Genomic DNA, 72,089 nt, shown 5'->3' with positions numbered 1-72,089 from the left:
TTACATTCCCGCCAGCAGTGTACGAGGGTTCACATTCTCGCCAGCATTTGTTGTTTGTAGGCATTTTCATGATAGCCGTTCTGACCGCTGTGAGACGGTATCTTACTGTGGTTTTTGTGTGCATTTCCATGATGTTTACTGGTGCTGAGTATCTTCTCTTGTGATTGTGGGTCATCTGCCTTTCAGCTTTGGAAAATATCTATGCAGCTCCACTGCCTATTTTTTAATTGGGTTTTTGTTTGATGTTGGGTTGTATGAGGTGTTTATATCATTGGACATTAATCCCTTATCAGTCATATCATTTGCAAACATTTTCTCCCATTCAGTAGGTTGTTATTTTGCTGCACAACATTTATAAGTTGAATTTGGTCCCATTTGTTGATTTTTGCTTTTATTTCCTTTACTTTAGCAGATGGAATCAAGGCTTCCCAGGTGGTGCTAGTGGTAAAGAAACCACCTGCCAATGCAGGAGACATAAGAGACATGGGTTCCATCCCTGGGTCGGGAAGATCCTCTGGAGGAGGAAATGCAACCCACTCCAGTATTCTTGTCTGGAGAATCCCAGGGACAGGGGAGCCTGGTGGGCTACAAAGTCCATGCGGTTGCAAAGAGTCAGACAGGACTGAGAAGCTAACACTCTCATTTTGACTGTGGTTTTACTCACTGGAGATACTTAGCGTAGCCAACACCATAGAGACAAATGTCGAATGGAGATTGTCAGGTGCTGGGGTAACAGGAAATGGAGAATTTCTGTTTAATGTGGGCAGAGCTTGTTTTTCAAGATGAAAAGAGTTATGGAGATGAATGATGGTGGTTTCACTACATTATGAATGCATTTAATATCCTGGACTATATAGTTAACACATTTAGAATGGTACATTTCATGCATTTTTCTACATTAAAAAAGATGAGAAAAAAAGGTATGCATATATCTCACAGGGGCAAGAAAAGAATTTACATTATAAATTTTCTAAAGAAAGTGATCTAATAAAGGTTTGGTCAAGGACAAAGAGTCAGGAAGAAACTGGGGACAATGATATCCTCTTGGTTACAGAATATCATTCCCTTGAAACACGTATTATAAATATTTTCCCCAGGTCTGCTGTTTACATCTTAGTTGCATTTATGTGATTTTCCTATAGAAGAATTTTACTTTAATTTTGGAATGATTAAAGGTTTTTGATTTGTGTTGTTTTAAGAGGCCCTTGTTACTTTTAAATTAAAATTTGTTTCCAATGCTTTTCTTTTTGCTACATTGGCTTTAATTCATCTGAACTTATTTTTATAAGCTAATGTTTTTCTCCAAATTTTTTATCTGTTTAATTACCCTAGTACTCTTCAGCTAACAGTGGTATTGGTGCCAACTTTATTTTGTACCATGCCGTGTTATATACCCATGGCCCTATTATTGATGTCACCCTAATCCCCCAGCCTGCATGTAACTCATGGGTGAGACGCCAATCATTGGAAGAACAGACAGGAGAGTGTTCTTGGTTAAGGAAGCAGAAAATGCAGCAGTCCCAAGACAGAAGGGTCTCCTTTTTTAAGAAAGAATAATAGACTGGGATGTCTAGAGTGTCCTAAGTCAAGGTTCACGATGAAATGTAAAAGATTCACGGGGCAAGACCACGCAGGATGCTGTGGTTGCTGCCTCTGGGTGGGGCCTCAGCCTGGTGAGACTCGCAAGGTGCATGGGAGAACACACTTTTGGTCACTGCTCCTTCAGAGCAGATTGGAGGTAAGGTCTGTCTTTCTCTACACCGTCCTGGCCCTCTCTCGTCTCATTCCAAGCAGTTGGGTTGAGATGGGGAGTGGGAGAACCCACAGCTGGATTGAGTAGATGGCAGAAAAGCACAGTGTGGAGACAGGAGGGTGGGAGTTCTATCCAAATAACTTGGTTGCTTAGATAATGCAGTCTCTTCCAGACTCGGCTGATGAAGATGTCCTTGTAAACAGCTCCCTTGCTCCACTTCTGTTTGTTATCCCAATTTTCTTCAGATCTAAATCATAAGGATGAGATCACTAGGCAACATTTAACCCAGTTCCTCATTTTTGCTTTAATGAATGTACTCAATGCCTTCCCAAACCTACTAATTTATTTCCTGGAGTAGAGTGAGAATGAGAATGAAGAATGAAGTCGTGGAAGAATGACTGACTCTCACCCACTTAGTAAATTTGCTGGTGGACCACGTGGGCAAGATGGCATCCAAAGGAAGATGAGGAGAAGCCAGCAGGTCTGCATGACACAGAAAAATGAAGAATCTGACCTCCTGCCCTAGTGATTCACTGAGCTTGTTTCTACTTTTTCTCTTTAAAAATTGTCTTGCTGAGCAGATCATTTGAGTTGATGTCTGAACACAAGCCCACCTTCTCCCCAGATTGCCAGCTTTTCTGAGTAAAGCATCTTTCATTTCTGCATCTGTTAAGTTATTGGCTTTTGTAACTTCTTTATCTGCTCCCTGTAGCCCTTTCTTTTGAATTCCTCAGTCCCTCCTATTTAGCTGCTCCCTAACGAAGCACACACCTTTTCCTTAGAGGATTGTGTCTTTGGATTCTCCAGGTGTCAGATGATCACACAAGGGTGCTTGAGAAGGAGGCAGAATTCACAGGACCCATCCCAGAACCACCTGTGATTTCCCAGAGCTTCCATACCCAACAGCAGTAAATAGTTTCATGTGATATTTCCCTTCTTTCAAATGGCTTTCAATATTGACATACCCTGTGATTATTGAAAGATTTACACTTGTATCATGAGTGCATGTAAGTATTTAGAGAACTTTTGGTGCACTCGGTGGGGTAGGAACTGGGCACATATACTCACAGGAAAGTGCTTAAAAGTTGAAGAAGATAATGGTAATAATACCTTACATTTTAAAATGAATGCATGCATGATGACATATATTTTCACATTTGAATCTTACAACATCCTTTTAGGAGAGGTTCAATTGTTAGTAACAGCTTACGGCTAAGAAACAAGTTGAAAAAGAAGAAATCACTTTCTTAAAACACATACAAACACAGTTTTCCTAATTTTGTGATTGTAGTTCTTTTTAGTATACTATTTTGTCCTCCTTCTATTTAATTAGACAAGGGGTAATATTGTCTTCATATTATTTACATTTTCTTAAGGGCTAACACTAGGAAAATGAACAATTAACTCACTATTACAGAACCGAAATGCGTTATTACTTCTTAGTTGTGAAGGCAGAAAGATTGTGCTAATAGAACCTCAAACTAATGAATAACCTTTTATCATGAATTATAATGTAACACCTGTAACATTTAGCTATAACAATATTTTAATTTAGTGAAGCTTTCTATGGTAATGTTAGCACAATTACGTGAAAATCAAGCAGAAAGAAAGATTGGAAGAATCTTAATGGAAACCATTAAACAGATGACCTACACTCTCAGAATATTTATAAGTAAGAGAAAAAAAAATCTATTTTCCACTTTAAGAAATGAACTAAAGGAAGATAATTTTGGCCCGAGGTAAAGCTGAGAAAGCACAGATGATGACATTGGACATATTTTTGGAATCTCTGTGTTCATTCTTCTTTTTCTTTTTCTTATGATTCCTTTGGCCCATTTCTCCTACTTCAGCTAGGGTATTTCCACCCAGACACATGCACATTCTCTGACAATATGAATTTTTCAGTGGTCTTTTTAGTGTATTTTGAAGATGATATTAGACCTTTGGGGGAAAAACATACAAGCAAAGCAGGAAACTCTTTAACCATAAACTGTATTTCCAGACAGTAAGTGCCACCTCTGTTGTGCCATTCAACCATAGACATTCTGTTGTCAGCATTGCTTAGTATGTGTAGGAGAGCAATAATTCACTAAAGTGTTGCAATTATGAGAACTGCTCATCCTCTGTTACAGTAGAAGAGTGGACCTGATGCTCATAATTCATGGTTGCTTTCTTATATCCACAACTTTTCAGAAACATGGGCCACTTGCTTTTCCTGTAGCAATTTAGGGAGAATAACACTTGACAAAGAGTTAATAATGCATACACATACCAAATATGCATTTGTGAAAGAAAATACTTTTTCTGAGTTGAATAGATAAGGCAATTTTCATCATGCAAAAACCACTCTGATAAAGTGAGCCGGGCAAACTGGCCATTTCAGGCCAGCTGGGCTGCCCTTGATGTTGTATGCAAGACAGAACAATGTTATAACACTGCGTGGTGTTATTTTTATAATCCACTTGCACTCTAAAGGAAGCCTCCCAGGTGCTATACAAGATTAACAGCAGTGAAAAAGTCTGTGTACAGTAAACTCACCAATAGTTTAGCCATTCCAAGTAGATTCATAATATACCCTTTAGTATGGAAATGGGCTTCCCTGGTGGCTCAGAGGTTAACAAAACGAATCTCAAATACCCCTCCCCCCAACCCCCACACATACACAGATCTTAAAAAATAAGAAAAGCAAATTGACTGGAATAGTAATTTGTCGCCTCACAGCCCAGAGGATCCATTTCTCTTCAGCAAAGGGAGAGATAGATTCCCCTTGATTCTTTACTTTTTTCTGATTTGAGTTGTAGTTCTGAGGCTCTTTGTTGAGAATTCAAAGGATTCCAGACAAGCTATGGTCCTTGTTTTAATTAAGACCAAGAGATAACCACAGGAGTTCTTTAGCAATAAATTAAAGGTCATTTCTACTTGAAAAGAATCAGGAAGCTAGGGACAATGAGAAAGAAAATGGAAAAGTGAAGGAAACGGGAAAATGCATTGGGTGGTGCTATTGATTGCTACCAAATATTAATTTGTTCTTTGTTGTGAACCTTTTCATCAAGAGAATCTCCATCAAGTACAACATGATGTTTCCAATGAATGTCCTTAAGGCAACAAGAGGAGAAATTCATTCTGCGCCTCAGCAAACTCTGAAACCGAGCAGGGGAGATCAACGCAAGTCCAACAATACCATTTAAACACATAATAAGAAAAGCTTCAGACCAAAGAATGATATAATTAGAAGACAGTCTTCTTGAAACCTGAGAAGGTTTGGGGTTAAAAAAAAATCAAGTTTCAATAAAAGGAAACCTCTTGAGAATGTAACCATAGTTGAAAACACTCCACTTTTAAGAGAAAAATGCTGGTCTTTTTTATGTTTTGCTTTACACTTGCCATTCAGAATGGAATGTGGAGCCTGAATATACAGAGAAAAGCAAGAGCTGCTTCAAGGAGGATTACCGTTTCAATTGTGTTGATTGCCTTTGTCACAATTACTTGCAAGATCTCAAGGTCTGGATGATTGCTGTCTCCATTTTTGTTTTTCTGAGAAGGAAATGAACATAGAAACCTCCAGTGATATGTGCCCAAGTGATGACGATGAAGAGGAATATTGTTTTTGTGTCCTTGTGTAGTGTAAGACTTGACAGTTGGGTTTTCTATTTTCTGTAATGCAAGTGCCTGACTCACGGTTTGATTGCTGAGGCATCTGCTTTCAAAGAGGGGTCCACTTGAAGACAGCTGTTTGAATCGGAACACTGCCAGCCACAGGGCTACACAAAGGGCCAGGTCATCTGTCCCCAGAGAGTCACCTTTGTCTTAGAGATGCTGCATGTTTTTGACACCTGACAACTTGGGCTGGGGCCACGTCTTCTTTTCTTTTCCACACTTTAAATCTCCACCATATTTTGGACTCACAAATAAAGAGTGAGCCCACAAAATCCAAGGTCCCCAGTAAAAGCAAAACTGTGGCCCATGTGCCTTCTTTCAGTTCAGTTCAGCTCAGTTGCTCAGTCGTGTCCAACTCTTTGCGACCCCATGAATCTCAGCATGCCAGGCCTCCCTGTCCATCACCATCTCCTGGAGTACACCCAAACTCATGTCCATCAAGTCGGTGATGCCATCCAGCCATCTCATCCTCTGTCGTCCCCTTCTCCTCCTGCCCCCAATCCCTACCAGCATCAGAGTCTTTTCCAGTGAGTCAACTCTTCACATGAGGTGGCCAAACTACTGGAGTTTCAGCTTTAACATCAGTCCTTCCAAAGAAATCCCAGGGCTGATCTCCTTCAGAATGGACTGGTTGGATCTCCTTGCAGTCCAAGGGACTCTCAAGAGTCTTCTCCAACACCACAGTTCAAAAGCAGCAATTCTTCGGTGCTCAGCTTTCCTCACAGTCCAACTCTCACATCCATACATGACCACAGGAAAAACCATAGCCTTGACTAGATGGACCTTTGTTGGCAAAGTAATGTCTCTGCTTTTGAATATGCTATCTAGGTTGGTCATAACTTTCCTTCCAAGGAGTAAGCATCTTTTAATTTCATGGCTGCAGTCACCATCTGCAGTGATTTTGGAGCCCAAAAAGATAAAGTCTGACACTGTTTCCACTGTTTCCCCATCTATTTCCCATAAGTGATGGGACCAGATGCCATGATCTTCGTTTTCTGAATGTTGAGCTTTAAGCCAACTTTTTCACTCTCCTCTTTCACTTTCATCCAGAGGCTTTTTAGTTCCTCTTCACTTTCTGCCATAAGGGTGGTGTCATCTGCATCTGAGGTTATTGATATTTCTCCTGGCAATCTTGATTCCAGCTTCTGCTTCTTCCAGTCCAGCATCTCTCATGATGTACTCTGCGTATAAGTTAAAGAAGCAGGGTGACAATATAGAGCCTTGACGTATGTCTTTTCCTGTTTGGAACCAGTCTATTGTTCTATGTTCAGTTCTAACTGTTGCTTCCTGACCTGCATATAGGTTTCTCAAGAGGCAGGTCAGGTGGTCTGGTATTCCCATCTCTTGAAGAATGTTCCATAGTTTATTGTGATCCACATAGTCAAGGGCTTTGGCATAGTCAATAAAGCAGAAATAGATGTTTTTCTGGAACTCTCTTGCTTTTTCCATGATCCAGCAGATGTTGGCAATTTGATCTCTGATTCCTCTGCCTTTTCTAAAACCAGCTTGAACATCTGGAAGTTCATGGTTTACGTATTGCTGAAGCCTGGCTTGGAGAATTTTGAGCATTACTTTGCTAGTATGTGAGATGAGTGCAATTGTGTGGTAGTTTGAACATTCTTTGGCATTGCCTTTCTTTGGGATTGGAATGAAAACTGACCTTTTCCAGTCCTGTGGCCACTGCTGAGTTTTCCAAATTTGCTGGCATATTGAGTGCAGCACTTTCACAGCATCATCTTTCAGGATTTGAAATAGCTCCACTGGAATTCCATCACCTCCACTAGCTTTGTTCATAGTGATGCTTTCGAAGGCCCACTTGACTTCACATTCCAGGATGTCTGGCTCTAGGTGAGTGATCACACCATCGTGATTATCTGGGTCATAAAGATCTTTTTTGTACAGTTCTGTGTATTCTTGACACCTCTTCTTAATATCTTCTGCTTCTGTTAGGTCCATAACATTTCTGTCCTTTATCGAGCCCATCTTTGCATGAAATGTTCCCTTGGTATCTCTCATTTTCTTGAAGAGATCTCTAGTCTTTCCCATTCTGTTGTTTTCCTCTATTTCTTTGCATTGATCGCTGAAGAAGGCTTTCTTATCTCTTGCTATTCTTTGGAACTCTGCATTCAGATGCTTGTATCTTTCCTTTTCTCCTTTGCTTTTTGCTTCTCTTGTTTTCACAGCTATTTGTAAGGCCTCCCCAGACAGCCATTTTGCTTTTTTACATTTCTTTTCCATGGCGATGGTCTTGATCCCTGTCTCCTGTACAATGTCACGAACCTCAGTCCATAGTTCATCAGGCACTCTATCTATCAGATCTAGTCCCTTAAAACCATTTCTCACTTCCACTGTATAATCAGAAGGAATCTGATTTAGGCCATACCTGAATGGTCTGGTGGTTTTCTTCAATTTAAGTCTGAATTTGGCAATAAGGCGTTCTGAGCCACAGAACTCATCTGAGTTCTCAACTGATCTGAGCCACAGTCAGCTCCTGGTGCCTTCTTTATCTACCTGCAAACTGCCTGTCTGGCTCCAGGTGGGCCTTGCAATCTCCGCATCTTGCAAGTGATAAACGACTTTTCTTTTATAGGTTTCCAGATTGTTATTGCTGAAGGGCATCTTGCAATCATAAGACCCACAAGGGCTGGTCCAACCATGAGATGGGTTACTGACAGACTGAGACCTGCACAGAGTGTACACGAATCCTGGCAAACATGAGTTTTGTCACTCATGTGTGGCATCTAATTTTAAAAATGATACAAATGAATTTATTTACAAAACAGAACCAGACTTCACTATCAAAAACAAATGTATGGTTACCCACAAGGAAATGTAGAGAGGAGGCACAAGTTAGGAGTTTGGGGTGAACCCACACACATTACTGTATAAAAGACACATAACCAACAAGGACCTACTGTGTAGCACAAGGAACTCTTCCCCATGTTCCGTGATACTTGCATCCTTTTGAACCATGTTTTTCTCAAGATGTCTGTAATATCCTAAAACTTTTTTAGTTGCAATTTTTTTCTCTTTCTTTTTTATTTTTTAAATTATTAAAATCTGATAACACATTTACAGGAGATTTGGAAAATACAGAACAAAGTTACATATAGTTCCACTATATATTGCAATTATATTTAAGTAGATAAATTAAGATTTTTAGTTGGAGTTTCAATGTCAAACTCTCAAAATTAATAGAATGAATATACAGAAAAGCACTATGAGCCAATTCAACATAATTAAGATTTGCACAATTTTCACACAACAGTAGGGTACAAATTCTGTTCAAGTTCCCATAGGCTATAAGCTAGGAGATGCTGGAACACATCCAGAGACATAAAACAAGGTGCAAAAATGTCATGGTCTAAAGGTATTGAAATCAAACAGAGTCTGTTCTCTTATCACTGTGGAATTATGTTAGAAATCAATATCAAAAGAGATTTGAAAATAAGCTATATATTTTCAAGTGCAATGTGACACTTACCAAGACCTTTGACTTAGCCATTGAAAGCCTTAATATAGTTAGAAGACTGAAAAAACACAGAGAGTGATTGCAGAGTAAAAAGCATTTAAATGAGACGTTAATATAAAAATTAAAATTAATATCAAATATACTATAGTTAAGTCGCTTGTTCAGTTGTGTTCGACTCTTTACAACCCCGTGGACTGTAGCCCACCAGGCTCCTCCTTCCACGGGATTCTCCAGGCAAGAATACTGAAGTGGGTTGCCATTTCCTTCTCCAGGGGATCTTCCCAACCCAGGGATTGAACCCAGGTCTCCCGCATTGCAGGCAGACGCTTTAACCTCTGAGCCACCAGAGAAGCGTAAAAGATACTATAAAACCCTATGTATTTGGAAAGCAAATGTCCACTTTTATATGATGGGTGGATCTAAGAGGCCATAACAAGGAAAATTAGAAAATATTTGTAACATAATAAAAATGGAAAGAGAATTTATCAGAATTTGCTGCATGCAGCTGAAGATGCTTAATGCAACTAAATACAAAGGGGAATCTTGAATAAGGTATGAGAACAAATAATGGACATGAGCATAAAATTTTGTGAAACTTGAAAAAAATATGTAGTTTAGTTAATACTACTGTTAATAATACTGTATCACATGTTGATTTCCTTTTCTTTCTTTCTTTTTTTAACAGCATAGTATTTCTTTACTAGCATTTTATTCATACTAAGTCAAACAAGTGAAATCAAAATGTTATAAAATTTTTAGTTAGGCAAAAATTCTTAAGTTTTATAAAATACACACATATATATGTTATACATACTTCTATATATGTATGTTTCTCTTTACATATATACAAAAGCTTTCCTACTATACTTAATAAAGGCTTAAAAAAGAAAAATGTTTAGTTGCAACTTTTGAAATAATTTTAGATTTTAAAAGAATTATAAAGTTAGTACAAAGAATTTCTAATACCCTTTACCCAAATTCTTTAAAAGTTAACATCTCACATAAGTACAGTCCAATGATCAAAATCAGAAAATTAATCTTGACACAATGTAATACTTAAATCTACAGACCGATTTCTCGAACTGACCCACAAGTGTTCTTAAATGACCCAGGATCCAACATAAGATGAGGGCGGAGTTTGTGGCCATGGCTTGGAAATTTTCTTTCCTTGACCTTTGTCTTTCATATCACTGATACTGTTCAAGTGTACTGTAGTGTTCACTTACAGACTTTTTCTCAATTTAACTTACTCTAATATTTTCTCATGATTATGCATTTTTGGTAAGAATACCCCAGAGGAGATGCTGCGTCTTTGCAGCCTGGCATAGTTATCCCAGTCTCAAGAAGCCCATATGTCTAATTGCTGATGAAGTTTTATGCTATCTACCAGATTTCTCCACAGTAAAGCTGCCATTTTTCTCTTTTTAATTAGTATCATATGGAGAGATACTTTGAAACTCTGTGAATATCTTTTTCTTCATCATACTTTAGTCTAGCATCCATAGATGATTCCTGACTGAAATGATGATTATATTTCTGTATTTCCTTATAAATTTCTTACTTGGAATTCTGCCTTAAGGAAGATCAACCCTTGCCTACTATGTAATCTTTTTTTTTTCTACTTGTATGAACTCATGCCTTATCCTTTTATTCTATGAGTAATAATCCAGTATTAACATCATTGATTTTTTTTCCGGGTTAGTTTTGATAATCAGTCTGTTAGAAGTAGCAGAAAAATAGTCTATGAAAGTAAATGGATGTGAGCTAGACAGCCCCCCTTTTAGGGTAAAGCTCGATGTCATGGATGTTCCCACATGTTGGAATATATTTGAGGTGCGATTTGTTACCACTTCTCTCTGTCTGAGATTGTCACGAATGCAGAGGGTTTGAAAAGTCATTTTTTCCCCCCTGAGCTGAAGTGTGATGATCTGCCCTTAGGCCAGGCCCTTGGGCTCAATGAGATACTTATTTTGGTCTACTTCTAACCCAGCTTCAGGCCATCACCCAGATCCATTCACAAATCCTTTCCTTCTGTGCCCTGAAAAATCCCAAATGTAAAAGAGTTATTTAACTTTGGGTTTATAATTTATCAAAATATTAACATCCTCCCCCACTCAGGTGGCCCTTCACAACATATAGGTTATTATCTGGGTTCTCCTTGGTGATGATCTTGAGACCTGGATCCATTTGTAAGTGGTGTATTTGGGAAGTTTGGATAATAGAAGAAGAGACATGGTAAAAGGAATGGAAAGTAACCAATCAGTTCAGTCTCTCAGTCGTGTCCGACTCTTTGTGACCCCATGGACTGCAGCACGCCAGACCTAACTGTCCATCACCAACTCCTGGAGTTTACTCAAACCCATGTCCATCGATTCAGTGATGCCATCCAACCATCTCATCCTCTGTCATCCCCTTCTACTCCTGCCTTCAATATTTCCCAGCATCAGGGTCTTTTCAAATGAGTCAGTTCTTTGTATCAGGTAGCCAAAATCATTGGAGTTTCAGCTTCAGCATCACTCCTTCCAATGAACACTCTGGACTGATTTCCTTTAGGATGGACTGGGTGGATCTCCTTGCAGTCCAAGGGACTCTCAATAGTCTTCTCCAACAGCACAGTTCAAAAGCATCAATTCTATGGTGCTCAGCTTTCTTTGTAGTCCAACTTTCACATCTTTACATGACTACTGGAAAAACCATAACTTTGACTGTATGGACATTTGTCGGTAAAGTAATGTCTTTGCTTTTTAATATGCTGTCTAGGTTTGTCATAGCTTTTCTTCCAAGGAGCAAGCACCTTTTAATTTCATGGCTGCAGTCACCATCTGCAGTGATTTTGGAGTCCAAGAAAATAAAGTCTGCCACTGTTTCCATTTTTCCCCATCTATTTGCCATGAAGCAGGCAATGGAAGTTGTGAATTAAGCAAGCTGACATGGTAAAATTTGAGCTAAAGTCTGCATGGACTCTGGAGATTGATAGAAAAAAAGTCATCATTGTAACTGGGATATTTATATATTAATTCTGAAGAACCGATGGTGTTGAGAGTTGCCTGTGAGGTGCTAATTCCTCAGCATCCTACCTGTTTCATGGATGCACAGACTCATGTGCTCACAGGTACTAAAGTTTGCCTGGTTCCAGGAAAAAAAAAAAAGTCAGTCGTCACTGAAAGGGAGCTGTCTATTGCTGTGAACATGTGCAATGGCCTGCCTCTGGAGCCCAGCTCCCTCGTCTGAATGTTAAACTGAAGTGCCTTTGTTCAGCTCATGGGGGATGTTCAGATGCTGCCCACCTCTAAATGGCTGCAGAAAAAGAAAAAATAACATATCCCCTCCCCAGTGCTGGCCAAGCCAGGAGATGTTTTGTAAGATTTATGGCCTTTTAACTTAACCTCCACACCTACTTCCTCTCTCTGTTCCATAAAAGAAGCTGGTGACCAGACTCCAACAAGCCGGCACTCTAGGACTCCAGTCCATCTTCCTCCTGAACATCCAGCTTTCCAATTAAAGTCGCTATTCTCTGCCTCAAAACCCAACATCCCTATTTATTGGCTTGCCATGCGGCAAGCAGACTGAGCTTGGAGTTGGTCACATATGTACGTGAAACATGGGGCTGGACATTTGCAAAGCACAGAGAAAGCACAACGGTTCACTTCCCTTCTCTGACACTTAGAGCTGCTCGGGTTACAGGTCAACCCTCACGGGGAAAGATTTTTTCCTCAGCTTTCTAAAGTGGGCCCCGGGACCTGTCCGACACAGGAAGTCCTCCGATTTACTTCAAAGTGCAAAATGGCACAAACCATCCCTGTTTCTCAGTGATTTACATTGTGCTGCTCTGCTCAATTGATACCACCGAGTAATGACCTATATTTCATTTCTTGCTGACTTTACCTGCACATTAGGAAGTTTCTATTAAAATCCTAATGTACCAAAGCAAAGATAAATGGACGATCAGGAGATGGTTACTGACAGCCCTAAGTTTCCTTAGAGTCATCCACCGTGAGACATAGTCAAGCCAATGCTGTGAGTCTCTCAAATGGGAGAAGCCTGGGCTAATTCAACACTGAAAAGGAAGGAAGTGCTCCAGATTTTCAGTAAAGAAAAATGCAATTACAGATCTAAGAAACATGAACAAAATTATTGAGCAGCCAAAATTTTCCTGATAAGAACATGCATTCATTCACTCATTCGCTTAGATTGTCAGTCATAGTTCGTCCATTGAATCCCAATTATGTGCCTGACTCTGTGCTACAAAAATCAACGTCATTGCCATTCTTTTTATGGAACTCACACTCTTATGGAAAGTGTGGAAGGCAAGAAATTTCTTTGGAAGATGGAAAAACCTATATGAGGCAAGAAGATGTCATCTATAACAGTACCCAGAGTGGAAGCAACTGAAGCTGGTTGGGTCCAGATTATGAAGGGTCTTGAATGTGATGACAGGGATTCAAAATTATTCTAAGTAATAGGATATTACTTTAAAACAGCGGGATGACTTAAGTAGCAATATTACTAAGTGAAGAAAATCATCCCCCCACAAACAGTTAATAAAGAAGTGGAATATTTCCTGCCAATCAGTAAACAAGGATGTCGCGGTCATCAGTGTTTGCAGCCGCTATGAGTGATGAGCCAATGAGCCCTGAGGAAACTCAGGGAGGAGAGGATGCCTGCCACCTAGCAGCCATCGGGCTGCAGCCCCTGCCCACGCTGAGTCCTCAGGAAAGTCAGGATGTGGTGACAACATGGGACACTAGCTCGGGGGAGCTGAGGTGCAAACCAAAGGAATGATTTCAGTGAGCTCCAGCTCCTGCATCTTTGCATACACAGAAAAGCACTGAGTTCCTTAACTTGAGATATCTGGTTTTCTTTAATTAACAATCATCTTTTGATGCTTAGACCGCCTGCCCTTTGTTGCAAAACGTTTCTATGACTACCTTTCCCCCTCACCGCCTTGAAGCCATTCTCTCAGGGCTACTCGAGATGCTGTCTCCAGGGCCTGAAGTCCTTAAAAATTCCCACTGGATCAAACACAACTATCAACTTGTAGGTTGCGAATGATTTTTAAGTCCATGTAACCAATCTGATTCTTGAGTGCTAGTCTACTTCAGAGAAATCCTGTTATTGAAAATGACCTGTCGTTATTATATGGCCTATTTGGTCCCAATTTTTAAGTTATTTATCTTGTTTGGTTTTTTAGGGGGCATATCCTTTGCCTGCTAATATTTCATCCATGATTCCAACCCACCTGCAGAAACCATTCAAAAAAATCAAGACTATTTTTATGGGTTTGTCTCTTACAGATATTTTTTTAAAGGAAACTTATGAATACATACCATCCGTGGTGGCTCAGACCAGTACCTGGTGCCTACAATGAAAGAGACCCAGGTTCAATCCCTGGGTTGGGAAGATCCCCTGGAGAAGGAAATGGTAACCCACTCCAGTATTTTTGCCTGGAGAATCCCAGGGACAGAGGAGCCTGGTGAGCTACAGTCCATGGGGTCACAAAGAGTTGGACACAACTGAACGACTTCACTTTCACTTTTCACTTATGAATACATATCTGAAAAATAATCATACTATTCTCCTGACTCAGTGCAGCAATGACTAATAGGACGTGAGAATGGTATAGAAAAGAAAGCAATGTCAACAATGTATTACTAGTGAGATTTTGTTATTTTCAGGCAGAATGCAAGGCACAGGGGATACAATAGTGAGTAATGTAGTTATATTCATTCCCATTTTAACTGGAAAAATAGGTAGATGGTAAAGTTGAACTGTATCATGGGAATAGTGTGAGATCTGGAGAGAAAAATGGATATCAGATTATGAAAAGGAAGGGCCTAACCCTTCCTGGGCTTAATTCCTCATTTATAAAATGAAGATATGATAGTCAACAGTCAATGTTTTGTAATTTGCAATCCCATCAATCTCTTTCCACTAAACTGCTCTATTCAAATATTTCTCTATTCTTGAAAATGTATGACACATTTCTATGTTTGTTGACCTTCTCTCTCCCCCTGTTTCTCCCAGGACAGCGATATTGTCAGTGTTGGATCTGTGATAGGCAGCATAGTGGCCCTCCAAAGATGTCCATGCCGCAGTCCCTAGAAATCAGATATATCATATTACATGGGGAGTGGGGGAAGTAAGGTAGCAGACTGAATTAAGTTTGCTTATCAGTTGACATAAAGATAGGGACATTGTTCAAATTGTCTGGGTCCTTAAATGAAAGACAAGAGCAATTGCAGTGTGAAGACTCAGCCCCGCATCACCAGCTTTGAAGATCAAAGAATGAGTTGATAAATCCAAGAAATGGAGATGACTTAGAAGCTGGGAATGCCAAAAGAACAGGATACTCAAGGCAAGAACACTGGAATGGGTTGCCATGACCTCCTCCAGGGGAACTTCCCAACTCAGGGATCGAACCCAAGTCTCTTGTGTCTCCTGCACTGGCAGGTGGATTCTTTACTAGCCCCACCTGGGAGGCCCTTTAAGCCATGGTTTATGACAATTCATTACAGCAGCAAACTAACAGTGTTACTCAGGACACATGTGTCTCTGGCAAAAGAATATGCCTGCCACACAGGAGACGGGGTCGGAATGATCCCTGGAGGCGGACATGACAACCCACTCCAGTATTCTTGCCTGGAAAGTCCCATGGACGGAGGAGCCTGGTGGACTACAGTTCATAGGACTGCACAGAGTCAGTTACGACTTAGTGACTAAACAACAACAGCTCTGTTGCTAGAACCTAAAGCAGTGAGTATACCATAGAAACAACCATATGTGTGTGTGCGCGCGCTATAAAGTCATAAAGAAATGCACTATCAACTAAAATAATGAAGCCACAATTTAAGAGGGCACAGAAAGCTACAGGGAAGTGCACAGTGCATGCACATAAGGTTAAATGCGTATCAGACAGATTTAATGTAACATTATGTGATTAAAACTACATCTGATATTTTACATACTACATATGTTGCTCTACAGAAAACATCTTAGTGTTTGGTTTAGAAACACAAAACTTTATGGAACCTGTTTTTCTTAGAAATAGTGTTCAAAACTACTATCATTTGTTTTTATCCATTACCTCTTTGCTAGACTCTTCTGAATTTTATCCACAGCATTACCTGAGAGCGGAGGCAGCAGCACTGAGGAAAGAAGCGCAAGTGCAGTGCTTCTCAAGAAATGCAGCTGTGCAGACGCGGCACAGTGCTATCTCGACACTGGGGTCCTCTCTCACCATCACGCCTTTCTTCTCTCTCTTTATCTTAACCTCCTTACATCCTCATTTTTCAGTCTTACAGTCCTTTTCTCTAGACCATCTAGCAAAACACTCAATCTTTTATTGCTGTGATTGAAAGTTAAAGATTGCAAGACTAGGTGAGCAGAAAAAAAAAAAAAGCCATAGGCATAAAATGAGCCTGAAACATCTGTTTATGTCATACAATAAGAGATTACTCAATGAATGATGGGAAAGTGTTAAAAATTCACTTAACAAGCCAGCTTGATGGGTCTCCAAGTGGCCAAATCTTGGACAATTGGAAAATAAAAAATGATATGAATGGATTATAATCCATTGAATAAAATAAAAACATATAAGTTCAAAGAGATGAAAGAAAGGAAGGAAGGAAGAAAAAGAGAAACAGGAAGAGAAAAAGAAAGAAGAGCTCTTTTAAGAAACAAAACATCAACTAACATATATGGGATGGTTGATGGAATTAGAATCACCCATGGATGCTCAAATTAATGACAGATTGATGAGGAACAAAATATGTAGAGTCTCAAAGTATCTCCCTGTAGATTACTATTAACTACAAAGGTAAACATAATATCACAGTGGAGAAGTCTGGCAGGAACCATTCAAACCAATAGCCAAAAACATCATTACTAGCTTTGGGATACATTACCTCCTAATATGAGGCACTGAGAAGACAGCATCATTTCTGGGGTATTCCTGCCAAAATGTGTATAACCTGAATAAAATAGTGAAGAAACACTAAAGAAATCTTGATTGAAGGGCATTCTATACAATAACTTTATATTCTACTTCAAAATAACAGAAATAGAAAAATTTCCATTGATTCATGCGATGTTAAATGAATTTAATACATGATTTAATACATGATTCTGAATTGGCTCACAGACTAAGGGAAAATAGTTATAAAGGATATTATTGGAGCAATTGACAGAATTTATACAGTGACAGGGAATTTGTATGAGAACAATGAATAAATGCTAAATTTCCTGACTCACATGATTGTATTTTGACTAAATAATAGACTATCCTTGTTCCTCAGAAATGTGTGCTTAAATGTTTAGAAATAAAGAGATACATATTTCCAACTTACTCTCAAACAGGGCAAAAATATATAGAATTAGACAATGCAGGTAAGTTACATTTAAGAGTTCATTTTACTATTTTTGCAAGTTTCGTGTATGATAGAAATTATATTACAAAATTTGAAGCTATAAACAATAGTAATCAATTTAAATTTTATACTTTCCAGAGAGGCTGACCATGCCAGGTGTTGCTGGAAACACGGAGGTGGTGTTTAAACTCTATAACTGCATCAGAGAAGAACCTGATAGCATCTAACAGTTGGGATAGTGTTTATACTTGAGTTAGGCTGGACGTCCCCACAACGATGTCCACAGCCTAACCTCTGCAATGTGTGACTTTACATGCTAAAAGGGACATTGCAATGTGATTAAGCTGAAGATCTTGAGATGAAAAGGTAATCCTGGATTATTTAGGTGGGGGCTCAGTGTAATTTCCCTGGTGGCTCAGATGATAAAGAATCTGCCTGCAATGTTAGAGACTCAGGTTTGATCCTTGAGTTGGGAGGATCCCCTGGAGAAGGGAATGGCAACCCACTCCAGTATTCTTGCCCGGAGAATTCCATGGACAAAGAAGCCTGGTGGGCTACAGTCCCTGGCTATAGTCCTTGAATGACTAACACACAAAACATACACACACACACACACACACACACAGTGTAATTTCAAGTGTCTTTTGAAGAGAGACACAGGAGGGTCACAGTCAGAGAGGGATGTGAAGATGCTACCCTTTTTGCTCTGAGGATCCAGGAAAGGACCATGAGCCAAGGGATGTGGGAAACCTCCAGAAATTGGAGAGACAAGCAGATGGGTCCTCTCCTGGAGCTTCTGGAGGAAGTATGGCCCCGCTGACACCTTGAGCATGGTCAAGGGAAACCCATTTCAGACTCTGACATCCAGAAGTCTATGATGAATCTGTGTTGTTTCCACTCCCTAAAGTTTATGGTAATTTGTTATGACAGCAGGAGAACTAATATAATACTCGATCACCAGTATTTCTATTTTCAATTTCTAGGCTTTAAAGACACTCTCATTCATGTGGCCAAGATATTCAGGTGCTATTTGTATTAGGAATACTGGGAACAATCAGATGCCCATCAATTGCCAAAACAGATAGGCTAGTCGTCTGACACACCATCAAGTGAATGAATCAGAAAGTATGTCAGCATGGATACACCACTAAAGTAGAATGTTGAGTGAAAAGGAAAAAAAAATGTTTTTTCTCTGTGAAATTTAGGTACAATATGATACTACATAGGAAAACTTAAAATATTCCAAATGGTACTCTGTATTAAGAATATGTGTATATGCAAAAATGCATGTTTATAACATGAGATTATGTATGGGAAGGGTAGATATTCAGTTAAGTGTTATGTCTGGAGGAAAGTGGGGGACTCAGTTGAGGGGGAGTAACCCAGGAAATTCAGTGGAATAAATGCAAAAACTGACATATTTATAGATATGAAGTGTGAGGAAAGAGCAGTCAGTAGACTGATATTTTAAAACTCAAACATATGAGTATTTGTTGACAACTGTAAGGAAGAGTTATAATAAGGAAGAAGACTGTATTTTTTGGGGGGGGTGTATATTAATAACTCCTGATTTCGATCTTCCAGAGTTTGTATACTTTCCTAGGGGTGTGCACAGGAGGTGATTTAAACACATCTAAGGTATTACCATTGTCCTCAAGGTGATTATATTTTAGACCAGAAGTAGGCAAAATTATTCTGCAAACAGTCAAATAATAAATACTTTAGTCTCTGCGGGCCATATGGTCTGTGTTGCAACCACTCAGTTCTGATGTAATCACATGAAAGCAACCATAAACAATACATGAATGAATAGGTGAGGCTGTGTTTTAATAAGATTTTATTTACGAATCGAGGCAGCAGGCTGGATTTGGCCCAAAAAGTGTCATTTTATGTCTCCTATTAGATTAAACATTTTACATTTCTTCCACAATAATGACTATATTTTTACTACCCTACTGATTGAAAAAATACACTTGCATATACAAATGTATAGGCCCCCTTCAATCATTCCATTTATCCTCAGGGGATGGATTTAGGTTTGGGGGACCACTGCTCTGGTGGAAGTAAGCAGTGTTCAAATAGTTAAAACAAAATTGAACATTGAGGATAAGGGATTGGAACAAAGGTCTCTAAGAGTTTACCCAGAGGAGAACTCAGTAGGGTGTTTGAGGATACTTGGGGTGTGAGCAGGGGTGTGGCGGATGTGTAGAAGTAGACTAGAATTTACACAAGCAAGACACGGAATTCAGAGAGCATGTGGTATATTAGCTAAAAAGAAGAGAATTGGGGGTTTTGTTGTGGTGACTGTTTGGAGACAGCATAAGCTACATGAAAAGATGGGGGTTAAAATGCTCTCAGAATGTGACTTGAATATTAGGTCCTTAAGGGCCTGGAGCTCTACTTTTAAGACCTATGGTTCTGGAGCCAGGAATTTCTTGCTATAAGTCTTTACATACTCTATTAATTTACACCCTAAAACATTTTTAAATGTTCAACTTGTTGAGAAAATGGTTGAAATTGCTTTCATGGTGCAGTTTTTTTTTTTATTTTTTTATTTTTTTTTAGAATCTTCACTCATCTCACCCACTAGTAAAGTAATGCTCAAAATTCTTTAAGCCAGGCTTCAGCAATATGTGAACCATGAACTTCCTGATGTTCAAGCTGGTTTTAGAAAAGGCAGAGGAACCAGAGATCAAATTGCCAACATCCACTGGATCATGGAAAAAGCAAGAGAGTTCCAGAAAAACATCTATTTCTGCTTTATTGACTATGCCAAAGTCTTTGACTGTGTGGATCACAATAAACTGTGGAAAATTCTGAAAGAGATGGGAATACCAGACAACCTGATCTGCCTCTTGAGAAACCTATATGCAGGTCAGGAAGCAACAGTTAGAACTGGACATGGAACAACAGACTGATTCCAAATAGGAAAAGGAGTTCGTCAAGGCTGTATATTGTCACCCTGCTAATTTTAGTCTATGCAGAGTACATCATGAGAAATGCTGGACTGGAAGAAACACAAGTTGGAATAAAGATTGCCAGGAGAAATATCAATAACCTCAGATATGCAGATGACACCACCCTTATGGCAGAAAGTGAAGAGGAACTCAAAAGCCTCTTGATGAAAGTGAAAGTGGAGAGTGAAAAAGTTGGCTTAAAGCTCAACATTCAGAAAACGAAGATCATGGCACCCGGTCCCATCACTTCATGGGAAATAGATGGGGAAACAGTGGAAACAGTGTCAGATTTTATTTTTTGGGGCTCCAAAATCACTGCAGATGGTGACTGCAGCCATGCAATTAAAAGACACTTACTCCTTGGAAGGAAAGTTATGACCAACCTAGATAGCATATTCAAAAGCAGAGACATTACTTGGCCAACAAAGTCCGTCTAGTCAAGGCTATGGTTTTTCCTGTGGTCATGTATGGATGTGAGAGTTGGACTGTGAAGAAGGCTGAGCGCCAAAGAATTGATGCTTTTGAACTGTGGTGTTGGAGAAGACTCTTGAGAGTCCCTTGGACTGCAAGGAGATCCAACCAATCCATTCTGAAGGAGATTAGTCCTGGGATTTCTTTGGAAGGAATGATGCTAAAGCTGAAACTCCAGTACTTTGGCCACCTCATGCGAAGAGTTGACTCACTGGAAAAGACTCTGATGCTGGGAAGGATTGGGGGCAAGAGGAGAAGGGGACGCCAGAGGATGAGATGGCTGGATGGCATCACAGACTCAATGGACATGAGTCTCAAACTCCAGGAGTTGATGATGGACAGGGAGGCCTGGCGTGCTTCGATTCATGGGGTCACAAAGAGTCGGACACGACTAAGCAACTGATCTGATCTGATCTGATATTTGTGTGGCGCTGGAACAGCGAGTGACTGTGAGGAGATACCCCCTCATTCAAGGTCAGGTGTGGCGGCTGCACTTCGCTGGACTGGCTGTGAGGAGATACCCCATGTCCAAGATCAGAGAAACCCCAGTAAGACAGTAGGTGCTGGAGCGGCTGTGAGGAGACACCGCATGTCCAAGGGCAAAGGAGAAGCCCCAGCAAGATGGTGGGAGGGGTGAGTTAGCGTTTAGAATCAAACCCCATTCCTGCCAGAGATGCTCAGAGGGCTCAAACAAACCTTCTGCACACCAGGACACAGACACTCCCACAGACTGAGACAGAACTGTGTTTGAGCATCTCCTGTGGAGGTATGGGTCAGCAGTGGTCTGTCGCAGAGACAGGGGCTCTGGGTGAGGGTAGGCCTAAGTCGTCTTGGAGGGGGTTGCCATTAACCTCACCACAGAGCTGCCAGAACTTACACAGGAGGAGAAATACTCATGGCAGGCACAAACAGAACCTTGTGCCCTAGGATACAGGAGAAAGGAGCAGTGACCCCACAGGAGACTGACCCAGACTTGCCTGGAGGTGTCTGGGAGTCTCCAGTGAAGGTGTGGGTTGGTGGTGGCCTGCTGCAGGGTTGGGGTCACCGAGTGTAGCAGTACCTGCATGGGATCTTTTGAGGGAGGTCACCGTTATCTTCATTATTTCCACCATAATTTAAGTAAGTAAGTGTAAGTGTTAGTCACTCAGTACTGCCTGACTCTTTGCGACCCCATGGACTGCAGCCCACCAGGCTCCTCTGTCCATGAGATTTTCCAGGAAAGGATACTGGAGTGGGTTGCCATTTCCTTCTCCAGGGGATCTTCCCAACCCAGGGATTGATTCCTGGTCTCCTGCACTGCAGGCAGATTCTTTACCCACTGAGCTACAAGGTAAGCCATCATAGTTTGGTCCCAGGTAAATAGCAGGGAGGGAACACAGCCCTGCCCATCAGAACAAGACCCAGTTTCCCCCTCAGTCAGTCTCTTCCATCAGGAAGCTTCCATAAGCCTCTAACCCTTCTCCATCACAGGGCAGACAGACCAAAAACCACAATCACAGAAAATTAACCAATATAATCACATGTACCACAGCCTTGTCTAACTCAATGAAACTATGAACCATGCCATGTAGGGCCATCCAAGACAGACAGGTCATGGTGGAGAGTTCTGACAAAATGTGGTCCACTGGAGAAGGGAATGGCAAACCACTTCAGTATTCTAGCCTTGAGAACCCGTTGAATTGTATGAAAAGGCAAAAAGATAGGACACTGAGAGATGATCTCTCCAGGTCAGTAGGTGCCCAATATACTACTGGAGATGAGTGGAGAAATAACTCCAGAAAGAATGAAGAGATGGAGCCAAAGCAAAAACAACACCTAGTTGTGGATGTGACTGGTGATGGAAACAACGTCTGATGCTGTAAAGAGCAATATTGCATAGGAATCTGGAATGTTAGGTCCATGAATCAAGGCAAATTGGAAGTGGTCAAACAGGAGATGGCAAGAGTGAATGCCAACATTTCAGGAATCAACAAACTAAAATGGATTGGAATGAGTGAATTTAACTCAGATGACCATTATATCTACCACTGTGGGCAAGAATACCTTAGAAGAAATGGAGTAGCCATTATAGTCAACAAGAGTCTGAAATGCAGTACTTGGACGCAATCTCAAAAATGACAGAATGATCTGTCTGTTTCCAAGGAAACCATTCAATATCATGGTAATACAAGTCTATGCTCCAACCTGTAATGCTGAAGAACCTGAAGTTAAACAGTTCTATGAAGACCTTCAAGACCATTTAGAACTAACACCCAAAAAAGATGTCCTTTTCATTATAGGGGACTGGAATGCAAAAGTAGGAAGTCAAGAAACACCTGGAGTAACAGGCAAATTTGGCTTTGCAGTATAGAATGAAGCAGGGTGAAAATTAACAAGAGTTTTGCCAAGAGAATGCACTGGTCATAGCAAGCTCCCTCTTCCAAAAACACAAGAGAAGACTCCACACATAGACATCACCAGATGGTCAATACTGAAATAAGATTGATTATATTCTTTTCAGTCAAAGATGGAGAAGCTCCATACATCAGCAAAAACAAGACCAGTGGCTGACTGTGGCTCAGACCATGAACTCCTTATTGCCAAATAAAGACTTAAATTGAGGAAAGTAGGGAAAACCACTAGACCATTCAGGTATGACCTAAATCAAATCCTTTATGATTATACAGTGGAAGTGAAAAATAGATTTAAGTGACTAGATCTGAGAGACAGAGTGCCTGATGAACTATGGACAGTGCTTTATGATATTATACAGGAGACAGGGATCAAGACCATCCCCAAGAAAAAGAAATGCAAAAAGGCAAAATGGCTGTCTGAGGTGGCCTTAAAAATAGCTGTGAAAGAAGAGATGTGAAAAGCAAGGGAGAAAAGGAAAAATATACCCATTTGAATGCAGAGTTCCAAAGAATAGCAAGGAGAAATAAGAAAGCCTTCCCCAGTGATCAGTGCAAACAAGAGAAAAACAATGGAATGGGAAAGACTAGAGACCTCTTCAAGAAAATTAGAGATACCAAGGGAACATTTCATGCAAAGATGGGCACAATAAAGGACAGAAATGGTATGGACCTAACAGAAGCAGGACATATTAAGAAGGGGTGGCAGGAACACACAGAAGAACTATACAGAAAAGATCTTCATGACCCAGATAATCATGGTGGTGTGCTCACTCACTGAGAGCTGGACCCGCCTAAAGCTGACTTCCTGGAATGTGAAGTCAAGTGGGCCTTAGGAATCATCACTACCAACAAAGCTAGTGAAGGTGATGGAATACCAGTTGAGCTATTTCAAATCCTAAAAGATGATGTTGTGAAAGTGCTGCACTCAGTATGCCAGCAAATTTGGAAAACTCAGCAGTGGCCACAGGACTGGAAAAGGTCAGCTTGCATTCCAATCCCAAAGAATGCTCAAACTACGGCACAATTGCACTCACGTAACATGCTAGTAAAGTAATGCTCAAAATTCTTCAAGCCAGGCTTCAGCAATACATGAACCGTGAACTCTCAGATGTTCAAGCTCATATTAGAAAAGGCAGAGGAAGCAGAGATCAAATGGCAAACATGTGCTGGATCATCAAAAAAGAAAGAGAACTCCAGAAAAACATCTATTTCTGCTTTGTTGACTATGCCAAAGCCTTTGACTGTGTGGATTGCAATAAACTATGGAAAATTCTGAAAGGGATGGGAATACCAGGCAACCTGATCTGCCTTTGGAGAAACCTGTATGCAGGTCAGGAAGCAACAGTTACAACAGGACATGGAACAACAGACTGGTTCCAAATTGGAAAAGGAGTACATCAAGGCTGTATATTGTCACCCTGCTTATTGAACTTATATGCAGAGTACATCATGTAAAACGCTGGCCTGGATTGAAGCACAGACTGGTATCAAAATTGCCAGGAGAAATATCAATAGCCTCAGATATGCAGATGACACCACCCTTATGGCATAAAGTGAAGAACTAAAGAGACTCTTGGTGAGACTGAAAGAAGAGAGTGAAAAATTTGGCTTAAAGCTCAACATTCAGAAAACTAAGATCATGGCATCCGGTCCCATCACTTCATGGCAAATAGATGGGGAAATAGTGGAAACAGTGGCTGACTTTATTTTTTGGGGGGGCTCCAAAATCACTGCAGATGGAGACTTCAGCAATGAAATTAAAAGATGCTTACTCCTTGGGAGGAAAGTTAAGACCAACCTCAGTTCAGTTCATTCGCTCAGTCAACTCTGACTCTTTGAGACCCCATGAATTGCAGCACTCCAGGCCTCCCTGTCTATCACCAACTCCCTCAGTTCACTCAAACTCACATCCATCAAGTCAGTGATCCCTTCCAGCCATCTCATCCTCTGTCGTCCCCTTCTCCTCCTGCCCCCAATCTCTCCCAGCATCAGAGTCTTTTCCAATGAGTCAACTGTTCGCATGTGGTGGTCAAAGTACTGGATTTTCAGCTTTAGCATCATTCCTTCCAAAGAACAACCAAGGCTGATCTCCTTTAGAATGGACTGGTTGGATCTCCTGGCAGTCCAAGGGACTCTCAAGAGTCTTCTCCAACACCACAGTTCAAAAGCATCAATTCTTCAGCGCTCAGCTTTCTTCACAGTCCAACTCTAACATCCATACATGACCACAGGAAAAATCATAGCCTTGACTAGACGGACTTTGTTGGCCAAGTAATGTCTCTGCTTTTGAATATGCTATCTAGGTTGGTCATAACTTTCCTTCCAAGGAGTAAGCATCTTTTAATTTCATGGCTGCAGTCACCATCTGCAGTGATTTTGGAGCCCCCCCAAAAATAAAGTCTGACACTGTTTCCACTGTTTCCCCATCTATTTCCCATGAAGTGATGGGACCAGATGCCATGATCTTTGTTTTCTGAATGTTGAGCTTTAAGCCAACTTTTTCACTCTCCTCTTTCACTCTCATCAAGAGGCTTTTTAGTTCCTCTTCACTTTCTGCCATAGGGTGGTGTCATCTGCATGTCTGAGGTTATTGATATTTCTCCTGGCAATCTTGATTCCAGCTTGTGCTTCCTCTAGCCCAGAGTTTCTCATGATGTACTCTGCATATAAGTTAAATAAGGAGAGTGACAATATACAGCCTTGACGAACTCCCTTTCCTATTTGGAACCAGTCTGTTGTTCCATGTCTAGTTCTAACTGTTGCTTCCTGACCTGCATATAGGTTTCTCAAGAGACAGGTCAGGTGGTCTGGTATTCCCATCGCTTTCAGAATTTTCCACAGTTTATTGTGATCCACACAGTCAAAGGCTTTGGCATAGTCAATAAAGCAGAAATAGAGGTTTTTCTGGAACTCTCTTGCTTTTTCAATGATCCAGCGGATGTTGGCAATTTAAGCATTACTTTACTAGAGACCAACCTAGACAGCATATTAAAAAGCAGAGACATTACTTTGCCAACAATGGTCCATCTAGTCAAGGCTATGGTTTTTCCAGTAGTCATGTATGGATGTGAGAGTTGGACTATTAAGAAAACTGAGTGCCTAAGAATTGACGCTTTTAAACTGTTGTGTTGGAGAAGACTCGTGAGAGTCCTTTGGACTGCAAGGTGATCCAACCAGTCCATCCTAAAAGGAGCTCAGTCCTGAGTGTTCATGGAAGGACTGATGCTGAAGCTGAAACTCCAATACTTTGGCTACCTGATGCGGAGAGCTTGCTCATTTGAAAAGACCCTGATGCTGGGAAAAATTGAAGGCAGGAGGAGAAGGGGACAACAGAGGATGAGATGGTTGGCTGGCATCACTGACTCAATGGGCATAAGTTTGAGTAAGCTCCAGGAGTTGGTGATGGACAGGGAGGCCTGGCATGCTGCAGTCTATAGGGTCATGAAGAGTCGGACATGCCTGAGCAACTGAACTGAACTGATATTTTATTTAAATTTTTTGGCTTAGAAGATGGCAGAACAAAATGTTCATAAACTCCAAGACCTTTTAAGATATCAAATGCATTTTTAAAAACTAATGAATGATAATGAAAATGACCTATTTGATTTCTCATTAGATCTTTCTGCCTGCTTATTGCTGTTCATTTTAATATGTTTTGCTGTATTTCATATAGTGTGGGTTAAAAGTCTATAAGGGATACAGCTATTGGAATAATTTGCAGTTTCTTCCCTTGTCAAATCATCACTGTGGTCAGATAAATTTCTGGTATTTTCAGAGTAAATTCTACTTTCACTTAGGTTATTATTTCTTGCTTTGTTCCCAAGAAAGAAAGTGACTCTTTCCTCTCCTTAAGGACTATTTATTTCATCTTTTGGATTCTTTCCAAGTATAGCTTCAGAGTTCAGCATTAAACCATCATATGATACTATGCAGATCCAGTGATATAAGCATTTCTTTGTAAATCAGTCTTCTTTGACTCTCTCCCAAAATGCATTATGTTGTATAGGAAACATCCATGGACATCACAAAATATGGCCTTCTCTGTTTCTACTCAGTTTTTTGAGTTTGGTACCAGATATAAGGTTTGTTTTTTGTCTATTCAACAGAAAAACAACAGTAATCTTAACAGAAATTTAAAATAAGAAAAAAGATCACCAACCAAAAACTTATGACTTTTTCCATCTAAAATCATATTTGGGATTGTGTGTTTGTGTGAATGTGAATGAATCATTGTTTTATCCCAGCACTCTAATTTACTGTAAGAAAACAATATTAGCAAGAAGCAGTTATACTTACTGTGTTAAAATAACCGACAGTTTTACTTACAAAGGACTACATAATTTAGCGCGTGCTTAGGCTTAACAGTCCTATGCAGAAATCAGTGTATAAACAATGGGGGAGTCTTGTAGAAAGAAAGAGAATTGTGGAGAAGGTGGTTAAACTATGAAACCGCAAAAAGGAGGAGTTGCTGGGAAAGACTGAGGACAGGAAGAGAAGGGGCGACAGAGGATGAGATGGTTGGATGGCCTCACCCACTTGATGGACCTGAGTTTGCGCAAGCTCTGGGAGATGGGAAGGACAGGGAAGCCTGGCGTGCTGCAGTCCATGGGGTCACAAAGAATCGGACACGACTGAGCACCCACGCACGCGCATAATTACCTTGTCTGTCTCCCTCCCTCTGCTATGGCCACTTTGCGATTCTACAACAGATCTTTTTTTTCCTCTGTATTGTTAGCCTATCAAATGTCTCACACATATCAACTGAGCAAGATCTGCTTTAATGAATTCATGTGTATAACCAAGCATCTTTTTATTTTTTTTTTTAAACAATGTGTATTATTCCACACTTTTCCATTCTGTCAATGTCTCTGTTCTCAGGGTGAAAAGATACAGATATTAAGAATCAGGTGGTGCAATCCAACAGAGGTCTTGGGAATAAGGAAGTTAGAACCAAACAGAAATGCCATAATTGGAGGAAGGGTCAACTTGCTGTGCTGTGAACAAGGAAAATCTGAAAAGAGAAAACTGTTGCAAAGGCTATAGCAAAAAATTTACTACAACTGTGTGCAGAGGGATTTTTTTTTCCCCTAATTTTTTGCAGTGTCTCTAGAACACAAAGTGTCAAGCATAAAGTACCATGAAGGGTACATGGAAAGTTTGGCAGATAATACTTTTTGAATATGATCCTACTGCTAGAACAGACACTGTTTTGAAATATGACAACACCTTTTTATCTCTGTTCCCTTGTTCTTCATTAGGAGAACATTTTCAGGATAATAGGATGTCTGTGTTTTAGTAGCACATCTGTTCCTGTTTCATTGTCTTTACTCGAGATCATAATTTCCTCTTTGAGAATGTACAGTTGGTGGCAAGTAGAGATGATTATGATGTAATAAACAGAAATGATGACTTCAGGTGGGTTATAATAGTTAAGAAACTGAGGTTTTTTGTTTCCAAGTAAATTCTTCTGCTGATTAACATGAGGAAAAGGAACCAAAACGTATGCAATGTCTGAACAGAACGGCCTCAGAACTGAACGATTTCTCAGGTAGATCATCTCTGACTTGTCTGTTTTATGGTCGGTGTCATGGCTGTGTGGCTAAATACATTTATTATTGTCACATATACATATAATGCAGGTATATATACACACACATTTGTGTATATTATATAAGTGTACATATAATCACTTTCAGTTTTTTATTAGATAATAGATAATATAAATAGTAGAAACTTTCTTTGGAACAGACTTGGATTGGATTCTGGATAAAATACTTTGCTTTATGGTTTTGGCATATTAACCACTTTGTATCTCAGTAGCTGCTTCAGTAAAACGTCAGATAAAAACATCAGCTTCTTTATTCTGAAAATTGTTGATGATATTTTTAAAAAGCATTTTAAAATGCGTGGACAAGAAATGTCTGACCTATGAAAGTGCTCAATCACTCGTCATGCCTGACTCTTTGCAACCCCATGAACTCTAGCCCACCAGGCTCCTCTGTCCATGGGATTTCCCAGGCAAGAATACTGGAGCAGGTTTCCATTTCGTCCTCCAGGGGATCTTCCCAACCCAGAGATCAAAATATATGTCACTATTGATATTACTCTGCAAAAAGCCATGCCCAGCCTTGCACCGCAGCTCTGTACTCTAGTTCCTAGCATCTAGTGTTGTCTTTGCCAATGTCTTGCTCAGGTTCCTCAGTTCTGATTCCACATTTTGCCTTCAGCCAGGTGATCTAGTTTTCATTTTCCTACCTGCTTATACTTGTCTGCCCAAACATTGGCCCCCGCCTAACTGAATTCATATGAACACATTTTTAAAAGCTTGAAAATCTGATGGACTTTTCTTAAATGAAAACTTTTATGGAGCTCTAATTTTGACTGACTTTATAAATATATATGAAATATTCTTTAATATTATAATGTTTCACAAAAACACATACAAAATCAGGTATAGAATCTGTGCTTAAAGCTCTTTATAATTATAAATATCAACACTAGCTAATGGGAAAAATTCTATGAAACAAAAAAGAAATCAAGTATAAACATAATTTGACTTCTAACATCTAAACTTTAATGTTACCAGTTAATTTTTTCATCTTAGGAAATGAAATTATAACATGCATATTCTTATATTTGACTTCTTTTCCTGAGCATTGTTTATGAGTTCTAGCCATTTGTCTCTAGGATGAATGAACTCACCGTTGTCTTCTCTTGTGTTGCTAGCTCAGGACGCACTTTCTCAGAAAGTGGCCCGCTATTATTGGGCCTTGTGGTGTGTGTGTGTGTGCACTGTGGAGTGATGGGAGCCCTCACCCGGTAGAAAGCATTTGCTGAGAGCCTCTCTGGGGACTTCACGTCCTTTGACTGGAGGGCTCTGCGTCCAGTGACCAGCCCGAGGCTTCCCCTCAGCTAGCTCAGCCAGTGCCAACAGGTCACGGTAGCTCCAGGACTCCCAGCAGCTCCAGATGAGGCCCCCAGTGAGATTGCGTTGCAGTGAAACTTCTGTTCCGCCCAATCCTTCTTCCTTCCCTTTCCTTCCAAGAGTGTTCCCTACTCAACCCTCTCTGCCTATCTCACTCTCAGAGTTAGCTGCCCTTAGCATCCAGGCTGCCACAGCCCTGATCAGGTAACTGGCACAGGAAGAAACAGTTGTGTTCTTCTGCTTTCCAAGCAATGAGACGCTTTCATAAACCCTAGTGACCTAAGCTGGCCTACAGCGAATGAAGAGTGGGTCGTTTCTGAAAAGGGTGAGCAGGGAGCGGAGCTGACTGGTCACAGATACTGACATAAATTCTAGGGAAGGAGGGAGGAGGCAGGGGATAATTGATAACGTCCTTCCTGGAAAGGGGAGAGAATGCCCTTGCTTGTATCCACTTCCAGTAGACCCGGAGCGGCCTGCATGTCACTTCAGTGCTCCTCCCTTGTGTAATTGGGTTATGAACCGAATTCCATTTGTTGATGCTGTGCAAGATAAACATGACAAACCCCAGTGAAAGTGGGGAAAGCAGATTTTACTTAGTAACTGTTGACAGCCGCTGAGCTCCTCCCTGCTTTGTGCAGAGGTGGTTGGTCGGTTTGAAGGAAGAAGTATGTGGAGAGTCTGGGGGTCCCATTGCAGTCAGAGAAGTGAAGAGTTATAGATGGTCAGTATAATGTGATTGGTCACGTGTGCTTGTGAGCTGGCAGTTAGCAGAGTTGGGATTCTGTCCCTCCACAACAATCAGAAGATGCTGGCTCTATCCATCCTGAGGATCCCATTCAAGTGGAATGGCTCTTAGGCCCTGCAGAAAAGACGTGCTGTAAGAGACTCACATTCACAACTGTGAGCCCTTTTTAGTAAATGCTCTGAGAAAGGGAAGTCAGGGGCTTCTCCCCTAGTATTGACTAGAATAAATTCTCTAGGCAGCACTGAAGTTTTCTCAGGCAGGAATTGAATGGGGGCTCTGGGGTCATCCTAGGGACATGGAAGCTGTACCAGAGTTTGGCCAAGTCTCTTCCTGCAGGAGTCTGAACAGTTATGTGCTTAGGGTTCTTCATTGTTCAAAGCCCTGAGATGGGACTGTATTTGGAGACAGGGACTTTAGGAGGTAATTTACTTAAAATGAGGTTATGAGGGTGGGGCCTCTATGCATGAGAGTTGGTGTCCTTGTGAGAAAAGGAAGAGATGCAAGAGATCTCCCTCATTACATGCAGGAGAGGGATGAAGACACAGGAACACAGCAAGAAAGTTTCCATTTGCAAGCAGAAGAAAGTTCTCTCCAGAAAACAAGCCAGTTGCTCTCTTGATGTGGAACTTCCAGCTTCCAAAAGTTTAAGAAGATAAATTTCTATTGTTAAGTCACCCAGTCTGTGGTATTTTGTTATGGCTGCCCTACCAGATTAATACACATCTGTATACACTACCTCTGAAATCATGAAAGTGAAGTCATTCAGTCATGTCCAACTCTTTGTGACCCCATGGACTATATGTAGCCTACCAGGCTCCTCCATCCATGGGATTTTCTAGGCAAGAATACTGGAGTGGGCTGCCATTTTCTTCTCTAGGGGATCTTCCTGACCCAGGGATCAAACCCGGGTCTCCCGCATTGTAGGCAGACGCTTTACCATCTTAACCACCAGGAAAGTCCACCTCTGATATTATATAAGGTATTAATTTTAATAGGCTGTGAGGATACTTTTGTACGAGTATACACAGACACGTTTTTATGTAGAAAGCACAGACAAAAATAGTTTGTTTTTAAAACTAAGTATGTTTACTAGATATGCTAATTTCAGTCTCCCTCTGGGACTAAAAGATTTGTTTATAGTTAAGCAGCATTTATACTCATTTATACTAACTTCAAAAACTAAAGGCATTGCCAAAAGATGAAATGTGAATTGATTTTAACGCCACCAAGTGGACTAAATCAGAATGCTTTTCACGACAAAAAAAAAAAAAAAAAATTTTATATATATATATATACACACACACACACACACACACACACACATACATACACACACACTCTATTTGGATGGATTAACCTCTCAAATATAATTAGTGAAAAGTATTCTGAGAATAAAACAACCCAGGACCCTGCCTTGAACACAGTACATATCCAATCAACAGTAGTTCTATGCTCTATGGTGACCTAAATGGGAAGGAATTCCAGAAAAGAGGGGATATGTGTATACATATGCTTGATTAATTTTGCTGTACAACAGAAATTAATGCAGCATTGTAAAGCAACTATATTCTACTAAAAATTTAGAAAAAACTCCCAGTAGCGCTCTTCCTCCACCCCCTCTGCTTATCATACTGCTGCACAAATATATACATACACATCCATCTCCTTGCCATTTGAGGCTTTCATAACCTTTGACTATTAATTCCACAGAACTATTCCATTTTGTGTTTAATACAGTAATTTATAAACAGAAGTGATATGTCTCATCTTTTGATAGGTTTCATCCAATAGTTAACAAGCTGAAATAATGATATATCAACATTATTATAAAAAGAGTGGAGTTAGATGATAGTAATTTATCATAAATAGTGGAAGTCCAACTTTATATCTTTATTAAAATCCTGGATAAATTTCCTAATCTATGTTGGGTGCATATATATTTGTAATTGTTATTTCTTCTTCTTGGATTGTGAAAGGGGAAATTAACAAAAACACAATAAGAGTGGGAGACTTTAATACCCCACTCACACCTATGGATAGATCAAATAAACAGAAAATTAACAAGGAAACACAAACTTTAAATGATACAATAGACAAGTTAGACCTAATTGATGTCTATAGGATATTTCACCCCCAAACAATGAATTTCACCTTTTTCTCAAGTGCACATGGAACCTTCTCCAGGATAGATCACATCCTGGGCCATAAATCTAGCCTTGGTAAATTCAAAAAAATTGAAATCATTCCAAGCATCTTTTCTGACCGCAATGCAGTAAGATTAGATCTCAATTACAGGAGAAAAACTATTAAAAATTCCAACATATGGAGGCTGAACAACATGCTGCTGAATAACAAACAAATCACAGAAGAAATCAAAAAAGAAATCAAACTATGCATAGAAATGAATGAAAATGAAAACACAACAACCCAAAACCTGTGGGACACTGTAAAAGCAGTGCTAAGGGAGAGGTTCATAGCAATACAGGCATACCTCAAGAAACAAGAAAAAAGTCAAATAAGTAACCTAACTCTACACCTAAAACAACTAGAAAAGGAAGAAATGAAGAACCCCAGGGTTAGTAGAAGGGAAGAAATCTTAAAAATTAGGGCAGAAATAAATGCAAAAGAAGCAAAAGAGACCATAGCAAAAATCAACAAAGCCAAAAGCTGGTTCTTTGTAAAGATTAATAAAATCGACAAACCATTAGCCAGACTCATCAAGAAACAAAGGGAGAAAAATCAAATCAATAAAATTAGAAATGAAAATGGAGAGATCACAACAGACAACACAGAAATACAAAGGATCATAAGCAACTACTATCAGCAATTATATGCCAATAAAATGGAAAACTTGGGAGAAATGGACAAATTCTTAGAAAAGTACAACTTTCAAAAATTTAACCAGAAAGAAATAGAAAATCTTAACAGACCCATCACAAGCATGGAAATTGAAACTGTAATCAGAAATCTTCCAGCAAACAAAAGCCCAGGTCCAGACGGCTTCACAGTTGAATTCTACCAAAAATTTAGAGAAGAGCGAACACCTATCCTACTCAAACTTTTCCAGAAAATTGCAGAGGAATGTAAACGTCCAAACTCATTCTATGAGGTCACAATCACCCTAATACCAAAACCTGACAAAGATGCCACAAAAAAAGAAAACTACAGGCCAATATCACTGATGAACATAGATGCAAAAATCCTTAACAAAATTCTAGAAATCAGAATCCAACAACATATTAAAAAGATCATACATCATGACCAAGTAGGCTTTATCCCAGGGATGCAAGGATTCTTCAATATCCACAAATCAATCAATGTAATACACCACATCAACAAATTGAAAAAAAAAGCCATATGATTATCTCAAGAGATGCAGAGAAAGCCTTTGACAAAATTCAACATCCATTTATGATAAAAACTCTCCAGAAAGCAGGAATAGAAGGAACATACCTCAACATAATAAAAGCTATATATGACAAACCCACAGCAAACATTATCCTCAATGGTGAAAAATTGAAAGCATTTCTCCTAAAGTCAGGAACAAGACAAGGGTGCCCACTTTCACCACTACTATTTAACATAGTTTTGGAAGTTTTGGCCACAGCAATGAGAACAGAAAAAGAAATAAAAAGAATCCAGATTAGAAAAGAACAAGTAAAAGTCTCACTGTTTGCAGATGACATGATCCTCTACATAGAAAACCCTAAAGACTCCACCAGAAAATTACTAGAGCTGATCAATGAATATAGTAAAGTTGCAGGATATAAAATCAACATGCAGAAATCCCTTGCATTCCTATACACTAATAATGAGAAAATAGAAAGAGAAATTAAGGAAACAATTCCATTCACCATTGTAATGAAAAGAATAAAATACTTAGGAATATATCTACCTAAAGAAACAAAAGCCCTATATATAGAAAACTATAAAACACTGGTGAAAGAAATCAAAGAGGACACTAATAGATGAAGAAATATACCATGTTCACCCAACAATCCCACTGATGAGCATACACATCAAGGAAACAAGAATTGAAAGAGACATGTGTACCCCAGTGTTCATCACAGCACTGTTTATAATAACCAGGACATGGAAGCAACCTAGATGTCCATCAGCAGACGAATGGATAAGAAAGCCATGGTACATATACACAATGGAGTATTACTCAGCCATTAAAAAGAATACATTTGAATCAGTTCTAATGAGGTGGATGAAACTGGAGCCTATTATACAGAGTGAAGTAAGCCAGGAAGAAAAACACCAATACAGTATACTAACGCATATATATGGAATTTAGAAAGATGGTAATGATAACCCTGTATGCGAGATAGCAAAAGAGTCACAGATGTATAGAACAGTCTTTTGGACTCTGTGGGAGAGGGCAAGGGTGGGATGATACGGGAGAATGGCATTGAAACATTAGTTTTATATGTGAAACTAATCGCCAGTCCAGGTTCAATGCATGATACAGGATGCTCGGGGCTGGTGCACTGGGATGACCCAGAGGGATGGCATGGGGAGGAAGGTGGGAGGGGGGTTCAGGATGAGGAACATGTGTACACCCGTGGTGGATTCATGTTGATGTGTAGCAAAACCAATACAATATTGTAAAGTAATTAGCCTCCAATTAAAATAAATAAATTTATATTAAAAAAATTTAAAAAAATTTCCTAATCTAGGCTAGTGTACATAATTATGTAGACCAAAGAACAGGATTTACTACACTAGTTATGCGTGATCATGGCTCCCAATAGTCTCTTCATTCTTCAGAAAATTTTGGTTATTTTTCATTTTTTATCACCATTTCTATAATTTTGAGAGGAAAATGACCAACATCAAATTGATTCTCACTGTTTTGCCCAATTTAAAAGCATTATATATATTTGAGGTAAATCTTAACATATGTCAAAACCGAAAAGTTAGCTCACACTCTGTGTTTAAATCAGTCCATACAGCAATCAGCAATTGGATGAAAATAAGGCCCAAAATGCCCTTCCATCTGTGGAATAAAGTAATAATATTTAGTCTGTGAAAACTCCTTTGGGAAGAAGGTGCTATCATTTTGCTGCCTCCAGATATTCTTAGGAGCCAAAAATGAATGATTTCTCTCAGGATGATACCTGACACAAACAAAGATCACCCAACACCCACACAGTTTTACTCAATGATGTTTCATAATTCTTCTCTCTTTGAACCTCTTGTATGTCACAAGGCTTCAGCCATTCAGTGTGTATGGTTGAATCTGGCTAAATAGCTTCTGTCAATCTCTACTTAAATTTAGTTCCATTCTGCCTTTGTCAGTCTGGGCTGCTATAATAAGGTGCCAAAAACTGGGGAAGCTTGTGAACAACAGAAGTTTGCTTCTCATGGGTCTTGGGGCTTGAAATTCAAGATGAGGGCACCAGCCATGTCATATTCTGAGGAAAGACCTCTTACAGTTTGCATAGAGCAGTCTCTGCCCTCCTGTTGAAGAACAGGCAACGGAACTCTCCAGGTTTCCTTATAGGGGCTCTGATCCCACTCGTGGAGGCCCCGTGCCCTCATGACGTAATCACCTCTTAAAAGCTTCACCTCCAAATACCATCACATAGGAGATTAGGTTTCAACATGTTGTTTTGCTTTTTTTTTAATTAGAGCATAATTGCTTTACAGTGTTGTACTAGTTTCTACTTTACAGCAAAGTCAGTCAGCTGTATGCATACACAGATCATCCCTTTTTTGGATTTCCTCTGCATTTAGGTCACCACAGAGCCCTGAGCAGAGCTCCTTGTGCTGTACAGTAGGCCTCATTAGTGATCCATTTTATGCGCAGCAGTGTACATACGTCAGTCCCAATCTCCCAAGTCATCCAGCCTCCCCTTTCCTCCCTTGGTGTCCATGTGTCTGTTCTCTATGTCTGTTTTGCAAATAAGATCATCTATATCATTTTTTTCCTATATTCCACATGTATGTGTTAATATATGATATTTGTTTTTCTCTTTCTGACTTCACTCAGTATGACAGTCTCTATGTCCATCCACATCCCTACAAAGGACCCAATTTCATCCCTTTTTATTGCTGAGGAATATCCCACTGTATATATGTACCATGTCGTCTTTTTCCACCCCTCTGTCAAGACATTTAAGCTGCTTCCGTGTCTTGGCACTTGTAAACAGTGCTGGACTGGGGTGCATGTGTCTTTTTGAAGTGTGTTTTTCTCTGGTGTATGACCAGTCATGGGACTGATGGGTAGGGAAAAGAATCTGCCTTCAATGCAGTAGATGCAGGAGACAGGGGTTAAATCCTTGAGTCAGGAGAGCCCCAGAACAAGGGCCTGACAACCTACTCCAGTATTCTTGCCTGGAGAATCCCATGGCCAGAGGAGCCTGGCGGGCTACAGCTTACATGGTCACAAAGAGCTGGACATGACTGAAGTGACTGAGCACACAGCACATGGCAGTTCTATGTTTAATTTTTTATGGTTCAACATATGATTTTGGGGAAAGAGAAACATGCAGTCTACAGAAGAGTCTGTATAATGTTTACATAAAAAAAAAAGTTTGTCTACTGATCTGTGAAAAACACTTCCAAGAGATACTTTTAGATAAATATTGTTGTTGAAACAAAGTTAGGCACACCTGGTCTTAGAATTAAATATAAAACCTCTCCAAGAGATCAAGAAGAGTATGTTTGTTCCTTGATGGTGTAGAAGAGGGACGGTCCACTGCTCCATGCTGCCTCACTGTCCATTCCTCTTTAATACAGAAGCAGCTCATTGTATCAGGTCATGCCTTGGAACTCTAATGAGACCACTTTACTAGTGGAAGACTGCCGTGCATTAAAAGCTGATGCCCAGAGAAATGGATGCAGTCCTCCTGTGTTCTCCATTCTTCCTCCTGTCCCCTGCATGCCAAAGCAGGGTCTGCTCTGGGGAAGTCAGCTCTGAGAGAAGTTAAGGATCGCTCTGGAGCTCATTTTTAGGATCTTCTGTTCATGCTGCAAGATCAGTAAAGACAGCCAAGGCTGCCATTTTGAAATATTTGTATGTACTGTTGCTTGGTGAGCAATCAGCCTCTGAAAACTGATTTATAGTAAAATTTAGACATATGGGGTAGTCTGAACATTCTTTGACATTACATTTCTTTGGGATTGGAATGAAAACTGACCTTTTCCAGTCCTGTGGCCACTGCTGAGTTTTCCAAATCTGCTGGCATATTGAGTGCAAAGCATCATCTTTTAGAATTTGAAATAGCTCAGCTAGAATTCCATCACCTCCACTAGCTTTGTTCATAGTGATGCTTCCTAAGGCCCACTTGACTTCACACTCCAGGATGTCTGGCTTTAGGTGAGTGATTACACCATCATGCTTATCTAGGTCATTAGGATCTTTTTTTGTACAGTTCCTCTGTGCATTTTTGCTACTTCTTCTTAATATCTTCTGCTTCTGTTAGGTCCATAATATTTCTCTCCTTATTGTGCTCCTCTTCACCTGAAATATTCCCCTGGTATCTCTAATTTTCTTGAAGAGATCTTTAGTCTTTCCATTCTTTAATTTTCCTCTGTTTCTATGCATTGTTCACTTAAAAAGGCTTTCTTATCTCTCTTTGCTATTTTCTGGAAATCTGCATTCATATGGGTATGTCTTTCTTTTCTCCTTTGCTTTTGCTTCTCTTCTTTTCTCAGCAATTTCTAAGGCCTCTTCAGAAAACCACTTAACCTTGTTGCATTTATTTTTCTTGGGGATAGTCTTGACCACTGCCTCTTGTACAATGGCATGAACCTCTGTCTATAGTTTTTCAGGCACTCTATCAGATCCAATCCCTTAAATTTAGTCACTTTCACTGTATAATCGCAAGGGATTTGATTTAGGTCATACCTGAATGACCTACTGGTTTTCCCTACTTTCTTCAATTAAGTCTGAGTTTTACAATAAGGAGTTCATGATCTGAGCCACAGTCAGCTCCTGGTCCTATTTTTGCTGACTGTATAAATTCTCCGTATTTGGCTGCAAAGAATATAATCAATCCGAGTTCGGTATTGAACATTTGGTGATGTCCATGTGTGGAGATGTCTTTTGTGTTGTTAGAAGAGGGTATTTGCTATAACCAGAGAATTTTATTGGCAAAACTCTGTTAGTTTTCACCCATCTTCATTCTGTACTCCATGGCCAAACTTTCCTCTTATTCCAGGTATCTCTTGACTTCCTATTTTTGCATTCCAGTCATTTATGATGAAAAGCACATCTTTTCATCCAATTGTCAACATCCATTGGATCATACAAAAAGCAAGAGAATTCCAGAAAAACATCTACTTCTGCTTTGTTGACTACGTTAAAGCCTTTTACCGTGTGGAGCACAACAAACTGTGGAAAATTCTTAAATAGATGGGAATACCAGACCACCTGATCTGCCTCCTGAGAAACCTGTATGTAGGTCTAGAGGCAACAGTTAGAACCAGATATGGGGCAACAGACAGGTTCCAAATTGGGAAAGGAGTACATGAAGGCTGTCACCCTGATTATTGAACTTATATGCAGACTACATCATGCAAAATCCCAGGCTGGATGAAACACAAGCTGAAATCAGGATTGTGGGGAGAAATATCAAGAACCTCAGATATGCAAATGACACCACCCTAATGGCATAGGCCAAGAGGAATTAAAGAACTTCTTGATGAAGGTGATAGAGGAGCATGAAAAAGCTGGCTTAAAGCTCAGCATTCAAACAATGAAGATCATGGCATCTGGTTCCATCTCTTCATGGCAAGTAGATGAGGAACCAGTGGAAACAGTGAGAGACTTTATTTTCTTGGGCTCCAAAATCACTTCAGATGGTAACTGCGACCACAAAAATTGAATGATGCTTGCTCCTTGGAAGAAAAGCTATGGCAAACTTAGACAGTGTATTAAAGAGCATAGACATTGCTTTGCTGACAAATGTCCATATAGTCAAAGCTATGGTTTTTCCAGTAGTCATGTATGAGCTGAACAATAAATAAGTCCATTTTCTTTGATGCAGAAACAATAATCCTAGAGCTATTTTCCCAAAGACATTAAGAAGAAAAAGGTAAATGCGTAACTATGTACCAAGCTGTTAGTACGTTTTAGCTAGTGTTGCTGAATAAAATTGTCTGTGATGATGTAAATGTTTTTTTATTTGCACTATTGAATATGGTAACCACTTGTGGCTGTTTATTTAACTTATATGCAGAGTACATCATGAGAAATGCTGGACTGGAAGAAACACAAGCTGGAATCAAGATTGCCGGGAGAAATATCAATAACCTTAGATATGCAGATGACACCACCCTTATGGCAGAAAGTGAAGAGGAACTCAAAAGCCTCTTGATGAAAGTGAAAGTGGACAGTGAAAAAGTTGGCTTAAAGCTCAACATTCAGAAAACGAAGATCATGGCATCCGGTCCCATCACTTCATGGGAAATAGATGGGGAAACAGTGGAAACAGTGTCAGACTTTATTTTTCTGGGCTCCAAAATCACTACAGATGGTGACTGCAGCCATGAAATTAAAAGACGTTTACTCCTTGGAAGGAAAGTTATGACCAACCTAGAGAGCATATTCAAAAGCAGAGACATTACTTTGCCAACAAAGGTTCATCTAATCAAGGCTATGGTTTTTCCTGGGGTCATGTACAGATGTGAGAGTTGGACTGTGAAGAAGGCTGAGCGCCGAAGAACTGATGCTTGTGAACTGTGGTGTTGGAGAAGACTCTTGAGAGTCCCTTGGACTGCAAGGAGATCCAACCAGTCCATTCTGAAGGAGATCAGCCCTGGGATTTCTTTGGAAGGAATGATGCTAAAGCTGAAACTCCAGTACTTTGGCCACCTCATTCGAAGAGCTGACTCATTGGAAAAGACTCTGATGCTGGGAGAGATTGGGGGAGAGAGGAGAAGGGGACGCCAGAGGATGAGATGGCTGGATGGCATCACTGACTCGAAGGACGTGAGTCTGAGTGAACTCCGGGAGTTGTTGATGGACAGGGAGGCCTGGCGTGCTGCGATTCATGGGGTCGCAAGGAGTTGGACATGACTGAGCGACTGATTTGTGGCTACAGAGCACTTGAAATGTAGTGTGCAGCTGAGGAACTGAATATTTAATTTATTTTACATTAATTTAACTTTAAATTTAAGTAGCCATGTGTAACTAGCATATTAGTCTACACAGTAAGACAACATATTAGGAAATTATATGAAACATTTAATTACTATTAACTTTACATATTAAATTAATAAAACTGTACTTAATAGTCAAGTATTTGTTGTTGTTTAGTCGCTAAATTGTGTCTGACTTTTGCGATCTCATGGACTGAAGCCCACCAGGCTTCCCCTGTCCTTCACTATCTCCTGGAGTTTGCTCAAACTCAAGTCCATTGACTTGGTGATGCCATTCAACCATCTCAACCTCTGTCACCTCTTTCTCCTCCTGCCTTCAATCTTTCCCAGCATCAGGGTCTTTTCCAGTAAGTCACCTCTTCATGTCAGATGGCCAAAGTATTGGAGCTTTGGCATCAGTCCTTCCAATGAATATTCAGGGTTGATTTCCTTTATGTTTGACTGGTTTGATCTACTTGCAATCCAAAGGATTCTCAAGAGTCGTCTCCAATACCACAATTTGAAAGCATCAGTTCTTTGGCACTCAGCCTTCTTTATGGTCCAACAATCACATGTATATGACTACTAGAAAAATCATAGCTTTGACTATATGGACCTTTGTCAGCAAAGCAATGTCTCTGCCTTTTAATATGCTGTCTAGGTTTGTTATAGCTTTTCTTCCAATGAGCAAGTGTCTTTTAATTTCATGGCTGCAGTCACCATGTGCCGTGATTTTGGAGCCCAGGAAAATAAAATCTGTCACAGCTTCTCCTTTTTCCCCTTCTATTTGTCATGAAGTGATGGGACCAGATACCATGATCTTCATTTTCTGAATGTTGGGCTTTAAGCAGCTTAGTTTTTACTTTTCTGTTTCACCCTCATCAAGTATTAATACCTAATAATAAAGTTAATTATTATCAACTTTACCCTCTGCCTATTAACTTTATTCTACCTTTGTGAAAATTGTACCTCAAGAAAGTTAAATAACTTGCAAAGTACATCCACATTGTAAGTGATATACTTGAAATTTTAGACCAGGTGGGATTATGCTTTAACTCATGATCAAGCAACTAGGTGGCTTCCTTCATGCTGCATTGACTTCCCATCATAAGAGACTGTCACACATACTTGGGACCAAGAAAAGATGAAAAACTAGGAAACTAGGAAGCAAAAATTAATAACTGGGGAAATAATTGGGGAAAAATGAAAATATTTATCACCCATGAAACAAACAGAATGCAAAAGAATACAAACTTTAAGGTTACAACTGTGTAAAAATAATATGAACAAGTTAATAATAATATGTAAATTTGGAAACAAATTCTTTTCTTAGTGATAAGATTATGGAAACATTTTGTGTGTTTGTTGTTAACTTTTACTAGCTTTAATTTTCTTTCTGGTCTTTTTATACTGAACATGTATCAACACTAGGATATGTGGAGACAGATGAAGGAATTCACCTGGTGGTGGTTTGGTGGTTTAGTCGCCAAGCCGTGTCCGACTCTTGCGACTCCACGGACTGTAGCCTGCCAGGCTCCTCTGTCCATGGGATTCTCCAGACAAGAATCCTGGAGTGGGTTGCCATTTCCTTCTCCAGAGGATCTTCCTGACTCAGGAATTGAACCTGGGTCTCCTGCATTGCAGGCAGATGATTTACTGACTGAGCTATGAGGGAAGCCCCAAACTCACTTGACTCTCCTTTAAATTAAGATAATCATAGGATTGACCAGGAGTCTGCAGTGTTACAAGGTTCTCCTATAGCTTTCTATTTTCCTTGCTAACAATCCTCAAATTTCTTCAAAATGAAAAGTGTTACCAATCTCATGGAACTCAAGATGCTTTATCCAAGCTGGTTATAACTATGTATCTCATTCTTTGTCATCTTGTGCAGTCCATGGGATCACAAAGAGTCAGACACAACTGAACCACTGAGCATGTACACCGATTCCCAGCTGCTCTTATACACAGAAATGGACATAGTATCTGATTTTAGCCAATTGGACATAAAGAGAGACAACTTGGGAATCCAAGAAGGATTTTAATTCTTAACAAAAGGAAGACCTCTTTTCTTCCTGCCTGCCTGTTTAGGGTGGGATGTGGTGATATCCTGTTTGCCTGGGCTAAAACTGCAGCTTCCCAGGAGGGAAGGATAAGAGATGAGCAAAAAACACCCACGTCCCTGGGAAAATTTAGATGCTGGTTAAAGAACTATAACTCCATAATTTATTTGTTAAAAAAAAAAAAAAAAAAAAAGCTTTTGTCTATTAAAGCCACGTTTGGTAGAGTGTTCTGTTGGTGGTGGTAGTTGAGCCACTCAGTCGTGTCTGACTCTTGTGACCCCATGGACTGTAGCCCACCATGGACTTTCCCAGTCAAGCATACTGGAGTGGGTTACCATTTCCTTCTCCAGGAGACCCACATTTTCTGCATTGCAGGTGAATTCTTTACCACTGAGCCACTAAGGAAGCCCCAGAGTGTTATGTTACCTGCAGCTTAAAATTTTCCTAATGGATTCAAGGTTCTTTACCTCACAAGCTGTGGTTTCCATTGTGTGGAAGATGCAAGAAGGTGGAAAGCTAGGTATTGGCTTACTCTGGTACAGGCTTTCCATAAACCTCCATGAAAGCAGAATTTTGATGTAAACCTTCAGACCACAGCTGAAAATACTTGCTAAGGAGCAGAGTAAAAATCTGTAAAGCAACAGGGACTTAAAAGATCCACAAATGCCTATTTTTAAATTCTGCTTCTCAAACATGAATATATTAAAGTTATTGAAGCCTTTCTACAGATGATATTTGGGCTGGCATTTCTGTAAGTGGAAGAGATTATCTTTTGCTTACAATTTGTCACTTCTAACTGACTGTAGATCACAGCAGTTTAGAAGCTTAACCCCTTTAAGTTAGGCTCTTTTCCAGTATTTAGAAAAAGCCTTTCAGCAGGCTGATAAAAATAGCAGCAGCAAAGCAATTAGATGTAATCCCAAACAGCTGCAGTCCAAGTCAGACCTATAAATGCTTTCTCCTATTTTAGATACACAGAACTCAAAATTCTCCTGTAAGGTCCTGACAAAGTGAAAAGTTGCTCCAAATAATATGCATTGACATTCAACTGTAATGCTCCATCCAATTCTCATGGCAAGTCTTGGCCATCAGTGTCAGCAAAACTTAGTGCAATAAAGTCATTTTGGGTCTAGACTCACTGACACAAAATAATTGAAAATTGGATTTCAGTTCAATTTAAGAAAGATTTCACAATTACCTGCTAGTTCTAAATACTCTCAAAAGTTGGACATTAAGATGAATATGATCCAGTCTTTGCCCTCAAATATATCATAGTCTAGAGGGGAGTTGCAATATATTTTTTTCTCCCATGCTATGTATACTCTTTAATCTTGGATCAATAATATTACAGACCTTAGACTTTAAAGATACCTATGGCAATTCACCAGGGCTTCCCTGGTGACTCAGAGGTTAAAGCGTCTGCCTGCAATGTGGGAGACCTGGGTTCAATCCCTGGGTCGGGAAGATCCCCTGGAGAAGGAAATAGCAACCTGTTGTTTCTTGCCTGGAGAATCCCATGGATGAAGGAGCTTGGTGGGCTACAGTCCACGGGGTTACAAAGAGTCGGACACAACTGAGCAACTTCACTATGGCAATGCAAATTCTCATTGGTAATCAGTTTCTCAACAGTCAGTAATTTCTAAGGTACTATTATATAGGTAAATAACCCATGGGAAGTTGGTTAACTTCCAAAGCAAAAAGAGGAGAATATTCTGCCCTAAACCAGTGGAATATAATCTAAGTTAATAATAATAAAGCAGTTTAGCTTTGTTCCATCCCACAGTTTATTGAAATTTTACAGATATCTAGAATGGCATTGTCTTTGGCTAATTGGCTACAGGATTTATTATCCTCTGCCCAATCAAATGAAATGGGTTTTGATTGCTGGTCAACTTTCTGCAAGTAGCTTTTTGTAAGCAAATAGACTATTTCTATTCTATCATGTTTTGTACTGATTTCACTTATTGAACCTTTTTAGTGTCCTCTTTGAGCTCGTTATGAAGAAACTTTCTCTCTGTGTGTGTGTCCTCTTCACCAAAAAAGGGAGATGCTACAAGTTCTTTATTTCATAAAAGTCAGTAACAATTCCCAAGTGATAGCTCTAGGGCTGTGGGAAACAGGTATCAAAAGGAAAACATAATTCCAACAGAGTTATTGTAGATACTTCCTGTGAAAGAAAAGAGAGACAAAAGGAAAAGTAGGCAGAGAAAGACTTGTGACTATGATGGTGGTCTCACGCTTGTAAACAGAGGGGGTGGAAAGATTGGGTAGGGACACCCAGAAACTCTGCATAGCTCTGAGAAAGTCTCAACCAGCCCACTAGAGAGTTCCAAAGCAAAGATCACCCATGGATCTTTCTGAAGCACACTCTGTCATGGTTGGAGGCTGCCCAGAAAGTACGTGACCTGGACTTGAAAGCTGAGACAGACCTTGGAACTGCTGGAACTTTAGCTGACTTTCTTTAGGCAGATCCTCTTTTGAAAGGAGACATAAACAAATCATCTTCATGGCTGTAATAGTGAACTGGTAATCACTGAATAGAGCTATATGTCTACGTAATTTCACTTATTGCAATGTATTCCATTTAATGTCATTTTTCAAAATACCATCTTAACAGTAGGTACCATTGCTTTTTAGTACCACTTCTACCACAATTTGCATCACAGAGAGATCCAACTGTCATAACCAGATGAGGTCACCATTTTATTTCAGGAATACTCGGGAATCAAAGTCTATGCTCTGGCCAGTAATGCTGAAGCTGAAGTTGAATGGTTCTATGAAGACCTACAAGACCTTCTAGAACTAACACTTAAAAAAAAAAAATGCCCTTTTCATTATAGGGGACTGGAATGCAAAAGTAGGAAGTCAAGAGATACCTGGAGTAACAGGAAAATTTGGCCTTGGAGTACAAAACGAAGCAGGTCAAAGGCTAACAGAGTTTTGCCAAGAGAACACACTGGTCATATAAAACACCCTCTTCCAACAACACAACAGAAGACTCTACATGTGGACATCACCAGATGGTCAATACCAGAATCAGATTGATTATATCTTTGCAGCCAAAGACTGAGAAGCTCTATACAGTCAGCAAGAACAAGACCAGGATGACTGTGGTTCAGATCATGAACTCCTTATTGCCAAATTCAGACTTAAGTAGAAGAAAGTAGGGAAAACCAGTAGACCATTCAGGTATAACCTAAATCAAATCCCTTACGATTATACAGTGGAAGTGACGAATAGATTCAAGGGATTAGATCTGATAGACAGAGTGCCTGAAAAACTACAGACAGAGGTTCATGCCATTGTACAAGAGGCAGTGGTCAAGACCATCCCCAAGAAAAAGAAATGCTAAAAGGAAAAATGGCTGTCTGAGGAGGCCTTACAAATAGCTCTGAAAAGAAAAGAAGGGAAAGGCAAAACAGTAAGGGAAAGATATACCCATTTGAAGGCAGAGTTCCAAAGTATAGCAAGGAGAGATAAGAAAGCCTTCCTCAATGATCAGTGCAAAGAAATAGAGGTAAATAATAGAATGGGAAAGACTAGAGATCTCTTCAAGAAAATTAGAGATATCAAGGGAACATTTCATGCAAAGATGAGCACAATAAAGGACAAAAATGGTATGGAAGCAGAAGATATTAAGAAGTGGCAAGAATACACAAAATAATTAACAAAAATGATCTCCATGACCCAGATAATCACTATGTTGTGATCACTCACATAGAGCCAGACATCCTGGAGTGTGAAGTCAAGTGAGCCTTAGAAAGCATCACTACGAACAAAGCTAGTGGAAGTGATGGAATTCCAGTTGAGCTATTTCAAATTCTAAAAGATGGTGCTGTGAAAGTGCTGCACTGAATATACCAGCAATTTGGAAAACTCAGCAGTGGCCACAGGACTAGAAAAGGTCAATTTTTATTCCAATCCCAAAGAAAGGCAATGCCAAAGAATTTTCAAACTATTGCATAGTTGCACTCATCTCAACACTAGCAAAGTAATGCTCAAAATTCTCCAAGCCAGGCTTCAACAGTATGTGAACTGTGAATTTCCAGATGTTAAAGCTGGATTTAGAAAAGGCAGAGGAACCAGAGATTAAATTGCTAACATCCGTTGGATCATCGAAAAAGCAAGAGAATCCCAGAAAAACATTTAATTCTGCTTTATTGACTATACCAAAGCCTTTGTCTGTGTGGACCACAACAAATTGTGGAAATTTCTTCAAGAGATGGGAATACCAGACCTGACTCCTGAGAAATCTGTATTCAGGTCAAGAAGTAACAGTTAGAACTGGACACGGAACAACAGACTGGTTCCAAATCGGGAAAGGAGTATGTCAAGTCTGGACATGGTCACCCTGCTTATTTAACTTATATGCCAGAGTATGTCATGTGAAATGTTGGGCTGGATGAAGCACAAGCTAGAATCAAGATTGCTGGGAGAAATACCAATAACCTCAGATATGCAGATGACACCACCCTTATGGCAGGAAGCGAAGAAGAACTAAAGAGCCTCTTGATGAAAGAGGAGAGTGAAAAGTTGGCTTAAAACTACATTCAGAAAACTAAGATCATGGCATCTGGTCCCATCACTTCATGGCAAATAGATGGGGAAACAATGGAAACAGTGAAAGACTATATTCTTGGGCTCCAAAATCACTGCAAATGGTGACTGCAGCCATGAAATTAAAAGATGCTTGGCTCCTTGGAAGAAAAGCTATGACCAACCTAGACAGTATATTAAAAAGTAGCAGTGTTACTTTGCCAACAAAGGTCTGTCTAGTCAAACCTATGGTTTTTCCAGTGGTCATGTATGGATGTGAGAGTTGGACTGTAAAGAAAGCTGAGCATAGAAGAACTGATGCTTTTGAACTGTGGTGTTGGAGAAGACTCTTGAGAGTCCCTTGGACTGCAAGGAGATCCAAACAGTCCATCCTAAAGGAAATCAGTCCTGAATATTCATTGGAAGGACTGATGCTGAAGCTGAAACTCCAACAATTTAGCTACCTGATGTGAAGAACTGACTCATTTGAAAAGACTCTGATGCTGGGAAAGATTGAAGGCGGGAGGAGAAGGGGATGGCAGAAGATGAGATGGTTGGATGGTATCACCAATTTGATGGACATGAGCTCCAGGGGTTGGTGATGGACAGGGAGGCCTGGCGTGCTTCAGTCCATGGGGTTGCAAAGAGTCAGACATGACTAAGTGACTGAACTGAACTGAACTTGTGAAATACAAGACTGAGTTCTTACCACATGACTCAGGACATAAAGTGAAACCAGAGTCTTAAACAATATTACCAGGACACAGTGATACTTTTTATCTCCCGCCCCTTCTCTCTCTTGGCTCTTTCATTTATATGTTGATTTGAGGATTTGCCTTCCACTTCGATTGTTGAGAAACCATTCAAATCCTATGACTTGAGGTGAGAGACAGGGTTGGATATGGAAGAGACAGACCCCAAATATAAAATGTCCTTTATACTAGGTCATAGCACAATTTTCAGGTAGTATTCAACAAGTTGCATCTTTTGACTAAAAGAACTATTCTTTTTATGATTTTCTTTATCTATTTGATATTACCATACTATAAAATTCACTAGTTAAAGCTCCTCCAACTTTTTCTTACAATTACATTCAGTGTAAAAATTAATCAACAATGACATAAACAGATAGAGATACATTCCATGTTCCTGGGTAGGAAGACTCAATGTTGTGAAAATCATAATACTACCAAACACAATCTACAGATTCAATGTGATCCCTTTCAGATTACTCATGGCATGTTTCAGAGATCTAGAACAAAAAATTTCACAGTTCATCAGTTCAGTTCAGTTGCTCAGTCATGTCCGACTCTTTGCAACCCCATGAATCGCAGCACGCCAGGCCTCCCTGTCCATCAACAACTCCTGGAGTTCACTCAGACTCACATCCATCGAGTCAGTGATGCCATCCAGCCATCTCATCCTCTGTCGTCCCCTTCTCCTCCTGCCCCCAATCCCTCCCAACATCAGAGTCTTTTCCAATGAGTCAACTCTTTGCATGAGGTGGCCAAAGTACTGGAGTTTCAGGTTTAGCATCATTCCTTCCAAAGAAATCCCAGGGCTGATCTCCTTCAGAATGGACTGGTTGGATCTCCTTGCAGTCCAAGGGACTCTCAAGAGTCTTCTCCAACACCACAGTTCAAAAGCATCAGTTCTTTGGCGCTCAGCCTTCTTCACAGTCCAACTCTCACATCCATATATGACCACTGGAAAAACCATAGCCTTGACTAGATGGACCTTTGTTGGCAAAGTAATGTCTTTGCTTTTGAATATGCTATCTAGGTTGGTCATAACTTTCCTTCCAAGGAGTAAGTGTCTTTTATTTTCATGGCTGCAATCACCATCTGCAGTGACTTTGGAGCCCCAAAAAATAAAGTCTGACACTGTTTCCCCATCTATTTCCCATGAAGTTCATATGGAAACACAAAAGACCCAGAACAGTCTTTTGTGAGAAAGAAGAATGGAGCTGGAGGAATCAACTTTCCTGACTTCAGATTGTACTACAAAGCTACAGTCATCAAGACAGTTTGGTATTGACAGAAAAACAGAAATATAGACCAATGGAACAAGATAGAAAGCCTAGAAATAAACCCATGCACCTATGGGTACCTTATTTTTGATAAAGGAGGCAAGAATATACAATGGGGCAAAGACAGTATCTTAAATGTGCTGGGAAAACTGGACAGCTACACGTTAAAAGAATGAAATTGGAACACTTCCTAACCCCATACACAAAGAGAAACTCAAAATGGATTAGAGACCTAAATGTAAGACCATAAACTATAAAACTCTTAGAGGAAAACATAGGCAGAACACTCGATGACATAAATTAAAGCAAGATCCTCTATGACCCATCTCCTAGAGTAATGGTAGTAAAAGCAAAAGTAAACAAGTGGGACCTGGTTAAACTTAAAAGCTTTTTCACAGCAAAGGAAACTATAAGCAAGGTGTAAAAAACAACACTCAGAATGGGAGAAAATAATAGGAAATGAGACAACTGACAAAGGATTAATTTCCAAATTATACAAGCAGCTCATACAACTCAATATCAGAAAATGAAACAACCCAATCAAAAAGTGGGAAAAAAATCTAAACAGACATTTCTCCAAAGACATACAGATGGCTAACAAACACATGAAAAGATGCCCAACATCGCTCATTATTAAAGAAATGAAAATCAAAACTACAATGAGATATCACCTTACACCAGTCAGAACGGCCATCATCAAAATGTCTACAAACAATTAATGCTGGAGAAGATGTGGAGAAAAGGGAAAGCTCTTGCAATGTTGGTGGTAATATAAATTGATACAGCCACTGTGGAAGACAGTATGGAGATTCCTTTAAAAACTAGGAATAAACCACCATATGAACCAGCAATCCTACTCCTAGGCATATATCCTGAGGAAACCAAAATTGAAGAAAGACACATGTATCCCATTGTTCATTGTAGCACTATTTACAATAGCTAGAACATGGAAGCAACCTATATGTCCATCGACAGATGAATGGATAAAGAAGTTGTGGTACAAATACACAATGAAATATTGCTTAGCCAGAAAAAGGAACATATTTGAGTCAGTTCTAATGAGGTGAATGAACCAAGAGCCTATTATACAGAGTGAAGTAAGTCAGAAAGAGAAAGCTAAATTTTGTATTCTAACATATACATACAGAATCTAGAAAAATGATAATGAATAATTTATTTACAGTGCAACACCTGACCTGCCTCTTGAGAAGCCTGTATGCAGGTCAGGAAGTAACAGTTAGAACCAGACATGGAACAACAGGCTGGTTCCAAATAGGAAAAGGAGTACGTCAAGGCTGTATATTGTCACCCTGCTTATTTAACTTACATGCAGAGTACATCATGAGAAAGGCTGGGCTGGAGGAAGCACAAGCTGGAATCAAGATTGCCAGGAGAAATATCAATAACCTCAGATATGCAGATGACACCACCCTTATGCATAAAGTGAAGAACTAAAGAGCCTCTTGATGAAAGTGAAAGAAGAAGTGAAAAATTTGGCTTAAAGCTCAACATTCAGAAAACGAAGATCATGGCATCTTGTCCCATCACTTCATGGCAAATAGATGGGGAAACAGTGAAAACAGTGGCTGACTTTTTTTCTGGGCTCCAAAATCACTGCGGATGATGACTGCAGCCATGAAATTAAAAGACGCTTGCTCCTTGGAAAGAAAGTTACGACCAACCTAGACAGCATATTCAAAAGCAGAGACATTACTTTGCTAACAATGGTCTTTCTGGTCAAGGCTATGGTTTTTCCAGTGGTCATGTATGGATGTGAGAGTTGGACTGTGAAGAAGGCTGAGTGCCAAAGAATTGATGCTTTTGAACTGTGGTGTTGGAGAAGACTCTTGAGAGTCCCTTGGACTGCAAGGAGATCCAACCAGTCCATCCTAAAGGAGATCAGTCCTGGGTGTTCATTGGAAGGACTGATGCTGAAGCTGAAACTCCAATACTTTGGCCACCTCATGTGGAGAGCTGACTCATTTGAAAAGACCCTGATGATGGGAAAGATTGAGGGCAGGAGGAGAAGGGAATGACAGAGGATGAGATGGTTGGATGGCATCACTGACTCGATGGACATGGGTTTGGGTGGAGTCTGGGAATTGGTTACGGACAGGGAGCCCTGGCATGCTGCGGTTCATGGGATCTCAAAGAGTCGGACATGACTGAGTGACTGAACTGAACTGAATGGAGAAACAGACATAGATAACAGACTTATGGACATGGGGAGAGGGGAGGAGAGGGTGAGATGTATGGAAAAAGTAACATGGAAACTTACATTACCATGTGTAAAATAGACGGCCAACAGGAATTTGCTATATGGCTCAGGAAACTCAAACAGGGGCTCTGTATCATCCTGGAGAGGTGGGGTGGGGAGGGAGATGGGAGGGAGGTTCAAAAGGGAGGGGATATATATATATATACCTGTGGCTGATTCATGTTGAGGTTTGACAGAAAATAACAAAATTCTGTAAAGCAATTATCCTTCACTTAAAAAAACAAATTAATTAAAAAAATCAATCCACAGTCAGTGAAGAGTACTCTGTCCATGGAATTCCCCAGGCAAGAATACTGGTGTGGGTAGCCATTCCCCTCTCCAGGGTATCTTCCTGACCCAGCGATCAAATTTGTGTCCCCCACCTAGCAGGCAGATTCTTTACCATCTGAGCATGAGGGAATGTGAAAGTGTCATTTTTCCTGTATACTGTCCAAAACTGCAAATCATTAAAAAAATAAATAAATAAACTTTGCTAATTGTATTGGTTAAACTGGCATTTATAGTCTTTGCTACCAGCAGACCTGTCTTATAAGAAATTCTATCTTTGGCTATCTATTTTACATATGGTAATGTAAGTTTCCATGAAGGAAAACTTCATGATGAAAGAAATGTAAATTCTAAATTCATGTTAATGTATTATAAAGTTTATTTTATGTGTATGTACTTTTCAGTTTGGGCTTCCCAGGTGGTACTAGTGGTAAAGAACCCTCCTGCTAATGCAGAAGACTTAAGTGATGCTGGTTCCATCCCCAGATTGGGAAGATCTCCTGCAGCAGCACATGGCAACCCACTCCAGTATTCTTGCCTGGAGAATCCCTTGGACAGAGGAGCCTGGCAGGCTGAAGTCTATGGGGTCACAAAGAGTTGGACATGACCGAAGGGACTCAACATGCATGCACACACAATTTTTTAAGTTATTGAGTACTTATAACTACATGATCTCAGTAAAAGATGTTACATCACTGAACATCTACAAAGTAAACATAAGTACTTGTACAAAATACTCTGTTTACTATGAGACTAACCATATTTGTGGGGAACAAATACATCATTTCTTTATTCTTTAATCATTCTAAGTTCCCTTGACTTATTGACAGGAATCCCACCAGTTTCCATTGACACTTGTTTTCTCCTGACCTTTAAGTGTTCAAAGATCCAAGAGGCTTACCCGGTGCAAAGGTAAGTCAGCTTTCTCCTGACATCAAGAGTAGAAGGATCTGGAGACTAATGAAAACCCTAGAGTTCTCATCACTAGAGCAGAATCTTGCAGTCCTTTGGAAACTTGTGCCTAAGATAATACCCGTCCATATGTCTACACGGCTTCTAACATGGTGCCACTTGTGGGCTTCAAGTTATAGCTCTGTTATTTAACACCCATATATACAGCCAGTATTCTCCAAAGAAAATTTATTTATTGTTTCCCAAAGAAAATTAAAAAGCCCCCCTCCCCTCCGAAGGTGATGTTGTTTCTAGGAAATTTACTAAATGTGCCTGCTACTGATCTTGGTTGGAGATCTTCAGTTCACTAAAGAAATCTTCCTAACACTGAAATGAAAGTCCTATTGTTGGTAACTCTCAAGTTCTTGGATTACATATTTCTGAAGGGTAGAGACGGGGGGGCTTCCCCAATGGCTCAGCAGGTAAAGAATCTGCCTGCAATGCAAGAGACAAAGGAGATGCAGTTTCAATACTTAGTTAGAGAAGATCCTCTGGAGGAGGAAATGGCAACCCACTTAATACTGTTGCCTGAAAAAGCCCATGGATAGAGGGGCCTGGAGTCCCAAAGAGTCGGACATGACTGAGCATGAGCAAGCAACAAAGGTGGAGACTAGGACTTGAGCCCATGTCATATTTTTTGACAGTCTAATGACTGAAAGTTTTACTTAGTGCCTGCCAACGCAAGAATTTTAAATAAAAAGTGATCATATATCAAATGAAAGAAGGGGAATATTTTGTTCAGGTGCTTCCAAATAGGATTAGAATGGTTGGGCAAAGCATTCCTTTCCCTTCTCCGTAAATATTTTACATACCAGGGTTCACAGGAGTTGTAATCTTGTTCATACCAGAAAGGAGTCTGTCTAGAGGTAAATGGCCATACCAAAAAGCTCCTAAGTAAGGTCTGTTCCAGATAAAGTCTCAGTTTGTAGATAAAACAAACTCCGGTTTTAAAGACTTTATTTTAAAGACTTCCTTTAAAAGGAACCCTTTGTTAAACGTCCTTGTCTTGGCAGATATAGTCTGCCCTGTAGAAATACATAATCCAAGAAACTTGAGAGCTATCAAGAATAGATTTCTCCATGTTACTGCCAATGGCATAATTTCATCCTTTTTAATGACCGAGTAATATTCCACTGTATATATATATATATATATATATATATATACCACATCTTCTGTATTCATTCATCTGTCATTGGGCACTTATGTTGCTTCTCTGTCATGGCTACTGTGAATAGTGATGCAACAAACATTACAGGGTGCATGGGTGGTTCAGTGGTAGGATTCTCGCCTGCCACGTGGGAGGCCTGGGTTCAATTTCTGGCCCATGCAGCCACTGCGTCCCCTTTTTAGGACTTCCTGGTAGCTCAAACAGTAAAGAATCTGCCTACAAAGCAGGAGACCAGGGATCAATGCCTGGGTTGGGAGGATCCTCTGGAGAAGGGAATGGCAACCACTCTGATACTCTTGCCTGGAGAATTCCATGGACAGAGAATTCCATGGCTACAGTTCATGGGGTTGCAAAGAGTCGGACACAACTGAGCGACTAACACAAACATTACAGAGCATACATCCTTTCAAACTGGTTTTCTCTGGATACATGCTCAGAATTGGGATTGTTGGATCATAATGTAGCTCTATTTTTAATTTTTTAAGGAACCTCTACACTATTCCCCTTGGTGGCAATTTACATTCCTGCCAACAGTACATGAGAGGTCCCTCTCCCCCTACCTTCTCCTGCAATCACTGTTTGTAGACTTTCTGATGCTGGCCATTCTGACTGGTGTGAGGTGACATCTCCTTGTAGTTTTGATTATCATACAAAGTGAAGTAAGTCAAATAGAGAAAGACAAATGTCATGATATCACTTATATGAGGAATAGAAACAATAGATACAAATCAATTTACCCAACAGTTACTGAGTCACAGACTTAGAAAACAAACTTATGGTCATCAAAGGGGAAGTGTGGTGGGGGGATAAATTGGGAGCCTGGGACTGACACGTATACACTGTTATGTTTCAAATAGACAAGGAGCAGGGACCCACCGTTTGGCTGGTGGGCCAGGGACTGCTGCTCAATAATCCATAGTAACCTAAATGGGAAGAGAATCTCAAAAAGAATAGATAAATGTGTGTGTGCAACTGAGTCACTTTGCTGTACACCTGAAACGGACTCAAGAGTGTTCATCAACTACACTCCAACAAAAGTTTTTAAAAAGAGTTGGTTTCTAAGAGCTCCTAGGTCTTCAACTTCTTACTTTTTTCTTCCAAATTTATTTATTCATGAGAAATAAACTTATTTATTCATGAGTTTAGGATCTATATATCCAGGGATTTAAAGGTGAATTGGACTTGCCCATAACAAGCTCATATTTGAATAGACATGTCAACAAAAAAACAATGAGGGAACTATGAACAGAGTGCTAAGGAAAAACAAAGTGTCTGACTGCCTGCATAAGAGCATCAGAGTAAAAGTAGGATTTGAGCTGGTTCTAAGCTAGTTATGAGCCTGGTCAGATTTCACACCTGCCATGCTCTCAGTTAGTAGCATTGATTTTTTGATCATATGTGATTCGGCATTATCTCCTTCCTTTCTCACACCTATCTTCTGGAATATATAGGTTTTTTCCCTCAAATAATGGAAGATTGCTTTTCAAGAAATGATAGAATTATATTTGTGCTTCTATATTAGAACCTAAAGATGTGCTCTGAATATTCATCTGAAAAAGGTACTGAAGGATCCCTCAGGTGAAGATGAAGCAGAGAGCCGTGTCAGGAAGAGGAAATATATATATATTTATCTAAAAATATTCAGAGGGAAACTAAAGGCGGTAGCAGGTTCAGGAATAAATAAAATAATTTCACTGGGCTTTCTGAAAGAGAGCCTACCACTGCTCACTATAGGAGGGGGGAAAAAGAGTTAAAGGCGAAGGAGAGGAGTTGTGAGCTATGTATAGAAAGATAGATTGTGAGGTCCTTCTGTGCATAATAGTTTCAAATAAAAGGTTTTATTCGGGGGGCATACAGCGGAGTTTGAATTTTAGGGAAGTAATTATCTAGGCAATACAAAAGTTGGGCTAAAATGAGAAGGGATGTCGATAGGAAGTCTGGTTAGGGGAGTGTTGCAATGATGATAAGGTAAATATAGCAGCATTTCCTACAAAAAAGCAACTAAATTAGAAATCCTGTGAATTGGAAAATATAGGATTTGGTGATTGATTCAATTGTATGGGGAAAGAAGTTAGAGTCCATCTTGGACATGTTGGTGGATAGTGATTCCATAATTCAGACTAGTGAGAAAAGATGAAGACAGCTTGTGATGGATGATTGAGGATGGTCAGACATGCTAAGCTTTGGAGGCCGGAAGGAAGCTCTAATGGGTGCATAAGGAGTTGAAAATATGAGCATGGTGCTTTATATATAATTGGTAACTAGAGAGCAAAACATAAGTAGTTACCATTATAAGTATAGTAGTCACAGTCATGGCTGTCTAAAGACAGAAAAAGAGTTTAGAAATGAGATAAATAGAAGTTCCAGGATGAAACCTAGGGAACATTTAACTGATGGCAGAGAAAGAAAATCCAAAGAAGGAAATTGAAACTATCTCCTGAGAGATGTACTAAAACACAATTTTCCTTTAAAATAAACTTTCATTCATTGATTAAGTCATTTTGCAACATTTACTGTATGCTTACCACCTACCAGGAACATGTTAGAATTGGGAACAAAATTATGCACAAGGAAAACATACTTCCTGCTTTGTTAGGAGTTTGCATAAAAGAAAGTGTGTGTCTGTGAGAAAATGAGGTCAAGTTTGGACAGTCCCGAGTTGGACTATATATGAACATAAACAGACTAGACAAGAAAACAGAGGCTTTTTAGAGACAATCAGAAGAGGAGGAAAGAATGGAAAATTAAAGAAAAAGCAAGGATACAGAAATAGAAGAAGCAGAAGAAATTTGTCTCCAAAATATGAAGGGATAAAAGTCTTTCATGATATGTTGTGGCAATGGAAACAAAGCAGTGGGATTTGTTCAAAAGGAGGTTATTGTTAACATTAGAGAGAGTATTTATAATAAAAGAGGAGACCAAAAAATGAAGTGTATAATTCTGCAAGAAAATTTATTCTGTTTTTCAACAAACAAATAACAAGAAATAAATTGGATGTAGAACAAACTGGTACGAATTAATAGACTCAACTGACATGTGTGGGATTTGTCTAGATTCAGTCTTCAAAAATGAGTTGTAAAACATCTTTATTAAAATTTTTTTTAAAATCCTTAGAAGACAATTTAGGAAATTTGAACATTGACTAGATGTTTTATGATGCTATTTTTAAAATTTTGTATATGTGAAATTGGTATTGTGCTTATGTTTTCAACAGAACTGATTGTTTAGAGTAGCACATTGATGTCTGAATGAAACATGAGTGAGTTTGTGATTTCCTTATCCAACAGTGTGTATATGGAGTTGTGGAAGGGGCAGCGTTTGTGGGATGCAGAATGATTCTGTGCTGATAATTGTTAAATCTAGTGATTTAGGGAAGAGATTTTGAAACTTTTCTCTCCTGTGATTATTTGAAATTTTCATAATAAGAAAGAATCAAGTAAAATTATCAAAAACATACAGACAATAAATGAGGAATAATTAAAATTAAATGAATTATTTCTCTTTCTTCAAGAAGTTTGCTCTAAATAGACTGGGAAAGTTTACCCTTGGAAAGAATATAAAGCAGTGGCAAAGAGTAGGCCTGCTTATTTGTTATTTACATAATATTTTCTGAGGCTTAGGCAATGTGTTAGACAAAAGAATATACACAAAAGACAATTTATGATAAAGGGCAACATCTGGAGAAATGTGTTCTTTTAAAAGTTATTGCAGTTAAGAAATATAAGAAATCACTGAGTGTTAAAGAGGTGTCAGTGAGGCACTCAGATCTGTCCTGTCAAAGTGGAACCACTAGTCACATGTGGCTACTGAACCTGTAGCTGTGCCTAGCAGGACTGAGGAACCCAAGTTTTTAATTTAATGTAAATTTATTTGCATTTTAGAATTTAAGTAACGTAAAATGTTTTGGGATTGTGCAACTTTGTTATTCTGGTGGAATAACAATTCACTTTAACTGTTGGATCATATAGGATATTATTGCTATTTTATAGTACACATGCTGAGAACAGTCATCATTTCAAAGGTTACACATAAACCTGTCATCAATCTAGTTGTTGTCCACAGACTGGTTCAGTTTGAATGATTTCTTTTTCTAAGCACCAGTTTAATACTTTAATGTGCTTATTTGAATATTTTTTGCAACAAAAAGAGTTGCAGTGGTATCTGTGTAAATTTTAATTGGCAATTAAATGGAAATATTTATTATAATTATAATGTAATTCAATTATTTTTAATTAAAATGTAAATATGGCAATTAAAACTAGCTGCAGGAGAACAAAATGAAAAAGTTGCTTGATTTGCAGAAACAATCTTAGGGGTAAGAGGACAATGGTTAGTGGACATAAAAAATTGATAAATTAATCTTACTAGCCAAAGAAGAATTGAAGAAATTAGTTATTGAAAATAAAAATAAAATATTCTCCAATTTTATAAATTATTCTTTACAGAATTTAAGATTATAGCATTGGCTAGGTATAAAACAGCTTGAGTTTTTGCACACAGACAAAAGTCCAATTTTAGATAAGAGACAGTAAAACAAACCATTATATCAGTTAGGAAAATTTGGTTAATGAGTAATGAGGAAAAGATTTTAATTTTAAAACATTGAAAGATACTCAGTTAACCAAACTAATGATTGTTCATATAACACCTTTCCAACAATATCAAATCTTAGTTGATTCAAAATTTGAAAAATTATAAATGCTTTACTTTTTGCATAGAAGAGTGATGGATTATAAAATGCACAACCCAATTAAATATCTGGGCATGTTTTGTCTCAATGGACTATCAAATTTATGAGGCAATGTTGCCAATTTGCACTCTAAAATACCAACCTTAGGGCATACATACTTTTGAATATTTTATATCTCTCAAAAAAGGATTTTAGCTAGATATGAAAAAAAAAACCACTGATTTTTATTACTATGAAGGGTGCTCTATACTAAGTCAAAAACTTGGATTTATTATGCTTTTAAAATGAGAGATTGATAGCTCACTTATTGCTTCATTGCACTGTGTGATGCATGTTGAAAATAACACTTAAGTTTTGGAAGTATACTGTGAAAACTGTCATAAATATTCATCACAATCAATTTTTGGAACTTCTGAAGAAAATTAAAGAATATATATTTACGGGTCTTCAGTTCTTTGCCGGTGCTCATTGACTGACTCATGCATGCTAAGTCTCTTCAGTTGTGTGCAGCTCTTTGGACTGTAACTCACGAGGCTCCTCTGTCCATGGGATTCTCCAGGCAAGAATATTGGAGTGGGTTGCCATTTCCTCCTCCAGGGGATCTCTCCAACTCAGGGATTGAACCCGAGTCTCCTGTGGCTCCTGGAAGCCTTTTTATTTTTTTTAATTTTATTTTTAAACTTTACAATATTGTATTAGTTTTGCCAAATATCGAAATGAATCCGCCACAGGTATACATGTGTTCCCCATCCTGAACCCTCCTCCCTTTTCCCTCCCCATACCATCCCTCCGGGTCGTCCCAGTGCACCAGCCCCAAGCATCCAGTATCGTGCATGGAACCTGGACTGGCAACTCGTTTCATACATGATATTATACATGTTTCAAAAGGTTTATTGTACTGCTAAATTCAAAATTTTCTTGAAACAAAAAATGTGTTTGCCAAATATTCAGTTGTGCTTAATCACTCAGTCATTTCCAACTCTGCAACCCTTTGTACTATACTCTCCAGGCTCCTTTAACCATGGCTTTTTTAGGCAAGAATACTGAAGTGGGTTGCCATTTTCCTCCTCCCGGGAATCTTTATAACCCAGAGATTGAACCTGCATCTCCTGCATCTCCTACATTGCAGGTAGACTGTTTACCCACTGAGCCATTAGGGAAGCCCATAAACATTCAATAATCAAAGACAAAATAGTCCTATGAATTAGGATTTTGTGCACTCCATATTAAGAAACTAAATGTAAAGCTTTAAAGAAAGGAATTTATCTGTGAGCTGACTAGACAGACACTAGAATTTCTTTTGAAATGAAGACTATTGAAAATATAAATCAATGCTAAATTTATTAATATTTCTAATATAAATCAATATTCTCAGTGAATTGTGCTATGCAAATCAGCTGAAAAATTACAAAAATAAATTTTAAAGGATTTATTCATATTGTCAAGTTCAGAATCTCCCTTCAATTTTTGCAGTGTCTCTTTGAACTCAATGTTAATAATCTCAAAGTGACACAAGAATTGTGAATTTATATAACTTGGACAGATAATGCTTTTGCTTCAGAGTCAAATCAACTCTCCTACAAAAGATGGACACATTTTATCAATATAGGTGTGAAAATTACAGGAAAATTACTTTTTTCATTTTCACTTTAATTATTGGGAAACTTATTTATGCTGGGAATGACTTGAATATGTAAATCTAATCTTTCAACTACAAATGTTATGATCTAAATAGAGATCAGTAATATCCAATGAAAATTTAGCATCTGAATTGAGATGTGCAAAGGTTCAAAATGCATACCAGATTTTAAAGACTTCACACAAGAAAAAGATTAAATATGTCAATATTTTTGAGTTGATTACATCTTGAAATTATAATGTTCTAGTATATTTGGCTAAATAAAATATGTATCATTATAAGACTCTTGTTCCTTGGAAGAAAAGTTATGACCAACCTAGAGAGCTTATTAGAAAGCAGAGATGATACTTTGCCAACAAAGATCTGTCTAGTCAAACCTATGGCTTTTCCAGTAGTCATGTATGAATGAGAGAGTTGGACTACAAGGAAAGCTGAGGGCCGAATAACTCATGCTTTTGAGCTGTGGTGTTAGAGAAGACTCTTGAGAGTCCCTTGGACTGCAAGGAGATCCAGCCAATCTATCCTAAAGGAAATCACTCCTGAATATTCATTGGAAGGACTGATGCTGAAGCTGAAACTCCAATACTTTGGCCACCTGATGTGAAGAACTGACTCAAAGGAAAAGACCCTGATGCTGGGAAAGATTGAGAGCAGGAGAAGGAGACAACAGAGGATGAGATGGTTGGATGGCATCACCGACTCAATGGACATGAATCTGAGTAAACTCCAGAAGTTGGTGATGGGCAGGGAGGCCTGGCGTGCTCCAGTCAATGAGGTTGCAAAGAGTCAGACACGACTGAGCAACTGAATGGAACTGATCAGTATCAATTATAGTTTGGTTTTACTTTCTTCCTGTGGATATTAGACAATCTTAAAGTAAATTACTGGCTCATAATATTTCTACTGGGTGGTTCAGAATCAGGAAATGCATATAATTAGAACATATACAGCAAGATAAAAGAATGTGAGTATTATCTCATATCAGAAACTGGTTTAAAACCATCTATGCTTAAAATAACACTTCCAAATGAGCAGAACTAAGAGAGAAATAAGAAAAAGAAGAATGATAAACTGTTCTAGAGGAAATAAGTAGGAATTTGAAGTAGAAATAGAGAACAGTGAAGAGAAGAATGAGAAAGTAAGAAGGATACTTGTGACTAAGTTCACAAAAATATCAAAGGGACATTTAAGAAGAAAGTAAACTAATAATATTTTTTTTATTTTGGTCTTCCATATGGATACATAACATGAACATACATGTCCACTATGACCAATATATTTTTTTCCAACAAATTCTACTATATATATTAATGCTTTGTGTGAGTGATATCTTTGGGAGAAATCAAGGAAGACAGACCATGTTCTGCCTCCAAACTTCAGTTCAGTTCAGTTCAGTCACTCAGTCATATCCGACTCTATGCAACCCCATGGACTGCAGCACGCCAGGCCCACCAACTCCCAGAGCTTACTCAAACTCATGTCCTTTGAGTTGGTGATGCCATCCAATCATCTCATCCTCTGTCGTCCCCTTCTCCTCCTGCCTTCAATCTTTCCCAGCATCAGAGTCTTTTCAACTGAGTCAACTCTTTGCATGAGGTGGCCAAAGTTTTGGAGTTTTAGCTTCAGCATCAGTCCTTCCAATACATATGTAGGACTGATTTCCTTTATGATGGACTGGTTGGATCCCTTGCAGTCCAAGGGACTCTCAAGAGTCTTCTCCAACACTACACTTCAAAACATCAATTCTTCGGTGCTCAGCTTTCTTTATAGTCCAATTCTCACATCCATACATGACTACTGGGAAAACCATAGCTTTAACTAGACAGATCATTGTTGGCAAAGTAATGTCTCTGCTTTTTAATATGCTGTCTAGGTTGGTCATAACTTTTCTTCCAAGCAGCAAGCTCCTTTTAATTTCATGGCTGCAGTCACCATCTGCAGTGATTTTGGAGGCCCCCAAAATAAGTCTGCCACTGTTTCCTCTGTTTCCCCATCTATTTCCCATGAAGTGATGGGACCAGATGCCATGATCTTAGTTTTCTGAATGTTGAGCTTTAGGCCAACTTTTTCACTCTCCTCTTTCACTCTCATCAAGAGGCTTTTTAGTTCCTCTTCACTTTCTGCCATAAGGGTGGTGTCATCTGCATATCTGAGGTTATTGATATTTCTCCTGGCAATCTTTATTCCAGCTTGTGCTTCTTCCAGCCCAGCGTTTCTCATGATGTACTCTGCATATAAGTTAAATAAGCAGGGTGACAATATATAGTCTTGATGTACTCTTTTTCCTATTTGGAACCAGGCTGTTTTCCATGTTCAGTTCTAACTGTTGCTTCCTGAGCTGCATACAGGTTTCTCAAGAGGCAGGTCAGGTGGTCTGGTATTCCCATCTCTTGAAGAATTTTCCACAGTTTGTGGTAATCCACAGAGTCAAAGACTTTGGCATAGTCAATAAAGCAGAAGTAGACATTTTTCTGGAACCCTCTTGCTTTTTGGATGATACAGCAGATGTTGGCAATCTGATCTCTGGTTACTCTGTCTTTTCTAAAACCAGCTTGAACATCTGTAATTTAATGGTTCACATATTACTGAAGCCTGGCTTGGAGAATTTTGAATATTACTTTACTAGCATGTGAGATGAGTGCAATTGTGCAGTAGTTCGAGCATTCTTTGGCATTGCCTTTCTTTGGGATTGGAATAAAAACTGACCTCTCCAGTGTTGTGACCACTGCTGTGTTTTCCAAATTTGCTGGCACATTGAGTGCAGCATTTATACAGCATCGTCTTTTTGAAGGATTTGAAATAGCTCAACTGGAATTCCATCACCTCCACTAGCTTTGTTCGTAGTGATGCTTCTTAAGGCCACTTGACTTCACATTCCAGGATGTCTGGCTCTAGGTAAGTGATCACACCATCATGATTATCTGGGTTGTGAAGATCATTTTTTGTTCAGTTTTGTGTATTCTTGCCACCTCTTCTTAATATCTTCTGCTTTTTTTAGGTTCATACCATTTCTGTCCTTTATTGAACCCATCTTTGCATGAAATGTTCCCTTGGTATCTCTAATTTTTCTTGAAGAGATCTCTACTCTTTCCCATTCTATTGTTTTCCTCTATTTCTTTGCACTGATCACTGAGGAAGGCTTTCTTATCTCTCCTTGCAATTCTTTGGAATTCTGCATTCAAATGGGTCTATCTTTGCTTTTCTCCTTTGCTTTTCACTTCTCTTTACACAGCTATTTGTAAGGCCACCTCTGACAGCCATTTTGCCTTTTTGTATTTCTTTTTCTTGGGGATGGTCTTGATCCCTGTCTCCTGTACAGTGTCACAAACCTCCACTTATAGTTCATCAGACACTCCGTCTATCAGATCTAGTCCCTTAAATCTATTTCTCACTTCCACTGTATAATCGTAAGGGATTTAATTTAGGTCATACCTGAATGGCCTAGTAGTTTTCCATTCTTTCCTCAATTTAAGTCTAAATTTGGCAATAACGAACTCATGATCTGAGCCACAGTCTGCTCCCAGTTTTTTTTTTTTTTTTTTCCTGACTGTACAGAGCTTCTCCACCTTTGGCTCCAAAGAATATAATCAATCTGATTTTGGTGTTGACCATCTGGTGATGTCCACGTGTAGAGTCTTCTCTTGTGTTGTTGGAAGAGGGTGTTCGCTATGACCAGTGTGTTCTCTTGGCAAAACTCTATTAGCCTTTGCCCTGCTTCATTCTATACTCCAAGGACAAATTTGCCTGTTACTCCAGGTGTTTCTTGACTTCCTACTTTTGCATTCCAGTCCCCTATAATGAAAAAGACATTTTTTTGCGTGTTAGTTCTAGAAAGTCTTGTAGGTCTTCATAGGACCTTTCAACTTCAGCTTCAGCATTACTGGTCAGGGCATAGACTTGGGTTACTACGATACTGAATGGTTTGCCTGGAAACGAACAGAGATCATTCTGTCATTTTTGAGATTGCATCCAATTACTGCATTTCAGACTCTTTTGTTGACTGTGATGGCTACTCCATTTCTTCTAAGGGATTCTTGCCCACAGTAGTAGATATAATGGTCATCTGAGTTAAACTCACTCATTCCAGTCCATTTTGGTTCACTGATTCCTAAAATGTTGGCATTCACTCTTGCCATCTCCTGTTTGACCACTTCCAATTTGTCTTGATTTATGGACTCAACATTCCAGGTTCCAGTGCAATTGCTCTGTACAGCATCGGACCTTGCTTTCATCACCAATCACATCCACAAGTGGGTGCTGTTTTTGCTTTGGCTCCATCTCTTCATTCTTTCAGGAGTTATTTCTCCACTGATCTCCAGTAGCATTTTGGGCACCTACCAACCTGGGGAGTTCATCTTTTAATGTCTTATCTTTTTGCTTTTTCATACTGTTCATGGGGTTCTCAAGGCAAGCATACTGAAGTTTTTTGCCTTTCCCTTCTCCAGTGAACCACATTTTGTGCTCCAAACTTCAACCATGTATAAATGAGATGCCCAAGAGATAATTTTCTGCCAAATTCAATGGATGCCACAGATCAGTGTAAGAATTAAGTAAGAAAAACACAAGTCATTTAGTCTTTTTTCTACCCTGAATGCATAGAAGAAACAAAATGATATGGAGTTTCATGCACATGAAATCTGAATTCACAAAATTTTGTTTGCATTAAGAAAAACACAGTAACTCAGTTGATTTCTATCAGTCATTTCTAGCAAATTATTATTTCTATTTAATAATTTGCATTATTTCTCATATTGACATCAGTTACCAATATTTTTATTTTCAACTGGATTTTTTAACCAAAAGCAGAAAGTATTCCAAAATTATTTTCTCTGGAAAACAACTCCAGAAAAATGTTGAGTGAGAAGTCTGTGAAAATGGATCATATCATATATTATTACTATCATAGAGATTGTTAATTTTCCCATCAAATAAGTTTTTCTTTGTCTCCCATAGTTATAGCATCCCCAGTTCTAAGCACGTACGTGACCCGTCGTGATAATGAGTGCATTTCTCCATTTCTCATGGAGCAGCTATGGATGCTACTAAGTCCTGACCAATGGGATGGGAGCAGAAGTGATGATGCTGTTTGTAGGGCATGGCATCCCTTCCCCTTGTGTCCCTCTCATCCTCTACACTATGATTGTACATAAGATTGATTTATAGCAGCATCTTGGAGATGGGAGAGAAGGAGCTAGATCTGGGTCTCAACACTATGGAAGACATAATCTAGTTCTAAACCATTTAAGCACATATTGTTATGTTTTTTAAAAACTCTGGGACGACCCAGAGGGATGGTGTGGGGAGGGAGGAGGGAAGAGGGTTCAGGATGGGGAGCGTATGTATACCTGTGGCAGATTCGTTTTGATGTTTGGCAAAACTAATACAGTGTTTCAGGTTTAAAAATTAAATTAAATTAAATTAAAAAAAATAAAAACTCTTATTATTTAAGCCATTATTAGTTTGACTCTCTGTTAAAAGAACTAGTCTTAACCCTACCATACTAGTAATGCTCCTGCATTAGTAATGTAATATTTCATTGACATATTTCCACAATATTTTTATTAATTTTGTATAACCAAGTTTATATATTTCTATAATAAATTAAAATTGAAATGTGGAAACAGTCAGAAAGAAGATATTTATCTTATTAGGTTGGGCAAGATAAGTATACAGATGACTGAAACTTTTTCAAGATAGTTTTCAAAGCTCTGTCCAAGACAATTTAATCAATTTGCCTGTTTGCTCCTTGAGCAGAAATTTTGTTATATAATTCAGCTTACTAATATTTCCTCTTATTTAGACTTGTAACTCTGATAACTAGCAGTACTTGGTGTCTTCCATTCTAAAGCTCTACAGTCACCCTGATTTTACTCTATGATGTTCACCCTCACCTGAAGTCTCCAGGTAAGAGGTCCTCCCAGCCTTTACTTTCCTGATCCATGGCTTTGTATCAGTACACTACATTAAGAGATGAAAGGCATGAAGAAGCTCATTATTTTACAAGCTAACATTTAAAAATTAATTGCTATATTTAACAGCTATATTTGCTAAAGATGGGAAAATAATTCTTTATTACTATTTTGAAAGGGCTGCCATAGTTGTGATGTTCAAAATATAACTATCATGCAGTTCAGAGAGCTGTCATCCATAAATCATAAGGAGAAAGAAGAGAGTACAAGGACAATGTCAGGGAAGAGCTGACCAGAATTTAATCTTTATTCATCCACCCACCCATTCACTCATAAATATTAGTGAATATCTAAAATGTGGAAAGAACTATGCTATGGTCTCAATGTCTGTGTTCTTCCCAAACTCCTGTGTTGAAATCTTAATGCCTGATGTGATGGTGTTAGATGTATTTTGTTATAGCAGCCCAAACAGACTAAGACTGTTTAAATGCTTGACAAACAGCAGTGAAAAAAATAACACTCTTTTTCTTCATATGGCTGACATTTTAAAGAAAGAAACAGACATTTAGAAATCAATCACCTAATTATTTAAATTACTTTATAAAAAGACTTTTCAAGAGAAACACACACTTTTTTGAGAGCCTGTTAGGTGACACTTACTAGGTTTGGGAGTTATAATATGTTTCCTAGAGAGATCAGTGTTTGAGCAGAGCTCTAAAGTAGGTAGTAATTAGGAAAAGGTGGAAAGGGAGATCATTTCTGACAGGATGAAAGCATATGTGAAATTCTAAGCCAGGAAGAATATAAGGCTTTTAAGGAACTCAAGTTGACGTACATGGCTAAAATTAGGAGAGCCAGGAGAAGGTTCAGAGAAGGCAATGGCACCCCACTCCAGTACTCTTGCCTGGAAAATCCCATGGGCGGAGGAGCCTGGTCAGCTTCGGTCCACGGGGTCACTAAGAGTTGGACACGACTGAGCAACTTCACTTTCATTTTTCACTTTCATGCACTGGAGAAGGAAATAGCAACCCACTCCAGTGTTCTTGCCTGGAGAATCCCAGGGACGGGGGAGCCTGGTGGGCTGCCCTCTATGGGGTCGCACAGAGTCGGACATGACTGAAGCGACTTAGCAGCAGCAGCTGCAGGAGAAGGTTAGCAAGTAGATGAAGTTGATGAATTAGGCAAGGACTAGATCAGGCCTCACCTTGGAAGCCATATGGATGTTTTCAAGTTTGTTCTAAAGACAATAAAAATATTTAAATGTTTTAGCACAGTGATGGTGGTATGTGTGTATTCATGAAAGTGATAGTTGCTCAGTCATGTCCGAGTCTTTGCGACCCCATGGACTATACAGTCCATGGAATTCTCCAGGCTATAATACTGGAGTGGGTAGTGTTTCCCTTCTCCAGGGGACCTTCCCAACCCAGGGATCAAACCCAGATCTCCCTCATTGCAGACGGTCTCTTTACCAGCTGAGCCACAAGGAAAGTGTATTCATGCAGTGACATAATTATATTTTTATGTTTCACTTTGGCTCTCAAATGGGGAATACAAAGAAGAGAAGAGAGATGAGAAGACAAAAAGTTCAGTTAAAGACATTTGCCAGCTTAAACATGATATAAATGTGGGCATGGATGATGTTAGCGCAGGTGGGGTAACATGAAGAGGTTCCACCTATTCAGAAGTGACAGAATTTTGCAGGTGGTATATACAGAGAAACGGAGTCATAGATAAGTCTCAAGCTGCTAGCTTTCATAATCAGACATGAAATATGGTCATTCACTAGGAAAGACCATATTGGAGGAGGTGTGACTTCAGTAGAAAGATAATTAATTAAACTTTGAATGAATTGAAATTTCAGGACACGTTGGCACATAGTTAAGAAAGTAGACATATATAGTTTAAAAAGGCAGGTCTGAACTATTAAAAGACATCTAGGTAGGAGGAGAGAAAGGTACAGAGATAAAGGCAGAGAGAAAGAGAAAGGAAAAGGACTCTCTGTGTGTGGATGATAAATAAAGCCATTCATTCATTCATTTCACAAATATGCACTGAGAACCTATCATGTGCCAAGAACTGTTCTAGACCCTGAGGATAGTTTAGTAAACAGACAAAATTTCTTACCCTTATTAGCTTATATTCTATTGTTAACAGACAAGTAAGAAACCTAACTGACAGGCAAATTATATGTTAGAATGTGGTATACAGTGGAAGAAAAACAGCATGGAAACTGACGTTCGGAGCCGTGAAAGTGGGCACTACAAAATGAAATCAGATGGTCAGGGTGGGGATGATTGACAAGATGACATTTGAGCAAAGACCTGAAATCAATGAGGATGGGAGCTGCCTGTGTACCCAGAGGATGCGTATTCCAGAGGGAGCAGCTGGAGCACAGGTGCTAAGGATGGAGGGCAGCTCGTGTGCTCAGGAAACAGAATAAATCACTGTGGCTAGTGCCGAGTCAGTGAGGAGGAGAGCTATCATAGTGCAAACTGATACAACCTCTGTGGAGAACAATATGGAGATTCCTTAAAAAAATAAAAAAAAAACAAAACTAGGAATAAAAATACCATACGACCCAGCAAGCCCACTACTGGGCATATACCCTGAGGAATCCAGAACTGAAAAAGACACAGGTACCCCAAGTTCACTGCAGCATTATTTACAAGAGCTAGGACATGGAAACAATCTAGATGCTCATCCGTAGATGAATAGATAAGGAAGCTGTGGTACATATACACAATAAAATATTGTGTATATAGACAGGCGCTTTAACCAGCTAAGCCACAGTGCTGGTAATGGAATATTACTCAGCTATAAAAAGGAACACATTTGAGTCAGTTCTAATAAAGTGGATGAATCTAGAGCCTGTTATACAGAGTGAAGGAAGTCAGAAAGAGAAAGGCACATGCTGTATATTAATGCATATATATGGAATCTAGAGAGATGGTATTGACAACCCTATGTACAGGGCAGCAAAGGAGACACAGACATAAAGAAAAATTTTTTGGATTCAATGGGAGAAGGAGAGAGTGGGAAGACTTGAGAGAATAGCATTGAAACATATACATTATCATATATAACATAGATAACCAGTTCAAGCTTGATGCATGAAGCAGGGCACCCAAAGCCAGAGCTCTGGGACAACCTAGTGGGGTGGGGTGGGGAAGGAGGTGGCAGGGGGCTCAGGATGGAGGGGACATAGGTATACTTGTGGACGAGTCATATCGATGTATGGCAAAAACCATCACGATATTGTAAAGTAATTATCCTACAATTAAAATAAGTAAAAATTTTAAAAGAAAAAATTTTTTAAAAAGTCAGAAGAAAGAGGACGTAGTGAGATCCAGAACATAGTCTTACAGGTCATTGCAAAGATATTAGCGTTTAGTGTGTGAAGTAGGGAATCACTGAAGGATTTGAGTAGAAGACTGACATGATCTGATTTATATTTTTATTAGAAAACCCTATGTTGTGTTCAGCATGCCTGTTACATAGGTGACCATCATCCCAGTTTTCCTGGGACTGAGGAGTGTCCTGGGACACATCAATTTCAGTTCCCAAATCAGATAAGTCTAGGTGAGAAGTTAAAGAGCTGAAGTAGGAAAATGAGTTCAGAGGCTACTTCAATAATCTCGAGCAATCATGGTGCTTTGGACCAAGATAGTAGCCATGGAGAAGGGAAGAAGTGATTAGACTGTAGGTTTATTCTGAAGTTAGAGAACGCTAGGCTTGTTTACCAGTTGGATCATGTGGCGTGAGAGGAGAGGAGTCAGACATTACTGATCCAGCAATCCCACTGTTGGGTGTACATCTGGAGAAAATCATAATTTGAAAAGATATATGCACTGCAGTACTACTTACAACAGCCAAGACATGGAAGCAACCTAACTGTCCATCAATAGATGAATAGATAAAGAAGATGTGGTACATATACATAATGGAATATTACTCAGCTATAGACAGAAAGAACAATGCCATTTGCAGCAACATGGGAGGATACAGAGATGATCATACCAAGCGAAGCAAGTCAGAACGAGAAAGACAAATATACGATATAATTTATATGTAGAATCTAAAAAAAATATGTTACAAATGAACTTATTTACAAGACAGAAACAGATTCACAGACATAGGGAAAAAACAAACAAACAAATTTATGGCTACCAAAAGGGAAAGGTGTAGGGGGGAAAATTAAGCATTTTGAATTAACACACACACAGTATTATATGTAAAACAGATAACCAGCAAGGACCTACTGTATAACACAGGGAACTCTACTCAATATTCTGTAATAACCTATATTGGGAAAAAAAAAAACCTGAAAAAGAATAAATATACGTATATGCATAGCTCTCTGAATCACTTTGCTGTGCACCTGAAAGTAACACTGCATTGTAAACCAACTATACGCCCATAAAAGTAAAAATGAACTAGAAAAAGAATTACTCCATCTGAAAAGACTGAAGTCAGAAGCGGGACGTGCCATCAGCGTCGTGGCAGTGTAAGACACTCCTCGTCTTATTTCCCCATTTTTAACAATACATTAGATATCTGTCTAAGAACTAAAGCACCACTGTGGGAGTTGTGGGATCCAGAACCATCAGTCAAGGAATGTGGAAGAGGTCTTGCTTCCCGTGCGTTTGGTAACAGGCAGACAGAACTCCATGTGGGTACAGAAGCAGCAGAGCCAGTGAAGCTGCTTCAACTTCTCTTGCTACAGTCAGATAAAACCCTGGAAAGTACTGGCTGTACAGAGACCCATGGGAAAGAGAACATATGCAAGAGCCCGATCCTCCTAAAAAGAGTCCAGCATATCACTAGAGAAAATAAATAAACAAGCCACACAGAAATAAGCAAGTTTGGTCACAGTGGAAATGGTAAGAACTTTTCCAGTGCCAGGCGCCCCACTCCCTGCAAGTTAACTTTGCATGGGGCTGAATTATTCCATGGTTGAGTATCTTTTCAGGCTTCCGAGGTAGCAATAGTGGTAAAAAACAAAACAAAACAAAACCTGCCTGCCAATGCAGGAGACCTAAGTGATGTGGGTTTGATCCCTGGGTCAGGAAAATACCCTGGAGTGCATGGCAACTCACTCCATTATTCTTGCCTAGAAAATAGTCCATAGGGTTGCACAGAGTAGGAGGCTACTTAAACAACTTAGCACACACATGAACATCTTTTCATGTACCTGTTAGCCATTTGGATGACTTCTTTGGTAAAAATGTCTATTTAGCTTCTGTGCTCATCTCTTAATCAAATCTTTTTGTTTATTGAATTGTATGAGCTCTTTTTTTTAAAAATAAACTTTTTATTTTATTTTTCAATTTATAGAAAAACTGTGAATAGAGCACAGAGTCCCCACATCAAAGTTTCCCATTTTAACATCTTACATTTGTATGGTACATTTGTCACAATTAATGAAGATACTGCTTCATCATTATTAACAAAAGCCTGTACTTCATTGAGACTGTATATTTTGGATACTAACCCCTTATCTGACTTACGGGTTGAAATATTTTCTCCCATTCCATGTGCTACCTTTTTGTTTCTCAGTCGTTTCATTTCCTATGCAGAAGCGTTCTAGTCTGAGGTAGTTCCACATGTAGAATCTTTGCTTGTGCTTTTGATGTCATACCCCCCCACACACAAAAAAAAATCATTGACCAGACGAATGCAAAAGAACTTCTCCCCATGTTTTCTCTTAAGAGTTTTATAGTATCAAGTC

Source organism: Bubalus kerabau, chromosome 2 (genome assembly GCF_029407905.1).
Source record: "Bubalus kerabau isolate K-KA32 ecotype Philippines breed swamp buffalo chromosome 2, PCC_UOA_SB_1v2, whole genome shotgun sequence".
In the NCBI taxonomy this organism is placed as follows: Eukaryota; Metazoa; Chordata; class Mammalia; order Artiodactyla; family Bovidae; genus Bubalus; species Bubalus kerabau.
Note: the sequence above shows the minus strand (reverse complement) of the source record.